We start from the raw sequence: 72,089 nt of genomic DNA on the forward strand, positions 1-72,089 counted from the left end.
GCTGTAGACCAACAGGAAGAACAATTCATTTGTGTTTGTCTAGAACTTCATTGACCGCAAAAAATAAACAACTAAAAGCCAAAAGAAAAAGGGACACTGCACCTTGGAAACGCGCCAGCACGAGCCCCCATCCAAACCTGCGGCGGCATGAATCATCCTAAGAAAGAAAACATCATGGAGCAAAACAATTTGAAAGGCCTTCTAGCTCTCGACTGATCATCGTTAATGTCTTCTGAGAGCAGATCCCTAGGAGAACAGATTCCAAAAGAGGTACACTGAAGGTGCAGGAGAACTTCAAACAGTGGGGACGGGGATTTGAAAGTATAATGCAAATCTTTCCCCCTCCCCCTCCCCCCCTTTTTTTTTTTTTTTTTTTTTTTACATATCTACAGAAGTCTGACAATAAAACGATGAACACAGTGCAATGTCTTGGCTGCCTTGCAGCCAGAACTGGCTTAGTTGTGCATTCGCGGCGTGCCTCAGAATCACCCCGCCTAGGTAAATAAAATGGTGTCCTCCACTGTCTTCCATGGAGGAGTGAACTCACAGACGCTCCCCTAGAAGCCCAGTTCTAAAATGGCTTTGCAGCCTCTGGAGGGGAAGGCGTTTCTCAGAGGTGTCGGGGGCTGGGATGTCCGTTGTGGTACAGCTTCTGCTTGATATGCACCATGTTCCCGGTGGCCTCCTCGTGCTGCCTGTGGTGACGTTTCCTGAACTCCTTCAAGTTACAAAATTTCGGAATCCAAGACCAAGAATTGTCTGGCAGGGGAAAGAAAAGAGAAAGAAGCGGTTAGTGGCTGAACGGGCCGTAAGCCATTGGTCAGGGCGGGACATCCCCGGAGCCAGTGACAGCCTTAGCAGGAGAGCTTTGGCTCAGGTGACAGCAGATGATGCTTTTAGTTCGGGAGGTCTCGGGGTCAGGCCCCCCAGCATGTTGGCCAAGATGGCACCAGTGTGTGAGACATGCTGCGTAACTAGGGGACAGCACATCAGAAAGCAGGGGAGTGTATTTAGGGATAAGAGAAGCTGGCCCTTGAGTTCTAGTCCCGACTCAGCATCTGACCCATTGTGTGGCCTGGCAGCAAGTCGCGTCCTCTCTCCCCATGCCTCAGTTTCTCCATCTGAAAGCTGAGGCTAGTATTAGCGACTTGTATCACAAGAGGGAGTTTCAGAGTAACAGCCGTGTAAGTCTGTATTGGCAAAAAGAAAAGGAGCACTTGTGGCACCTTAGAGACTAACCAATTTATTTGAGCATAAGCTTTCGATGATGTGAGCTATAGCTCACGAAAGCTTATGCTCAAATAAACTGGTTAGTCTCTAAGGTGCCACAAGTCCTCCTTTTCTTTTTACAAGAGGGAGTAAAGGTGTATCACAGGTGAGCACTGGCGATCTCCAGTGGGGCAGTCCCAGCCCACCTCTGCCCTGCTCTCCTGAGCCCCCCCATGTCACATGTGTAACCCCTCAGGAGTCTCCCCAAACCCTGTACCCTCTTTGGGTACGGTGGGGGGAAAGATTTGTCCACAAGTGCTCTCAGATCCATGGATAGCAGGGACTATATAAACAAAACAAGAAGCATTGTTTTAAAGCAAGGAGCCTGCACTGCTCGGAGGACCCCATACCATGCTGGTCCTACGTTCTGGAGCAAGGTCCCTGCGGCCACAATGAAAAATTCTGCAGCAGTGGGTCTTTAAGGTATTAAAGGATGCAATCAGCACTGTGGCCCCTGTATTCATTTTGATATTGACTTCCTTCTTTGGGGCAGCGTGAAAGGCAGTCATGGAGTGTGGGAGATGGACTATTAGCTGAAGAGTTCTGCTAAAATCACTCATCAGTGAAATAGTTGAACTCTCTTGACATTTAAACTATCAGCTGTAGGGTTCAGAGTCAAAGCCGTTGAGAGGAATGGGATAGTTTATACTTTTCAAAGCAGCAATTTCAGGCAGTTTGCAAACTCAGGAAGACAACCCACAAACAATTTACCCTTAGGACGTGTTTTCTTCACAATTGTAAAGCTAGACCTTTTTTCTTTTAAATGAAATTTGAAAGCCAGGAGCAGAATTGTGTGTGTGTGTGTGTGTGTGTGTGTGGGTGTGGGTGTGGGTGTGTGTGTACATACACGTACGGCTGGGGATACACAGAGGTCTTCCAGGGGGTACATCAACTCACCTAGGTATTTGCCTAGTTTTACAACAGGCTCCATAAAAAGCAGTAGTGAAGTCAGTACAGACTAAAATTTCCTACAGACAAGGACTTGTTCATAGTGCTCTGTAACCTATACACTGAAATGGAAGTACAATATTTATATTCCAATCGCTGTATTTTGTCATTCTATGGTGAAAATGAGAAAGTGAACCATTTTTCAGTAACAGCGAGGCTGTGCCACTTTTGCATTTCTAGCTCTGATTTTGTAAGCAAGTAGTTATGAAGTGAGGTGAAACTTGGGGGTACCCAGGACAAATCAGACTCCTGAGAGGGGTATGGTCGTCTGGAAAGACGGGGAGGCATGGTTCTAGGAAATAGGATTGGTCTTTAACCAAAACCAGCTCCAGCCCATCTCAGCAAACTCATCTTTTCCCTAAAAAGGACAGATCGCACCATCTCGGAAACCAGCTCACAGGCTGCCAGACAGGAGGTCTTTTCCTTCTAAAAATGCTCTCCAGCTAACCGCAAAGGGAACCCGGAATGCTATTAAAACGAAAGCCGAACATGATGCTTTACATTTCAAAGGCTTTAACTCAGTTTCCTTCTTATTCTGGACCTTTAATACAAGGCTTTTAAGTGGTGGGTATGCCATGGTACTAAGCGGGCTGAGGACTCTGTACAGCAAACACTGACCCTCGTTCAAAGCTGTTGATGCTGGATGGCAACAGGGTCCTGTTAACACCTTTCACACTTAAGGGGCCATACATTGCATCTAAATTAATACAACAGTTCTAATCTCAGCCTCTCCCCCTCTTTGGGCAGGTCATTTAGTTGCTTTGTGCCCCAGTTTCCCCTCTGTAAAATGCGGCTCATGGTAATAATTACTCTTGGCTCACGAGTGGACTAATCAGTTGGCAAAATGCGGTGAAGCCGGAAAGCACCACACAACAGCAGCTGGAGATGTTCAGACCTCAGTGTGTCCTTGCAGCAGCAAACACGGGGTTCATTTCATTTCCTGCTCTGCTACAGCCACTTTATTTCATTTTTAGTTTGCTTTTATTGGGCCATTTTTCTGTAACCCCCGGCATGCCAGTGACAGAACCCCAGTCCAGCAATGGCTAAGAATTCTCAGCAATGGAGCTGCTTCATTATTCCAAGTGGAGCCAGTCCCCATGCGGGGTTCCCAGTGAAGGTGCCAGCTATGAAAGGCAGCCTGCCTTTCTCTGAAGAACCAACTTCGTCTGTAACCTCCCAGGAGAGCAAAGTGAACAGAGAGAGAACTGCCCCTCTCCACACTCCATTCGACTGAGCTCCCAACAGAAAAAGGCAGGTAGGACTAAAAACACTGTCCACCCGACGTGTGCAGCCTTAGGTGTTGCTGAGTCTCATGCTATTTGGTAATTTTCTTAAAGCCCCAGCGGCTGGAGTCAGGTGACAATCTCAGCTCTCTTTCCTTTTGTTTGAAAGGGGAAGTTTTTCACTTCCCTGGTTACAGAAAAGAGCTTGAAAACGGGACCCCTAAAGGCTCAGAAATCTCAGGTAGATGTTTTAGAAAATCTCATGACTGCAGGGGCCTGACTTGTGATTTTTCTGTTGAATGCTCAGAGTCAGAGATGCTGTTCCAAGGTAGGATAAACTGAGACAAACGCATGCACTGCCTGGCCGAGACGTGACACACTCTGGACACAGCCCTTCCCGGTTCCCAGTGAGGACTCTGGAACAGCCGAAGGACAAGCTGCCCCCACAGGGCCCAATTCAACGCTGCCCTTTTGCATCCCCTATGCTAGCACAAAGGAGTGCAGGGCAGAGGTCAACTCCTTCCCTTGCTAGTACCCCCTAGTACCCCCCCTCTGGGCGCAGGGGGATTCCAGGATGGGCCGATGAAGGCAGAGCGGATGGGGCCTGGGCAGCCCAGAGGGAAGTGGGGTGACTTTTCAGAATCCTTACACAGCACCCCCTGGGGCCATGGAAGTGGGGCTGCTGCTGTGCGAGGATCCCCACCAGCCCCCTCAGCTGATGAACAGTGATGGATCTGGCTCAGAGAATCCATCCCAGGTTTTATTCTAAGCCCTTCTGGGGCTTTGTGAGTCCCATCTAGCTGCACCCCTGCAAACTCCCAGGGGAGACTCTCTGCCCTGCTGGAAGCCAGGGATCGGCTGCACTGGGGCAGGTCGCAGCTTTGCCTGACTCCCTGCAAGGCGTCAGGGCCAGATTACAGGAGGCCCCAAGCCAAGTCACTTCCAGTGGGACACCCCAGACTAAAGGGGTGCGTTCTTGGAGACGAGCCATGTGCAGTTTGTTCAGGGGGGCAATCCACTGAGCAGGGCTCCTGCCTTCTTCCCCAAGCCTTTGCCAGGGGAGCTGTTATTCTGCTCCCAGAAGCTTGGAGGGCTCCTCTTTGCTGCGGGGGTGTCATTCTTTTGTTGTTGGGTTTTGGCTCTGCTTTGGTCCCCGAGCACTTTCCAGAGTAGCTGACCTCACTCAGCTCAAGCTCAGTGGGACAGCCAGGCCGGTGAGCTCCCCAGCTGCCCCCGCACAAAGCACCCCTGAAACAGGCCAGGCAGGTTCACATGGAAACGCGCCCGCGTACAAACAGCTGTCTGCCTGTATGCACGCACACGCACGCTCCCAAACACACACGGCCACCCCAAGCTCACTCACAACCCACGACCACTTGCGTGTGTGCTCACGTGGACATGCCTAGACACACCCGCACTCGTACCGAACCCCAGGCACACACGCCCGGCTGCACAGAGACACAAGAATATACCCGTGCACAAATCCACACCAACACACAGAGCTAAGCCTGGGAGCGTGCACAAATGCTGATTCACCAGACGCCCTGTGGGGGGCGCTCACCCTCCCCCACAATGGAGCACAGGCTACCTTTGCATTCAAGAGCTGCCCTCCCTATTGCCAGCATTACAGCTGCACTCTGCACATCCGGCCAAGTGACAAACTGCTGGGGCCCCCTCTGCAGCTTTTACCCAGGAGTGCCCAAAGCGCTGGACGCAGGGTGACCAGACAGCAAGTGTGAAAAATCGGGACAGGGCCGGGGGGGTAATAGGAGCCTATATAAGAAAAAGCCCCAAATATCGGGACTGTCCCTATGAAATCGGGACCTCTGGTCACCCTAGCTGGACACCATGGGCTGGCTCCCCTGCTGCATCCCAGCTCCGCGTCACTGCCTCTAGTGATGGGCGGTTTGAAGGGAAGGTATTTATTTTTCCCAGCGGGGTCCTATTTTCTCCTGAACATCACTTCTCTGGCCTGGGAGGCCTAGAGGAGTAGACAGTGCAATTTACTGCCCTAATGAATCACTGGCTACTTAACCCCCTCTAAAGTTTATAGGGCATGTGTACACAGAAAAGCAAAAAGAAGGAATGAAAGAAAAACTGGCTAGATCAAAGAGATAGATGGGCCCTTTCCCCCTTTAAGTTACTAACAGTTGTCTATGAAGACCCTGTTTACAAGGAGTTAAAGATTCCACCCAGTTATTTATACTTCAACCCAACACATAACTAAAGAAATCAGCTCTCAAAGACTGTGATGCTCCAGCTGTCTCTCTCTCTCTCCTCCCATCCACATGCTAACCTGTCTCAGCCCTGCTTAGCTCATGAGATCTGACGATATGATGGCCGCGGGTGGGATGGCTAGAGGGCAGCGGTACGGCCCCATCATTAGCTGTATACCTTAGATCTTGCAGGACCCCTCTGAAAATGAGTCCACTTCAGAACAGACAGCACAGAAGTCTTAAGAGACAGCCCAATTCAGAAATTGCTTGGGCAGGTTGCTGGGGATTTGGAAGCTCTAATGAGAAATTAATATCATTCTGATGGAAGTTTTTAGAAAGAGGCAGACAGTTTCCCTAATTAGAATTTTTTTATAGGTTTGCACATAAAGCTTTCTTTTAAAAAAAGCAAATTGTAATTTAACAGACCTCAACTGGCATTTAGAGAGTGTAATTTACACAGACACTGATTAGACGATAGGATTTCAAGTCGTATTTATACCTGCTACTGTATTTTCCACTCCATGCATCTGATGAAGTGGGTTCTAGCCCACGAAAGCTTATGCCCAAATAAATTTGTTGGTTTCTAAGGTGCCACAAGGACTCCTCACTGTTTTTGGTGATACAGACTAACACGGCTACCACTCTGAAATAAGTCGCCTTTTGTTATTGTAATGCTGTTTTCTCGGTTTCTTTTCCAGTCACAATACCAGGGAAAGCCTGTGCTGGGAAACCATGGGACTAGAGAAAGAGTGTCTTGAACCTTCCCTCTACACATCTGTGGCTGGCCGCTGCCAGGTTGCTGGATTTGATAGGCCACAGGTTTGATGCAGTGTGGTAACTCCTATGTTCCTATTGCTCCTGCTCTCAGCCCATCCAGTCCCTCCTGACTGCTGCCATTGCCAAGTGGAGATTCCCCAGCATGCACAGCACAAATGACCACATCTGGAACAATGCTGATCAAGACCAGAGGAGGGATGTGTGAGAGAGAATTTCATCGCATCACCACCAGTATACATGGACATTTAATTTCCCCCTGCTGCCAACATCAACTTGCCACTGCAAGTTGATGCCTCGCTGTAAATATATACACAGAAATGTTTACACACGTTTCATCTTTCTATCCAATTCCCAGAATGCCACAAATTTACCCAGCCAAGGTGGGGGAGGGGATATCTTTTATTGGACCGACTTCTGTTGGTGAAAGAGACAGGAAAAGCTCAGTGTAAGCTCAAAAGCTTGTCTCTCTCACCAACAGAAGTTGGTCCAATAAAAGATATTACATCCCCCACCTTGAATCTCTGAGATCCTGTGACCCACATGGCTATAACACTGCATACAACAAATTTACACATGCAAACAATAGGACTTTCCATATACATTTCATTCTCCAGCAAACACTTCTTTGCTCAATCTTGTCTTCACGAGTAAATATCAATTTCCAGCAAATCCCCCCTCATGGTACCATGGATTTTCATGTAAATATTTACAGGTAAAGTTCACTTTTTAATGCAGAGAGCTGAAATTCAGCCAAACAAGCCTCTGACAAATTAGTCAAAAACATACAAACCCTCTGAAAAGAATATTAAAACCCTGCAAGCCCCGAACAACAACAATTCAAACTTCCTTTGATGAGCCAAAAGACTCCAGCAGGGGTGGGGAGCTGGCAGGGAGGCACTTACCATACCGTCGGCTCGTTCTCCAGGCTCGCACAGCATAATGGAGAACTCCATCCATCCACACCAGAAACCAGCTTATACAAAAGCCCAGCAAAAGTCCCAGCATCAGATCAATCTCCTGCTTGGTTACATTGTCAGTCACAAAGTAATTCTCCGAGGAATCCACCACCGATTGATCCCCGTCGTATGGAATAACGTAATGTACATGATGCCTGTTGCAGGGGGGAACATAAAAGGGAGAAGCATCAGCAGATGACAGTAGAAAACAAGCTCCATTCATCAGCCCCTATGGTGCAGGGGGCAAGTCAAGTGCTTTTTGTTTGCCGCTCTAGAGGGAACAGAAGTGTTTTCACAGCGTTTATTTTTAATGTCACCGGAGGCAGGATTTTAGGGAAGGGGGTCCAGTAGCGTGAGCACAGGGAATCAGGAACTCACGTTCCCATTCTGAGACTGAACGGCTCCTGGGCAAGTCACTCCCCCACCCACATGCCTCAGTTTCCCTAACTCTCTCATTAGGTTGGCGTGAAATTGAGTAGTCAGTTTTGGAAGATGGAAATCCTTATAATAGGCTAAACGGGCAACCAATGCACCTTTATTCCTGGCAGTAGAGATGCACCTTATTATGCCATGTTGACCCTGTCCACACTAACTTCAGTGCAGTTTATTCATGTAGTGCTGAATGCACAAACACACCACCACGGTAAAAACATCATGCTGATGGGTGCGATAGAAAATCCTAGGCGATGCAAATGATTTTATTGCAAAGCTCACAAAATTTGGTGGTTTCCTTAGAGGCCCTGTTCTGAGTCAAACCATTATGGGAGAATCTCAGCTTTCAGGTATTTTTTAAAAAGTACGTTGCTAGCCACTGTGGCTCCAGGGAAAACTTGAAAACGTGACCTGAGTCCATCCTAGAGGCTCAGGACACTTGAAGGCAAAGAAAAAAAGACTCTAGAATTTTTACTGGGTTGTTGTTGGAGGGTGGTTGTTTTTTTTAATCTCATGATTTTTAAGCCAATCTCACGATTTGTGTTTGGAGTCTGATTTGTAATTTTTGAACACTTGGGCCTTATCCACACACACACACACACACACACACACACCCCTGTACAGTTAAAGCACTAGACCTCCTCTTGCAGGGACACAGATCTGACAGTTCTTGGACCAGTTGTCACAGCCCTGGGTAGCTTGAAATCTTGTCTTTCTCACCAGCAGAGAGTCAATAAAAGATATTCCCTCACCCACCGTGTCTCTCTTCCCCTGATGGACACTCAAGAGGGTTTGGGTCCCACCACGCTGTACCAGCATGCTCTTAAGCACCAGTTGGTCTGGGCAGACTCCAGCACGGTTTCTTTCGCTGGCCTCTCTGGCACTCTTCCTGGGCACAATTTTCTCTCTCAAAGGGCCAGTGAGAAACCCTTTCTTTAATAATTTCCAGGTCCCGTTATCAGGTGGCACCGCCCCCCACCCGGATCAGCCTCATCAGGTGATCGAAGCTCCCCCACCAGGTGACCCATTGCTTAGCTACCGGCACACCTGGGCAGACTGGTTCTTCTGGGTGGTAGGGTAGCCAATTCTTTCTCCAAGCAGGCTTCCATGTGAACAGAGGACCATGACAGTTTAACGACTCTCTGCTGTTAGTGCTATGTCACTACCCCTTGGGCTTTTAGTCCAACATGGAGGTAAAACGACACCAGAGAAGGCAGACAAGCCCCACACTGAAAATGGAGCGTGCAGTCTGACAGATACACCCAGCGTCAAACAGAATAGAAAGAGTTCTCAGATTGTCACACCAGCCTAGAACTGGCCAGCCGGGAGCACCCTGCCCCAGCACTGGCCCATGGCGAAGGCTCAGAGTCTAGCTAAGCCACTTCCTGCAGCGCAGCACGGAAAAACTTTTCATAGTCTCCCAACCTGCCCAGGCCGTGAAATGTGGGACCTCTCAAGACACCTCATCCCAACAGCCCATCTGTACAGAGGTTGCCCACAGGCCGGTTGGCTCCAGCTGGAGAGCTGTTTTCTGGGACATGGAGCCCTGGAAGCTGGCCCGAGACCCAGCACACTCATCTCACCCCATGCCAACCCATCAGATGGCAATAGCGCCAAGTCCCCACTCAGCTGAGCAGAAGGCTCCAGCCAGAGCCTCCAGACCCCCACAGCCAAGGGGACTGGCCCAGGCTCCAGCCAACAAGAGCCCAGGCAGCAGAGCCAGCAGGGATGCTTCTGTATCAGAGCCGGTGAGACAGGAAGCACAGTGCCTCTCCCTCGAGCGAGGGCTGGGAGTTATCACAGGCTCCAGGCCCCCAGATCCACCCCACCCCCAACCCCAGGCAGCAGCACCTTCCAGAATTGTGCTCTCCAAGCCACAGAGTGCTCTACCTGCCTTGAGGCTCCACTTGCCCGCATCCCCTCCTCCTGCCCTACCCCATGAGGGGCTCCCCCATTCCTGGCTCTCTCTGCTGCTCCAGAGCAAGCACAGGATGCTTGGGTTTGGTTGGTGTGTGCGGTGGGATCCCCATATGCTACAGCCTGGCCCCATGAGAGAAAGACTAGAACATGAACTTGCTGAAAGACTAAGGAGCCCAGAGGCTCAGGAGAGTTACATCCAGGAAACTGGGGCAGGGACTGGAGAGAAGAAGCAGCAGGGCAGCCAGGGATGAGCTATGGGAAGACAAGAGACATGCAGACAGGGGGCCTGGGGAGCTCTAGATTCCCCCAATGTTGCTCAATTTCCTCCCAGGGAGGGGACTGCTCTGGCATGGGCTGTCGCTGCTGCTGGCAGCCAGGGAGCCCCGCAAAGCCAGTCAGTGGCTGGGAAGAGTGCTTGGTAACCACCACCAAGTGCCCATCAGCGTCGCAGCAGCCTGCAGCCGACCACTGCAGAATCCTGGTCACTGCCGCCCAGCCAGGGCTGCCAGCGCAGGGCACAGCAGCGGAGCAGGGATGCAGGGGCACAGACACCTGCTCCTCGACCCACCCCCACCAGCATCAGACCCACTGCCCTCCCTCGGGGCCCGTCACCCCAGCCTCGAGCCAATATCCCTGGGGGAAATCAGTCGCTGGAGGCCTCTGAATATGCATGAGGAGAGCAGGCTGCTGCATAATCACGCCTGAGAAACGTCCAAATATTTACACAAACAAACCGCGTCTCAGAGGAACCTTCTGAAAACAGCCGTCAGCTCAGCAATCGCTGAACGGGGGGCCAACCCGCCAGCAGCCCCCGGGGAACGGCGCCAGGGCCCCACAGAGCAGGGGTACCGCCGGGGGCCCGTCTGTTCCCAGGTCCGACCCCAGGGAGCAGCTCCTGAGCTCTTCTCGGGGTGAGAGGCAATGAGCAGTCCGGTTACCCCCCCACGCCGCTGATCAAAGCTGCCACCTCCTTTCAAGGACTCCCTGGTGCTGAGAGGGGGCCCAGACGCAGCCGGGGAAAGAGGCCGCCCCAGCTAGCAGGAACTCTCAAGGTGACCGTGCCTTCCAAGCAACAGGCCCGGCTTACATGTCCGGCTTGCAAGCATCTTTTTCCTCAGCTTTTCATTCCAGCCCCACCAACGCAGCGCGGGAATCTCCCTCGCTGGGCACAAGGGCAACCCCCAAAGGCTGCCAACGCTGGGGAGTGAGGAAGTGTGACGGGTCGGGGGTCTCCCTCGTCAAGGAGGCTCCTTTCTGGGCAAACATAAGACTAATGGCTGTTGGGCCCTGGGGTCACTATACCCGTGGCAGGGGCTGGATTAGCTCATGGAGCACTGAGCTCAGCTTTATATCCTTCCTTCCCCCCCCAGAGAAAAACTCTGGGGGGTTCTGTGCCTACTGCCTTGCCGTTGTACCCCCAGCAGTCGGGAATAAGGTCAGAGGCTCTATAGGAACTTGTGTCTTTAGACTTCAACGGAAGCAGGATTCCCCTTGGTACACAGAGGCCCATTGAAAATGCAGCTACCTCTGGGGTGGAGCCTGCCTTCCTCTGCCCCCAAGACATCACAGAGACAGCCTACTCAAGGAAAGAGCCACCAGATCATCAATAGCCACCAGAGCCTGGACTTGGGATTTTGTTTCTGGTGGAAACAGGCATTCAGGGCTTCAAGGGACACACACGTGTTCACATGCAGCTGGGGCAAGTACACCTGTACTTAGCTTAGAAATAAATTTGCAGGTGAGAACAGCTGACAGCCTCCCACAAGCTGCTCCAAAGCAGGCATTTCCTTTGCCACCTGAGAGCCACCTAGCCTAGGTCAGAGCCTGCATTCTCCCCAGCACGGTTACTCAGAGGGAAGGCAAGCAGCTGCCTCTTTCACGTCCCCTCTGGTATGGGAGAGGCGAGATGCCCAGTGCACCCTGCACTCACTGAGACTCACTCCAAACCTCAACACCACTTGACCAGCAAGAATTCTCTTGTGCAGCCATTGGAAGGAACTCTACCTGCAGGAGGCAGTACTGAGCACTTTCCCCTCTATTTGCATTTTCAGTTCTTCTTCTTCTGTTTCAGCCAAAAATGAGATTTCACCAAGTTCTGAGAGTGCAAACTCAGAGGAGCCTCCACTGTACCTGTTGATAGGGAATCCTCAAAGGCATCTAAACCATAGATTACAACAACACTAGCAGTTATGTTTCTCTTGGGAGAGTCATCCGCAGGGATCCTAAATGCCTTACAGCTTACACACACGCCCCGCCCTCCTGAAATCACTTCATGCACCACTGAAATGCAGCCACCTCTGGGGTGGAACGCAGCAATTGCTTAACAGCACTCAGCAAAACCACACAACAATTATTTGTAATATAATAGCACCTAGGGGGTCCCAATCAGAATCAGGAATCCTCTATGCTAAGCGTTGATCCAATGAAAAGTATAAGGGGCGGGGATTGAAGGAGGCAAAATTGCACCCTGGATTTGAAGTTTAGCAGGATTAATACCTAGCTTCTAAAGTGCCAGAAATCCTAGGTGTCCGGGCCGTCAGTTGTACATCTCATCTGAAAGACAAGCCATCCAGCACCAGCGCACCCAGAAAGTCAAGCTGCAGTGCCGATTCAGGACACCTTGAATCCCCAGCGCTTGGCCTTTGAATTGTGATTGCTAACACTCAGACAGGTTTTTTAAAACACCGGAGGTTTATCAGAGGAACAGTGTGCCGTGGAGATAACATTGATTACTGCCGCGCACTGGGTTGTGGGGCTGCACAGCACGCACCCTTGCCAGGAACAGTTCTAGAGATACCATCATGTTCCCTTTGTCCGGCACAAAGGGCCAAGTCTCGCTGCTAATTCACAGGTTGGGGGTTTTATTGCAAATTGGCTGGAACCCTGGTAGGGGGTGGGGAACCTGATGAAGTTTCCATTCCAGCCTCAGTTGTCGGGGACTCTGGCGGCATCATTCACGAGACATTGATACGTAAGCACAGAGAGCTATTAATAGAACAGAGGTCCAGGGGCCCTGCTGAACGAAACGGGAGCTCTATAAAGGAACGGGACGAGACGGCTCAAGGGGGTGGGGGCTGGAGAACGTCCCCTGCAGATCTGAATCTGGCCCAGTGACCACAGGCTGGTACCGTGTGCTAGATGCGAAGTAAGTCTGGAGAGTCACCTCTGCACTCGCAGGGGGTGGAGGGCATAACAGCTTCTCCTGCCCCTGCTGATCAGGCCCCCAGCACAAATAGGAACAGCTTTGGTGGCGCCCAGCATAACACAGCCCATCGGAGCTCTGGGGAGAGGTTCAGTTTGGCAAATCCCTGCTCTTGACGCATGTCTGGCTCCCACCTGCTGGTGCTGCAAACCTGCAGCCAGTGGTCATCCCTCCAACACCCCTGGGGACAGATTAACACTCCCTCTGTGTGATGGGTTCACTCACAGAGACTGCCTTGGGACTGTCACCTGATGTGCTGAGATTACCTCTGAGCTCATTTTCCCTGCCAGTTTGGGACTCCAGAACCCTGCCTTGTTGAGCCAGACAGGCTAGCCTGCTGCAACCCAGACTCAGGGTCTGAACCACACCCCCAAAGCTACAGGCTTTAACTAAAAACTGCTCAGTAAGTACTCCTGTCTCCAGCACCCAGACACCCAGCTCCCAATGGGATCCAAACCCCAAATAAATCTGTTTCACTCTGAATAAAGTTTATACAGGGTAAACTCATAAATTGTCCGCCGTCTATAACACTGAGAGAGAGATATGCCCAGCTGTTTGCTCTCCCAGGTATTAATCACTTACTCTGGGTTCAGTAATAAACAAAAGTGATTTTATTAAGTATAAAAAGTAGGATTTAAGTGGTTCCAAGAAATAACAGACAGAACAAAGTAAGTGACCAAGCAAAATAAAACACGCAAGTCTAAGCCTAACACATTAAGAACCTCTTTACACGTAAAATCTCATCCTCAAATGTTCCAATAAGCTTCTTTCACAGACTAGACTCCTTCCTAGTCTGGGCCCAATCCTTTCCCCTGGTATAGTCCTTGTTAGTTCCAGCTGAGGTGGTAACTCGGGGATTTCTCATGACTGGCCGCCCTTTGTTCTGTTCCACCCCCTTTTATAGCTTTGGCACAAGGCGGGAATCCTTTGTCTCTCTCTGGGTTCCCACCCCTCCTTCTAAATGGAAAAGCACCAGGTTTAAGATGGATTCCAGTATCATATGACATGGTCACATGGCCTGTGAGACCCCTAGTCTCCATTCTTCCAAGGCTGGCCCGCATGTACCCAGGAAGGTATGCAAGTAAACAGAGCCATTCACAACCAATTGTCCTAGTCAATGGGAGCCATCAAGATTCCAAGCCACCATCAATGGCCCACACTTTCCATAATTACAATAGGACCTCAGAGTTATGCTACATATTCCTAGTTTTAGTTACAAGAATGATACATTCGTACAATAGGATGACCAAACTCAGTAGATTATAAGCATTGTAATGATACCTTACAAGAGACCTTTTGCATAACGCGTATTCCAGTTACACTATATTCACACTCATTAGCATATTTCCATGACAAACATATGGAGTGTAACGTCACACTCTGGGGCCTTTCCGGCACAAGGGGATTGAACTAGTATTTGGAGCCAGTCAGCACGGCCCCCCCGAGGAATGGGGCAGCATCCTCTACAGCCTAGAGAAGGGGCTTGGGAGCCAGGACTCCTGTGTTCGGCCACCGACCTGCAGCATGGCCTAGTTTTCCCAAGAGTGGCATCTGAAGTCACCCAGTTCTTAGACGCTGCAGGTACCCAGCCCCCTTGTGGGCTGCCCCAAAGTTTCACAGACCAGACTCACCTGGGACTTGAGAGGGGTTGGATATGGCCAGGCCCACTCCAGGCTCACTGGGGGTGCCCTGTGCCCTGGAGCAGCTCGGCACCGCTCGGCGAGGGGCAGCCAGGAAAGGGGGCTTGCTCAGCAGAGGCTGTGCTTTCGGAGCAGGGCAGCCCAAGGACTCTCTCAGCACTCGCAAAGGCAAAGCTTTTGGGCTGCGAAGCAGGCGCCTCGCCTTCCCCACATCCCGTACAGTGGCAGTGGCTATGTCGGTCGCTCCACATGCCACTTACAGGCATCACTGACATGGCCGCAGCAAAAAAGCCGGGACTGGTGTCAGTTAGCTGCTGGCCCAGTGGCTAGTACAGCCCCGCAGCCATTAAAAAGGAAACTCTCCACGCAGTGGGTGCAGGGCAGGAGCTTTAAGGACCAGGGCAAGGAGCTGGCATTGGACATGGCAAACAAGAGAATGGTGCTTGGTGAGTGAATCACAGGTGGGGCCAAACTCAGAGCGGGGGGGAAATGGCAGTGCTGGAGGGTGTACGGTTCAGGCTGAGGGGCGGGATCGTAGCAGGAGAAGAACCAACAGCAGGGGGTAGGCAGGCTGAAGACATAAGGGAGTCAGGCCCCCCTCCCAACCTTCTGCTGCGAGATGCCTCCCTTGGCAAGAGCACCTCCCAACACCAGCATCTGCGCATGTGTGAGAGAGCACAGGCTCCTGGCAAGTGATTCCCACCCCACAGGGAACATCCCCGGGCGCAGAGCGCCCCGTTCACATGGAGCACACACAGCCTGGGAGCCCCACGCCCCTCCCAATTTACACCTGGGGCGAGGAAAGGCGAGCAGAGGCCGTTGAGTGGCTCACTTGCCCAGGGGACGGCCCCATCTACTCATTAGAAAGGCTGGCTCACAGGTGGCTCTCGTGACCTCTCTCCAGGTCAGACAGGCCTCCATGTCTCCTGCTTTCCCCTGGCTACGGGGCCGTGTCTCTTCAATAAGGTGCTGTCTAGGAGACGAGTCATTTGTTCCAGATGAGCCGATATCCAAACTTTCTGGGCCACAAACTAAACATCACTTTTTTTCCCCATGCTTTAAAAGACCCCACCCTGGCAAAGCAAACAGGTCTTTAAAAAGACACCATGAGGTCCTGTCCAGATCTCTTAAAAGGTGAACTGAAAAAGCTTTGGAAAATAAATCAAGGTCCAGTTCCTGGTCATTAAAGATCCATTAGCAGTTTTCACAACAGATCCAGGACAAATTCCAGTTTAGCTAATTACAGCCAGCCTCCATCCATCCTGCACTTTCCACTGGATGCAGGATGCTTCTCCGTTACCTTTCCGAAGCAACTCTTGTAGATTGCTGTGAACTGTTAAAGTGCTGCCACCCCCCCTACCCCCCCGAGGTGGCTGCATTCCAGTGGTAGGTGAACAACCCCTCCATGTCGAGCTGTAGACTGCTGCAGGGATGGAGCGTACTATCGAAACGAAAGGTCAGATTATTGCCAGCGGCGGTGATTCTGAAATGGTTTACAAGGTAGGTTTTCAAACACTCTTGGCTCTCATATAGGCACCCAAATTGGCAAAAATTAAAAAAAAAAAAAATTCAACCTTAAAAACCAGCCCCACACCTTTGCGGTTGAACCTGTCTCAATCCTCCCGTGTCGTCACTGATTTTCGAAGCACGCTGGGATTCCCCCCAAAAGACAGTGTCGGATACACACGGGCACAGTGATGCTTGAGTGACACCCTGAACCAGGAGAGCTTCACCAAAGCAGCTAGTGATTTCTCCTCAAAGCTGCACGAGGAGTCGGTGCGCAGACAAGCTCAAAGGTTCTTTCCGGTGACCTTGTCTACTTGGGCTTCCCTCTCAATCCCGTACCTGCTGGCTTGGTTGGCTGCATGCAGCTAGGGGAGAACTTCGGCAAAACCATATTGATCTGTTCATTTAAAGGCCGTGAAACAGTCCGTGTCTTTTCATTCTCCTCCCCAGCAGGGACGTCAGCACAGTCTGACGCCTCGGCTCGGCTCGGCTCCCCCATCCTTTTGGAGGCCTGTGTGGCAATGACGTCACGCCTCCGGGCTGCAGTGGCTGCGATAGGGCGGTGACGGGCCGTCCCCATGCCCAAACCTGGCCCGTGCGACTCCAGCGCTGCAGCAGGACGGAAGGAAGCTTCTGGGGCTTTGGTTGGCAGCTTTCAATCCTGTGGCATGAAAACACGCCCGCGACAGCAACAAAACCCCCCTGCAGCATCATGGCACAGGAGGGCTCACCCTGGAGATCTGCACCGTTAGCCTCCAGGGCCGGCCAAACTGCTGAAAAACAACTGCCCCCGGGCCCTGCCGAGGAAGCACGGTCAGCTGGGGGACCGGGACAGGAGTCCCCACTACCAGTCTCCGCTACGCCTTACTGTGCGACTCTGGACCAGTCACTCAGATTCCCGCCACCCCCACCCCCTGTGTGCAACTAGCAGGCCCGGCACGCCTCTGCCTCGCACCCCTGGGTTTCACAGCGGTGATTTTCACAGCGATTCACAGCGGTGCCATGCCCAGCCAGAACAGCGGCATTTCCCATCCACTTGGCCCGGGGTAAACGGCTCCACAAGGCCCCGGGGGACAGAGGCTCAGCAGCACGGTGAAATCCAGAGCCCTGTAGCTCAAGGCGCGGCGCTCCCGGCCGAGAGGGGCCCAAGGGAGCAAGGCAGTGCTGTCACCCCCGTTTGCAGGTGGGCAACGGAGGCAGGGAGAGAGAGGACGTGCCTGCCCCAAGGGCACTCGGAGAGGAGGTAGCCGGGCTGGGAGCTGATCTCCTGAGTCCCAGCACAGTGCATTAGTCACAAAGCTGCCCTTCCTCTCAGGCTCAGCCCTTCGGAGCTGCCGAGCTTTCGAGGAGGGGCCCGCGGGGGCCGAATGCTGCGCAATCGCCCTTGCCGGATGTGGAGGCAGAAACTGGCCCTTTGGTCCATAACGGGCCTTGAGACCTTCCCCGCCTCAGGCGCTATAGACGGGCAATGACCAATACGCTGCCCTGTCTCGCAGGCACCACGAGATGGTCCTGCTCCTGAGGCCCTGGCTCGTTTGCTGCCTGGCCCAGGCTGGCAACCGGTGCTGCATCGCCCGGCTGAGGGCTAGCGGGGTAGCTGGAGCTGGAGGTGCTGAGGGACAGCGTCGCAGGTACCACCTGCCTTGTGCCTCTCACCCGGGGTTGCCATCCCAGCACTCTGCCCCGAGTCTGAGCCCTGGGAAGCAGGCCAGGCTCATCCCCAACGCAGAGGGGGAAAACGAACCACAGAGAGTCCGCATCGCAGACTGAACCCAGGAGTCCTGACCCCCCAGTCTCCCCTGCCCGGACTATCAGACCCCAAAGCCTCTAACAAGGCAGGCCGCATATAATACCCCATTCCAGGGCCACTGCACTCAGCCTGCCTTCAGGGGGTGACCCACACAGACCCACCTTGACAGAGGGACCTGGAGCTTGACCCCCCGTGTCCCTGCAATGACAAACACTGACCTAAATCTCCCGCCTGCGACGCAAACCCTTCTCCTTCGCAGCCCCGATCGGTCCCAGCACCCACCCCCAACCGGTACCAAACATACCGGATGTCGCCGAGTCCCCAGACATCTCACCACACCACGCCGCCCCTGGCAGTCCAAAGCCAGCTCTCCACATAGCTAGTCACGTCACCGAGCACAGCAACGGCCCCGCAGCCAGCCCGGCAAGGGACCCCCGGCCCCTCCAACCCACACACTGCGGTGCCCAGCTGAGCCGCACACTCACAGGCCAGGGCTATCCAGCAGCTCCCAGCTCCCCTCCCCACAGCAGGAAGTGCAGCGGGAGGGTGTCCTGGAGCCGGGTTCCCCACTGAAGGGCTCTATTCTCTTTACATCAGCCCCTTCTCCCACTCCTGCTAGCCTCAGATTAACCCTTCGGGCACTAGACATCAGCAGAACGCTGTTGCATCCCATTGCAGCTTTGGCTGGTGCCAAGCCACCCACTGGCTGCCAGGGTAAGAAGAGAACAGTCACCTCACTCCTGCCTGCTGCCCACGCACTGAACGTAACGCAGACACTGCCTAGTTACCCCCTTCCTGGGAAAGCCGCCCTGTGTCAGTCTAGGATACCAGGAATTTCCCCAGCACGGCTGCCCTCGGTCTGCCCACGCCTCAGGATTCAAGTCCCTTAAGAGAGGCTGTCTGTGTATCCGGGTTGGAGTCCAGCTGCCATGTCTGTGCTGGTGACTTACACTTCTCGCTACTTGATTGTCATCCAAAGCTCCAGGCCCCCCACCTGAGAGGTCTCCCTGGGCCAGTATCTCCCAACCAGGATGGGGCCATGGGGATTAAAGGCCCCCTGAACATCACAACCCGGCTAGAGACAGGTCCAAGCCACGTTAGATCCCAGATTTCAAACCCCTGGCGTCTGGGCGCGTTGGTTTAACCCATTAAAGAACCGTGGCCCCAGCTGGGAAATGCGGACCCAGGTTCCGATTCTGGAAACTCCTCCCCAGCGTCCAGGGAGCTGGAAGCCAGGGCTCTCCCTCAGCTCCACCTCCACCCACAAGGGCTATGGAGACACAACCACGTTAACTAGTGCAGGAGGCTGAGCTCTTCCTCCGGCGTGGGCTTCCCTGGGCCAGGGATACAGAGCCCTTCCCTTCTCCCCCTCCCAGGATCCCCTTTCCAGGGCTCTTTCCATCATCCCAGACTTAGAGTCTGACTCGAAGCTTCCATCCAGAGACAGCAGCTGGGGACCTGGCTCCACCCTCCCCTGGGGATCTGGCTTCTTCCACCCGACTGAGTTGTACTCGGCATTATCAGGAGAACGTGCTATTCCAGCTGCCATGTCTCCATTCACCGCAGGGCTAGATACGAACAGACTGAGCGATGGCTGAGGCTGGGCCCAGCCCTTCCCCACTCAGCTGCGCTTCCCAGGCTTTGTGCAGGCAGGCCGGGCAAACGGGCACCGTGCAAACAGCCCCCTCCCCCACAGCCCCGCTGCCCCAACTCCCAACTGGTCGGGGCACTGCTGGTCCAGTATGGGAACCTCACACCGCTCTGCCGGTGCACCTCGGTCCTGACCCACCCCCACCCCTAGTCCTGCACCCCCTCACCACTCTGCCGGTGCACCTCGGTCCTGACCCACCCCCACCCCTAGTCCTGCACCCCCTCACCACTCTGCCGGTGCACCTCGGTCCTGACCCACCCCCACCCCTAGTCCTGCACCCCCTCACCACTCTGCCGGTGCACCTCGGTCCTGACCCACCCCCACCCCTAGTCCTGCACCCCCTCACCACTCTGCCGGTGCACCTCGGTCCTGACCCACCCCCACCCCTAGTCCTGCACCCCCTCACCACTCTGCCGGTGCACCTCGGTCCTGACCCACCCCCTCCCCTAGTCCTGCACCCCCTCACCACTCTGCCGGTGCACCTCGGTCCTGACCCACCCCCACCCCTAGTCCTGCACCCCCTCACCGCTCTGCCGGTGCACCTCGGTCCTGACCCACCCCCACCCCTAGTCCTGCACCCCCTCACCGCTCTGCCGGTGCACCTCGGTCCTGACCCACCCCCACCCCTAGTCCTGCACCCCCTCACCGCTCTGCCGGTGCACCTCGGTCCTGACCCACCCCCACCCCTAGTCCTGCACCCCCTCACCGCTCTGCCGGTGCACCTCGGTCCTGACCCACCCCCACCCCTAGTCCTGCACCCCCTCACCGCTCTGCCGGTGCACCTCGGTCCTGACCCACCCCCACCCCTAGTCCTGCACCCCCTCACCGCTCTGCCGGTGCACCTCGGTCCTGACCCACCCCCACCCCTAGTCCTGCACCCCCTCACCGCTCTGCCGGTGCACCTCGGTCCTGACCCACCCCCACCCCTAGTCCTGCACCCCCTCACCGCTCTGCCGGTGCACCTCGGTCCTGACCCACCCCCACCCCTAGTCCTGCACCCCCTCACCGCTCTGCCGGTGCACCTCGGTCCTGACCCACCCCCACCCCTAGTCCTGCACCCCCTCACCGCTCTGCCGGTGCACCTCGGTCCTGACCCACCCCCACCCCTAGTCCTGCACCCCCTCACCGCTCTGCCAGTGCACCTCGGTCCTGACCCACCCCCACCCCCTGCTCCTAGTCCTCCAGCCCCCCACCCCCACCACTCTGCCAATGCGCCTCTGTCCTGACCCAACCAGTGCACAGCGGGCACATGCCATTAACCCTTGGGTGCCCACCACTTCATCCAGGGCAGCAATTCTCATAGCAACCTGCAGCCTTATCGATTATTATTAATCAGGCCTGACAGTAACACCCTGCTCCATCTCTCTGTCTAGCTGCTCCTGTGGGGTGAGCGATCCGTGTGCACAGTGGCTGCTCTGCTTCGGGGGCCTGGCAGGCTCGTGCACATTTCCCATTGCTGTCCCGACCCACATCCTACGGGTTCCCCAGCTCCTTGGGGGCCAATAGCAGCACTGAGACACTCCACCCAAGCACAAGCTCAGAGCTGGGCTCAGGCTAGGCTGGCCTGGAGATTTATATTAAAGAGACAGGGGGATGTCTCAACACTTCCTATTTTTCGCAGCCCAATTAATGACATTTTCATTCTATTTTGAAATAAAGCCACCCCTATATTTTCCAAGGCCTGCCATGTACAAGAGCGGGGCTCGAACCAGCAACCTGTGGTGCTAAAAGCACAAGCCTTTACTGCTTGGGCTACAGGACTCACTCCTTTAGCAGGGCATAGTGGGGAAAAAGCATCTTACCTGGATCAGCTACTTGAGGGGGACAAAGATACACACGGAGTATGACCCTGCCAGGGGTGCAAAATGAAGCAAAGCCAAATCCCCGCCACTTCCGCTCCCCCATCCGCTTGCTGTGCCGCCAGCAGAGACCATGTGCATACCTGACAACCAGCCCAGCTCAGCACTTACAGCCAGTGGGCTCTTTCCCCAGTGTCTGCTGTGGGGATTGCTACAGCCAGTCAAGGCTCTCCCAGGGCAAACCCCAGTGCAGCCAGGCAAAGCCCCTAGGTGCAGAGGTTAAAGGGGGGTGGCCCTCTGTCCCCCTCTAGTAGTGGCAGGGCGACAGAGACTGACCAACCCACAACACCCTTGGTCCATAGAGCCGGCTCTTTTCACTCAGGCCACACAGGGTCTTGCCTTTAGATCCTGAGGTCCCAGGTTCGACCCCACTGCTTCCAACACACAGCCCGTCCCACTCGGAATTCTGTGCCCAGAGTGATGGCCCCGCTTGGCAGCCAGCTGGGTTTGTGCTGGTTACCCGAGGATCCTGCCAGCTCCCCACCATGAAGTGCATTGCTCCGATGCAACGCTGCAGGAACAAGGGAACCATCCGGGAGTGATTTTTTAATTTCCCCACTGTATCTGGCACTGGTGCGACCATGGCCGGAATGTAGCGTCCAGTTCTGGCACCCACAATCCGAGAGGGAGGTTGTTCATTGGAGCGGGTTCAGGGAAGAGCCATGAGAATGATTAAAGGATTAGAAAACCTGCCTGATAGTGACAGGCTCCAGGAGCTCAGTTAGATGATCAAAGAGAAGGTTAAGGAGTGACTTGAGTACGGTCTGTAAGCAGCCACGCAGGGACCGGCTATTGGATAACAGAGAGCTCTTCAACTTAGTAGACACAGGTCTAACAAGATCCAATGGCTGGAAGTTGAAGAAGGACAAATTCAGACAGGAAAGAACATGCAAGTGCTTAGTTAGTGGGGGATTAATCACTCAGACGAGGTCCCGAGAACTGTAGGAGATTCTCCATCCCAGCACTTTCTAAAATCAAGGGGCGATGAATTCAAAATTCAAAGAGGAATGAATTCAGGGAAGCCCTATGCTACGTGCTCTGGAGGAAGGCAGACCAGATGATCACAATGGTCCCTTCTGGCCATATAAGCTATAAATCTATTCCCCTTCTGCACCCCCACTCCCGACCCCTTCTGAACACCCAAGCCGAATGGCTCCCTCTCTCCGCTGCACAATGGGGTCGAATTGCATTTGCCATCCCTCCACTTGAGCCTGGTCCCCAGCACTATCCTGCTGGAAGAATGACCCTCACCATCCTTTCCAGCGTGGTCACAGCCCATCAGTGTAGACAGGCCCCGGAGATTGTACCTGAGATTCCACCCCCGTCCCCGCAACAGTTTGCAAGCAAGGTTATTGTAATCATGCAGGATGGCTCAGCCCCCCACTTCAGACACACACACCCCAGACGGGCTGCGAGCCCCAGCGAATACGAGGTGATAACCCCGCTGTCAGGAAGCTGCTATCGCATCCCTGGCAATAGGACCAGCTAACGGGCTTTCCTTCAGCATCCTTCTGCCTGCCACCCCTGCCATCCTGCTGACACACAACTTGCGGGGGGGCTACTAGTCCCAGGGACAACGTGCAGCATGAGCTGCTCTTGGGCATCCTCTAGTGGTGGTTGCATGGCACTGCTTAACGACCCCTTAAAAAAACCAACCATTCGAACCCTGACCTCGGTAGGAAGTTAGAGGCAAATGGAGGGTAACCCCTGAGCCGCGCACTCGAACCTGGCTCCAATTCCCTGACATGCCCGGCCAGGCCTGATATTCCCTGGAACCATCACGGCCACTATTATTCGTACAGCACCATAAACAACATGGTGCCGAATAGAACATGCAAGAAAGGCAGGGTCCGTGAGCTCACTCCGACGCGGACGCTACGCAGGCCAGCAGCTGAGGCCCGAGAAGGAGCAGAGACCTTGGCCATGGGGGAAGCAGCATAGCAAGGGTTCACTGATGCAGGATTTTTGGGAAGGGGCGGGAGGAGGAGGCAGCTCTGCACACGGGAAGCACGTGGCTGCCCTCGCCGTACGGGGCAGCATGCAGAGGCGGTGCGGAGCCGTGGGTGGGCGAAGGAAGGAGAGGGCTGCAAATGCCATGCACCGAGCTCTCGGGGCAATTCTGTGGGCAGAGGATTTAACAGATCCAGCCCAAAGGGGGCAGGGGGAAAAGAGGATGAGGAGGGGTCGAGGGAGGACAGGATGAACAGAGATGGGGAAGGGTCTTGAAGGGAAGGATGAAAAGGGCCTAGGTACATGCATGTTCAGGGAGCAGGGAAGAGGTGACCAAAACACGATGCAAAATGTTAACATAAAAGCTAAACCTTCCTCCTCCCCCAGCCCCCAAGGGATGCTGTTCTGGAGCACAGAGCCCCTGCAGTCCCACCTTTCATGGAGTTGTGGGGTTGAGGATGGAGGTGGAGTTTACAGAGGACTTATCAAAACCCCACGGATTCCAACCAACAGCCAACGCCCCACAAGAGGCACCCTGCGCAGAGCCGGGCAATCAAGGCAGAACATGCTTCCCAGTTCTGTACCTTTGCATGATTGACATTAACGAGCCTTGCACTGCCAGGGGGTGCCCACTGCAACAGCTCGTGGGGCTTCTTGCCACTGCTACGCCAGAGACAGACAACAACCAGGAAGCCCTGGATTCAGGGTCTGTGCTCATAGCTTACTGCTGTGGGGGGCTTGAGAACAGGGTGGAGAGAGACTAAGGACCGCAAATGCCGCCATACGCAACTTCCTGCCTAGGGAGTTGTGAATGGAGCGTCCAGACTGGCTAACGGCAGAAAGCACAGCTGCATTTCCAACACACACAACTTCCTGCCTAGGGAGGCTTGAAGAAAAGAGAACAGACAGACCAAGGAGCATTTTAACTGCGTGCTCGCCTCGCTTTCACCCCCCTCAGCTCACAACAGGTGAGGTCTGAGCGGAGAATACAGATTGGCAAAAGGCTAACAAGTGTCTTTTTGTGCCTTCTGTCAAGCCCCCCAAGGGGCCGGGTGCTCTCACATATTAATGGTGCAGCCCGTTAGCCCTTGGCTTTGCCCCAGAACAGGGATGGGGCTGACCACGCTGCTTCCCACACACACACACTGCATCACCCAGGGCCCCCAGTCCTGACCTGGCAGGGTCTCCCGAGGCAGCAGTGGGGAGCTCGGTCTCCATGGCCCATTCAGTCCTTGGCCTCTAAGGACCCCCCACCAGTCACTGTAGTGTTGGGCATGGCTGACAGCACTGACAGAGTTTCTGAGGGGGTGGCGGGTTCAAAGTGAGCCTACTTCCCCATTAGGCACCGAACTGGCCACAAGGAGGCCATTGTATGGTGACAGTTTCCGGTCACTCCCAACCTGAGCTAAGTAAGCTAAAGGTGGAAGGAACCATCTCCACTCACCAGCCCCCTAGTCATCTGGTCTCCCCAGCTTCCTGCTTCTGCTCGGGAAGGTGGCTCCTAGAGCTGGGATGAGGAACCATCATCAGGTGATGCTGGACAGCACTAGCCATGCGTGGCTTAGACAGGGGCTGCTGGAAACACTTGATTTCACAATATCATCTTTGCACGCAGGCAGGACCCCGCTGTACTGAGACGTGTTTCTCAGGATGATAAACTTCGGGGATAGGCCCATAATTGTGTAATCATCTGCCCTGTTTTCTCCTGGGATTGGAGGCGCCGGGGGAGGGAACCACCCATGGACGCACATAGGCTCAACAATTATTCATCGTTGTCAAACCACCTCCTCGTGGAGGAGGGGACGCTCCTGATTCTCTCCTATTTGACACAAGATCAGTGAAGATCCTTGTTACTTGTGGGAAAGATGCCCCCTCCCGTTTCTGGGATGTGCCCAGGGGGCCAGGCAGACTGGGAGCCGAGAGCATGCAAGGCCAGTCCTGTGGAGAAGGCGCTCTCACTCACTCCACATCCCAGGGAAAATAATACAACCGGACTCCCCAAATTGAAGAGGGAAAAACAATCCTGGATTCATTAGCTGGCAAGACTGTAGCTCTATTGACAAAGCTGGAGAGACGGTGAGAAAAAAAACCCTCAAAATTTATCTCAGCACTTTTTCCCCTTAGCATGTGCCTCTAATTTACTCAGATGTCATCCTTCTCCCTTGTCCTTTTCATTGCTTAGCCAGTCACTCACGTTCCTGGGAGTACAGCCCTAGCCACAGGATTTTTAGTTTAGAAGGATTCCATTTGGCTCATACTAGAGCATTTACGCAGAATCCTTTAATTAATCATTTGCATCACTCACATGGCACAGCCCAGGCCAGATCCCCAGCTGGCGCAGATCACCACAGCTCCATTGGCTTCAACGGCTCTTCTCCGATTGACACCAGTTGCAGATCAGACCACATGCATTCAAAGCACTTCATCAACTGATGAATCTGACAAGGCAGGTCCACCCTGCTCCCATTTCACAGAGGGGGAAACCAAAGCACTGAGCAGCCAAGCAATTTGCCAAAGCCACATGGTGAATCAACAGCGGAGCTTGGAGGTGAAGGATTCCAGTCCATTACTCTGTCCCCTAGTTCACATTGGCTCCCACAGTTCAGGGATGCCCTTTCGAATTCTCTCCTACATATAGATAACCAGAGTGCACATACAAAGGCCCCCATCAATTACACACAGCCAGAACCCACTAACAAACAGGACTGGTGTGCGCCTGGTGCGATTTGTGTTGACAATAGCTATTACTTCTTCATAGGACAGGAAATTGGTGACATTTCCCAGAATTTTGCTCCCCTTTCTCCTAGGGCCGGGACTGTGCTAGGAGGCTGGGAAGATGCTTTTCTAAGAAAGGTTCTTTCTAAGAAATTAACCAGTGTCTCTGTTTGGGAAGAGAGGTACTGGAGCATGTGTGTGTTTGATTACATAGTGCTGCTGGGGCCATGCAGAATTCCGGGGGAGAGGAGCACACCCATCAGATTTGGGCAGCAGGGACACGCCAGAAATAAGAAGATGTTACATTGTTCTTTCATCCCAGAAGATCCCAAAGCACTTCACAAGCTATATTTCATTTCACCCACCAGTTGTGGTGAGCTGGGAAATATTTTAGCCATAGTGACTAGGCACACTCCTCCTCTTAAGACAACTGCCAAGGGAATGTTAAGGTCACCCTGAACGACCATCTGCCCCAGCGCGGAAAGCTACATGGCACTCCACGTATGGGCTGCATCAACCACCCGGGGTCACATCTGAGCTTCCATGGAATCGAGGTGTTGTGAACCCAATTAGTAGGCCATTGAGCCATCCGCTTTTCAGATAGCCCTCAAATCCGGCAGCCCCAGGCCCATGCACTGCCTCATGAGAAACCCTCGAGGCCTTGCGCGTTGGGCAAGGGGTGGCCAGGGGTGTCATGCACAGAAGCATTTTCAGACTGGGAGTGGAGTGCATTCACCCCTGCTCTGGGCTCCTCCAGTGTCTGGCTGCCCTGGAGAGGATGGCTCAGAAAGGGCGAGAACTGAAGAGAGACCACGAGAGGGGAGCAATACTGGCCCCCTTGGTAGAATAACGCCATGAAAGGAGAGGATGGAAGGCCAGAGGAGTTTCCCTGGGTTAAACCCCCTCCCCACCCCATTCAAGGGCTAAAGTCTTCCCCAAGGACAATGAAGGTGTGTGGTCCCCCGAGAATGGCTTGCAGCTGGATTACAGCAGCAGCCCAAAGCGGTGAGTGAAGGACACCTTAAAATCAGTACGTAGGCCGGTGGAGGGCTTCCTTGAGGTGGCCTTTGGCAGGCATCAGATCATACTCTTTTGATCCCATGGGCAGAAAATCATCACCCCATCCCAGCCCGTAACACAGTGCAAAAGAGGATCAGACAGAAGTTTGGAAAAATAATTTAAAATGGTCCCACAGCAGATATCCATTTCCAAAGATCTAGACATACCAATCTCCATGTCTACAGAGCAGCCTTTCGCAAGCTACACAACGCCTAGCTATGCAGTGGCTATGTACAATTTAAGAAATGTTACTTTCTTTAGTGGGGTGAGGGGGAATTAACCTCATTGTTACACAATCATAAAGAGTGGATTTATTCGCCGGTTATCATCTTACATTGAAAAAAGGCTACTTAAAGAAAAGTCCACCCTACAGTCTTGATTTGTTAACAAATACACAACAGCTGCAACCAACAACTTGACTATGCCCCAAAAAGCACCCAGATAACCTTCAGAAACAGAAAAGCCACAAAGAATTCAAAGCAAGTCAAAGATTTAAAACACACCAGCAGCGAAGATCCCAAAGTGACCCTGTCCTCGAGAGCATCATTCCCTCCTCAGCAGAGAGTCTCGCAAGCAGTCAGAGGCAATTTGTTTGAAACGACAGCAGAACAAACAGCACCCCCCAAATTGCACACACACACACACACACAAGTACCCTGGTCTCTGGTGACAATGGAACAATCGTGGCAAGTGCTGAAGCAAAAGTTACTCACTTTTCATGGGCTGACACACACACAAAAGGAAAAGGGGATGCTAGGCTCAGAACAAACTCTTGCTCCAAAAAATTCATTCTGATCATGCAGAAGGTTGCTGTGGATATACACACAAGGCACATTCAGAATGCAAAATGCTAAACCCTAGGAGTCAGTGATCCATTGCATGCTGCTTGCTGGATGCTCAGTGCGGGTGGGATTGCACCCTCTGAGCTCCTTAAACCTGGCCTGTGCCTTTCCAATGAGACGAGTAGAGGGAGGGAGGAGGATAAGGAATATCATGCGGGTGACTTACCTTCCACAGTTGCAGTGGCAAACTCGATCTTCTCCTCTTAAATGCGGTAAGATGTAATTGTGAAACCGGTCCAACAGCGCATTCATGTCCATCAAGCAAGCTATTGCCTGTAAGAGCCCATAACCAAGGCATCTGGTCAACTCTAGATGATGGAATAAAACATTGACTCTAGTTTGGTTGCTAAAGATTGGAGCAGTCATAAAAATATTAAATGCTGCTTTTTAAATTTTTTTTTTTAATGGGAGGGACGGACACACACACACACACCAAATAAATGATACACACGCTAATGTGATGGGAGGAAGGAAATAAAGTGATAAGCAAAATCTCTTACCATAACGATAGAGGCACCCAGGATCATGAAAATCATGGTGTTTGCATTCATGGACAGCAACTGGAAATTGACAAATGTTTTGTCTATTCCCCCCACCCCCCCTCAAAAAAAAAACCCCAGATAAAAAAGCAGGGGCCGGGTTATTCCCAGAGGTCAGGTTTGGTCACATACGCCCCCTTCTCTCTCCAAGCTGCAATCCTGGGGTGCGTGGGGGGGGGCGCCTGACCCCCAACACCCCCCCCTCCTGTCCCCCTTGCGCCGGGAATGCCTGGCTCTCCCTCTCGCTGTCTTTTTCTAGGACAAATGTGACAGGTAAAAAAAAAAAAAAAAAAAAAAAATTCCCTTTCTCCCCCCACTCCCGCCCTCCCCCCGTCAGCGGAGGGAGGGAGGCGCGCTACGCTTCCCCACCCCTGCACACCCCACCCGCGCACAGCCCCGCATGCAGCAACTGGAAGCGGATCCAACCGCCACAAAATAAAGAGGGGAGGAGGAAGGGGGCTGTGGGTCGCCAGGAAAGTGGCCAGATCAGTCAATATTTGGAAGGCTCGGGTTTAAAAATAAATAAATAAATAAAAATACAACACCCCCCCACCCATCTCCTCCATTTCCTCCTTCCCTTCCTCCCCCCCCCCCCCCCGCAACAAAAAAATCCCCGACCAATTGGTGCAAAGCTGTGCCCGTGGCGGCAGGGAAGAGGAGAAATCAGACCGAGGGACCAGCTGGTGCAGCCGCGGGGGGCGTCATGCCGGGGCTTTGCTCCCCCTGGTCAATTGCTCCAAGGGCCAGATCCCGCCCGCCGGGGCCAGACGCGCCCCGGTCCCCATCAGCGCCCGCCCGCCCGCCCGCCCGCGTCCCCTTCTCCGGCAGCAGCGAACGTGACCGGGCCGGATGCTCGCTGCACCGCGCCCCCCCTCCCCGGCCCCCGCTTCTCTTTTGGGGGGGCTGCAGCTGGAATCGGTATGCCGCACCACGCAGCCCAGCAATGGGGGGGGGGGCTAAAGACCTGCAACTCCCTACGTGCACAAAGCCCTTCCAGGCAGCAGGAGGATTCCTCGGCAGCAAGTGACCCCCCCCCCCCGAGCCTTCCCCCACCCCGCGGGGGGAGAAAGAAAGGATCCGGGCACGTATTTCCCTGCAAACCGGGCTCCCCCGGGCCCGCTCCCTCCCCACCCCCGCGCTTCGGAGCGGTGTTGCAGGGAGGGAGGCGTGTGGAAGGAGGCTGGGGGGGGCTTCTCGCTACTTCCCCGCGCCCCCCCCCCCGGGTTCCCACACACACAGACGCGCCATCCCAGCCCATCAAAGGCATTTACCTACTTGGGGAGGAGGCTGCGATCCAGCGCCAGGCTCATGGCTCGGGGAGGGAGGGCGCGCTGCACGGCTGCCTTCTCTTTATTCCCCCCCCCCACAGTCATCTCCCCCCATACACACACAACCCTCCCCCCCCACAGTCATCTCCCCCCATACACACAGAATCCCCCCCACAGTCATCATCTCCCCCATACACACACAACGCCCCCCCCACACACAATCCCCCCCACAGTCATTTCCCCCCATACACACAATCCTCCCATACACACAGAATCCCCCCCACAGTCATCATCTCCCCCCACACACACAATCGCCCCATACACACACAACGCCCCCCCACACACACAATCCCCCCATACACACACAGTCATCTCCCCCCCCACAAATCTCCCCTCACACACACACACAACCCCCCCACAGTCATCATCTCCCCCCCCCACACACACACACACACTTCCCCGCCCCCCCTGCACAATTTTGGATCACCGCGCAAGGAAGGGGGTTTGGCCCCGATTTTTAATCGCGTTCGCTCCCCCCTGCGCGTCTCCCTCGGTCCCCAGCGCCGGCCAGGGAGGGACTCGGGCACTGGAGCGAAGGACACCCCCAGCCCCTGATTTAGGCTGATGTAGTGGGGGGGGGAGAGACTCAGATATAAGTGAGCCGAGCCCCCCCAACACACACGCAGCGGGCATGAGGGTGTCAAAGGCATTTGCTTTTTCAGGGGCTTTCCCACAGCAGCTGCTTGCTTGCGAGCCCCGGGGGCACAGAGCTGGAGGCATGGCAGAGAGGGGAAGGCTCAGTGGAGGCAGAGCTGGGGTGGGGGGGGAGACGACTCTCTGCTAGGGGATCCCAGGGACACCGGCACCACGCCCACAACTGACCTGAGGAGCCCAGGCCAATGTTACAAAGGGTGTGGGAGGAACCCGGGAGCGGGACGCGAACACCGAACCCGCTCCACCTGATCTCCCCTTGGCCTCGGCAGCTAGTCCCTCATAGGCCTCGGTGTGGCGTTTCCCTGTCTTACTATCGCCCTCTGCTGGCCGTTTTCCATCGCAGAGAGTGACAGCCTCTTTCTTTTTTTGGAGAGGGTTGTCTCTCAACCCCTCCACCCTCTTTTCAAACCAAGGGATGGTGGCAGTCCTGATCATTGCTCTCCACTAGGCCCCAGCATCCTTTCCTTCCTTGTCTCCCAAATTATTTTACTCATAAGTTATAGGTCTCCACCTGCAGGGTGAAGAAGGAGCCTGTGTTAACATATAGGGAACAGGGATTCTAAGGGGGGGGATGGGGGAGGGATCATGGCAATGTAGGGCTGAAAGGGACCTTGAAGAGTCAAGTCCAGGTGTCTGTCCTGAGGCAGGGCCACCTGGACCATCCTTGACAGGGCCTTGAAACCCTCCAACTTTGGGGATTCCACAACCTCCTTTGGAAGCCTCTTCCCAGAATTTAACTACTCCCAAAGTTAGAAAGTTTTTCCTAATGGCTAATCTAAATATCCATTGCTGCACATTAAGCCCATTAATTTCTGTGGTGCCTTAGAGTACATTAGTAGCAGGAAGGGATTCTAAAAATATAAAGACAGATTCTGATCTCTCTTACCCTGCAGTAAATTTGGAGACAGTCACGCCCCTCTAGAACAGGTGTGAGTGAGAAGATGGTTAGACCCATAGGGTTCCATTCTTCTCCTGGCGGAAAAAAACATTGCCATTGTCTCAGTTCAGCCAGTTTTTTAAAACCTGGTTTCTAAATAAATAATAATAAAATAATAATAAAACCCAAAGCAGAACACGCGGCGCCAAACTCATCCCTGGTGCAACTCCATTGACCTCACTGGATCAGCCTGACCTCATCATGGACTCTCAGGGAAAACAAGTGATCACCTGGCATAGATATTTCCTTACAAAAATTTCACTTCTGAATGTATTTAAAAATGTGTGTGGAGAGGGGGAAATCCTGTGAAAACACACAGCTCAGAGGTTGTTAGGTCATGTTCACACATAGGGCTTTCATCATGAAAGTCCTGTCCTTTCTGGAGCTCACTTTCACCTTGGTGGGACCTAGGTGCAATTTGTTTCTGAAGCTTAGTAGAGAGATTGAAACAGATTTTATGGGGTGGGGGTGGGGAAAGTAGTTTCTTTGTTTTTGTTCTTCGGCCCATAATGGCATTCAGTCAGCCTTCCCTCTATAATGACTTTGTTATATAATCTCCACGCTTTAAGGAGCAGTCATTAACCTACTACTGGGTATGGAAGAGACCAAAATACTGTCACATAATTAGCATCACTAAATTGTGTCCTTAAATTAGAACACAAATTGCACTGCAGATTAAAGAAAGAAAACGAAAAGTGCACACACAAAATATTTGATATTTTAGATCCTTTGTGCAAGGGGCACAAAAGATGGGTGGAGAAGGGGGCTGTGTGGACTATTTCAGTTCCACCCTTCCCAAAGGAGCAGTGTGACAATCTATAGGTCTCTTGCCTCACCCTACCCAGCCTGGGGCTGGTTTCATGTCTTGTTGAGCTGTGAAACAGTTTCTATCTGCAGACCTCTGTGAGGCTAATGCAGCTAAAAATGCTCTTCTATAACTGGCAGAGCACTAAAGTAACAACCAAGCTAAACCACAGAAGAGAACAGTTGGCTCTAACACGAGTCCCAAGGAATTGTGGGTGCTTGGGATTTCTGGCTGGCCTGCAGCCACTCCGGCATAGCTGAGGTCCTGTCCAACCTTACAAGCTAGATGGAATCAATTTTCAGGTGCCAGCGATTTGGTAGGTGGAGCTCTTCCCTCTAGTCACTCCTGTACCAGTTCCTTACCCTGACATTATGGTGCCTTGTGGTCTCCCAGGTGTCATCTCTAAGCCCCTCTTTATAGCAGTTTATCTTCACACCTTATGCAATTCTAGTTTTGTCATTCCCATGTAGACAAGCACCTGTAGTCTGCATTATACAATCACTGTGCAGTTTGGCACCATTATAATCAAATCAGCAAGGTCATTTCCTCTCCCTTTCAAACCAAAGCACCTCAAGACCCTGTTTGGACCAGTTAGACTCCAGCCATTATCCTTTTTGTTATCCTTTCAGTCTTATAGTACATGCCTCCTTCTCACTCTTAAACAGGCCTTAAAAAACCCAGCCCTATTGGCTGAAATGGTAAACAAGGTCAGGCTTTTGGTAGGTTGGCAGAGATGCCCGTGTGGGAAGCTGCCACAGATCTTGCTGCCCTGTGTGGCTCCAGCAAGAGATGCTAACATGCCATTCACGAGAAACAGGCTCACATCACTTTTGCTTGAATTCCTCCTTTGACGATGAAAGGAGCCAGAGGGAGAAGGTAGGCCTGTGAAAGGGGAGCTACTGGGAAATGCAGAACAGAAAGCTCCTGCTTTGTTGCAAGCCCTAAGTAATGACCTGTGCTTGTCTAAAATACCAAACATCAGAAGAGCTCAGCACCCAGAACAGAGCCCAGATCTTTCAAGAGTTCAGGGTGTTGGGTATTGAACTCTTGAAAATCTAGACCTTATTTAGGTGTCTAAATGGGTGCTAGGCACCTGAAAAGCTGGCCTGTAATCTGTAATAATAGTCAGAGGTGATTTGTGTGTTTCATTTACTTGGGGGTCTCGCACTTCACTTTTAAGCACTCTCCCTGCAAAGCAGTAAAGGCAAAGATAGCCCATATGGCAGTGAAGTTTAGGCCAGCACCATGTGGCTGCCTAACTCTGCATGGGGATGGATCTAACATCTTGAGACTCACCAACTTTGAAAAGCATACCTTGCTCTGGCTCCAAACTCCGTAGTTCAGGCTGGTCTTCAGTATGAACAGACTGATTTAGGTTCCCCAGGTGTGACTTCGTATGCAGGATCCCTGCTAAGGAAGCATCCCTCTGCTGAAGTGCTAGGGGAAGATTTCAGATGGGGCTGGAATGTCTGCAATAGGCAAGTTTCAAAGGCAGGATGGTTCACACCACAGTTTAGGAGTAAGTATGGTTGCCACCTCCCAGATGCAGAAAAAACAGCCATTAGCCACCCCCCACTAACAAAAAGGGTCCTAGTGTTGCCTAGAGCTATTCCCTCCCACACCCCATGAACCCCTACAACCAGCCCCTCCCAGGAGCTTCAGCTTTTGAGGGCACCTCCTTCCCAGAAGCCCCTGCTTTCCCCCCACTGCTCACAAGCTGTAGGTCCATCCTGCTTCCCCATGGGGTGAGGAGCTGCTTACTGCAGTTTCAGCAGGTTGAGAGCCTGGCGCACAGAGTAAGCCACGCTCCCAGCCACGTGACATGGGTGGTAGTTGCAATTATGCAGCGAGCTTGTGTGTGCTTGCAGCTTACAGGAAATGTTGGTCCCAAGTGGTGGGGGGAAGACACGACAAAACAAAAACAAAACACCACTACACTAAATCTTCATCAGCAAAGCACTACAAAAACCAGCCAGGTCAGTTTGACCTGTCGAGCTTTGTCTTTATCAGTGCTGCTGTCGAGAGGCTTTCCCCATTATCCCTTCACTGACTGAGGGCCTACAGCAGGCACCCCTCGTTGCAGCTAAATGGTTCTCCGTCAATGCTGCTCCCAGAATTGGTGGCTTGCTGAGCACTCTGAACCCTGCCTAGCACCTGTAGGCATGGGAAAAAAAGAGGCCAAGAATAGGAGGTAGGTGGCTTGCTTGGCAGCGAGCTGGTTAAGGAGCCCAGCTAGTCTGTGGGGATTCTAGACACAAAAAATTTACTCCAGGGTTGTCTCCAGTCATATTACAATCCTAGGGAAAGTTCTCTCTACTCCACTGTACACAGGTCTATTGCACCATTTGCACTTGCTTGGTGCCTTGAACGTCTTCTGGCAGCAATGGAAGCCCACATGTGGAGAATGTAAGGGATGAGATCAGCAAGATAGACCCAAGACAATACATTTGTCTCTCGTTGCGGAGTTAGTTCCAGAAGCCCATTTGCGAGACATTATCCTGATGCTTCTGACAAAAAGAAGGGCCTTCACCAAGCCTTATGAAGTTCATGTACAAGTCAAGATAAATAAGCACAAAAGAAAAAGCCAAGACCCTGAATCAGAAGCAACTTGTGTAAAAAGAGGGACTTGTTAAACTGTAACCTGGAAACCCACACGACTTCACATCTCTGACAGGCACTGGGAGCAAATCCCCAAAGGAGTTAGAGGTGCGATCTGCTAAGGACTCAGCTTGGGGAGATAAGAACTACTCTGGGTTCCTAGGTAGATGACTTAAAAGTACAAGAAATAATTACAATCTTCTAGAAGCAAGGGGAAGCCAGGCCTTGTAAACACACATCGATATGAAAGATTCTTAAATCGATGAGGCCTTTCATGGGAAGGCAATGTGGTGAAAACAATATTGACGAAAGGTAGTCACTAAATTTAGAAAGAAGAAATCACTGCCAGGAATATTTTACTCCAGGCCACCACTTCTGGGTTGATACAGATTGGAGAGATTAACCAGGACCACCACCCATTCTGACCAACAGAGGGCTAAGCAACTGTATCCAAGACCCCGCGAGGAGCATTACCCCTTAATTATTTTTCCTAGCTGGATGTAAAGAGCATCAACTCCAGAATGAGGAAAAATGATTGAATGCTTCCCAATTATTGACGAGACAGGTGAGGATGGTTTTATATGTAGATAGATAGCTCTGCTCTTCCATCTATACTCTTGTTAAACCTTCGAGTAATGTCAGAATATCCATACAATTAAAATGCTGCACCACTACAAATCACTTTCACCCAGACATCCCAATAACGTGCAAGTTTTAAACTTGTGATTTTAAATTTTTTTCTCGTGCCAGTATCATCCATTAGGTTTACGGAGTGTCTCCATATTCTTAAACAGAAATTCATCCCTTTTTTCCTTTCATCCCCATTGGTCTAATCTGTATCTTGAAAGCCATTTTTTGGCCCAGGAGGTTGCTTGGATTTAGACCGCTCAAGTAGGATTTTTTTTTTTTTTTTTTAAAAGGAACCTTTTGGGTTTTTCTAGGCCCTACCCTGTTATTGTGGGCTTTGATGAAGATGAAAGGCATTAGAGGCAAACAGAGGAACACTCTGAGTACAAATACATCTTTCCTTTGCCATCATATAACTTAATTCAGAATCAACATGTGTCAGAACACGAACAGCTCAAGAAGGCAGCAGAGCAAGGTACGAGTGGAAAGCACTCTCTGCACAGGGCAGCTAGAATCACTTTTCATTGGGCTGTGGGCCCCTCTTAATCCTCGTCTATACATTCAGGTGGCTGTTAATGAAGCATGTTTCAGCATACAGCTTAGCTCATAAAATTTGGAGGACTGCTAACATTACAATTTATTTCCTGCCTCAGAGATAAAAATTTGCTCCCAGTTTAAATTCCACCTCTGAGTGACCAAGCACAATTTACAAAGGAGAGGGTGATGCTGTAGAATCCCACACCCCAGAGCATTCTTTTAGATCAAAGCCTTTTGTGTACATCTGGAGGCAAAGCTGGGGTGAAGGGTGGATTCAAGTGGTTCATGCATAATCTGCAGGAACAGCAGGTTAGCTGTTTGGCAAATGGAATAATTTTGGCTGAACTGTTCAAGTTCTCTACATGAATCCACACTTAATGGCTAGAGCAATGGGGATGCTTCCCTTCTAGACACACATATACATAGCATATTCCTATGTAATCCAAAAGAATACCTCTGAAGATCTCCTGGATATGTATATACATTTTATATGGATACACACTCACTTAAAATAAAAGCTAACAAAACTCATGTTCACTGGCCATGTACAATAATATCCTCCGATGCTTACTCAGTTTTTATGAAGGGACAATAAAGAAAGAGTGAAGATGGAAGTGGGATACAGCTCCCGACACTGTGCCCGCTTCTGCTCGCCACGGGTTCAACTCTACAGAGCTGCTGATGCCATCTGAGGTGAGGGGGCGGAAGCAATAATTCTGCTTTACATTTTTGTTCAATCATTCTGGATGATTGATGCATGGAACGCCTTTCTTAAAGAGGCCATCTCTAAGCACTTTAGCTCTCCTAGAGTCATCTTAACCATCTTTCTTTGCCTGCAAATATTCCCATAGCAATCAGCTATGATGTCACAAACACATGAATGAGCAGAAGCAGATGAAGTTGAATGAAATCCTGCCTTTAAGTAAATAGTCTCAAGGAACAAAAGGAAACAGGATGAGAAGAGAAACAATGAAAATGTATTTACTATGCAAGCAATACTGCTTATAAGTGCAACAGTTTTAACTCCCCTCTAGACATAGGAATGTATTCACAAGGAGATGGTTTCTGTTTGTAACTTTTACATTTTGGCGGGGGGGGGAGGCGGGGGGGAAATGGTGTGTGGATATTTTAGTGAGGTAGGGCTTTCTATGATCAGAGTATAATTTAGTGGTTACTTAGGACATTCCTGGAAAGCACGTCAGCCTACAGGGTCATGGCTTTTCACTTTAATGCAAATCATGACTTGGCCTTTGCATGGGCAAAGAGGGGCAGAATTTCCATGGTGCCTTTGATGGGGCAGAAAGCTGCACTTGAGAGCTACAAGAGCTGCTGGGTGCAAAGCAACATGGTCAGATACTGGACTTGCATCCATTCTACCTTTTAAGAAATACATCTTTGAACTGGGTTTGTTAAAGAGATAAGGAAAGCGGTAGATACTTGCCACTTCCATGGGGCTTTTCATGCATAGATCTCAAAGTATTTCACAGAGGTAGATAAATATCTGCATTTTACAGATTGGAAAGCACTTAAGCCCTTGCTTAACTTTAAGCATGTGCTGAAATCCCATTGAAGTCAAGGGAGCTTTAAGCACATGCTTAAGTGTCTTTGTGAAATGGGTGGGTGGGTAAGAGTTTTATCCAAGACTCCATAGCAAGTCAATGGGAGAACCAGAAATAGAAAATAGGAATCTGGATTCTGACTCCAGTGTAATTTTAAAATAAGCAAACACCTTTTATAATACATCATAAAGAAGTAAAAAGGACACAAACCTAGTCCTCTCTCAATCCTTGATAGGCTACCTTTAAAGAGACACCATCAACATATGATTCTCATCTTCTACCAGTAGCTCTTCACTTTTTTCCATTCTTACCTTCTAATAAATTACTTAATTTTCACTGTTTATGCTGTTCACCTTTGGCATTTCCCTCAGTTTGAGCCATACAATTATGTTTTGCTTTTCCTTTATGAACAGTGACTGGTCAGTTTTTGGCCTGCCAGTAGAAACACTAACCTTGTTTGAGACCATAACACGGGAGGGAATGTTTAGATCCAAAAAACACTCAATTTCCTTTTATAATTAAATCCTTCCTATTTCTAGGTTTTACACTTTCCCATTCTTTATATGGAACACATCTGTTTACTTGTGGCATGTCATTATAGTATCTAAAGGCCTTAAAGTAATTATTTCATCCTCACATAGCACACCTTGGTTATAAGTGACATATCAGGGAAATGAGGCAGAAATAGATTAAGGCCCCGATTCCTGCAATGAGATGTGCATAAGCAAATCCCTGCACATGTATGGAGTCTCACTGACCTCAATGCATTTCACTTCAGGAGCAGGGACTCTGCAGCTTGCCCAAGGTCAGATATGAAATCTTTGGCAGAACCAGGACTAGAAACTGGAACTTCTAAGTCCCAGTTCAGTGCCATACCCTCAAACACACATTCATTTGTTTGACCCCACTTTCTCTAATGCTTTTTTAGAGACCTTTAGTTTCATCACAAGGAACCAACATGCAGGTATCCAGCTTCTGTTCTGAAAACAAAGATAGGGAGGAAATAGAGATTTTCATTTTTATTGGATGCTTCCAATGTCATATCTAATATTATACAGATACTCATTTCCCATTCACATCTTTGCATATTCCAGCCATTCAGTCAATTACATTAAAAGAAGAAAAAAAATGCACAACCGAAATAAAATAAATTGGTAAGCTGGAAAAATACAATATAAACTGTATCATATTCAAGAAACACTCTTTATAATTAAAATCCCACTTGCAACAATTAAAGTAGGATTTTACAAAAATCTTGATTTTTATTTTTAAATAGGTGGCCTTTATGTATATTTTTATTTCTCATTTTCATATGTACAATTCAGCAGGTCTCTCTGCCTGCCTGTGGCAGAACACCTGAAACGTAAAAACAAACACTGAAAAGGAAAATTATTAACAAAAAAAAGTTCGAAGTTCATCTTCCAGGAAAGTACAGTATGGTCAGAACGTTACACACATGCTTCTTTCATCTGCATTAAGGCCTAAGCGACGGATGTGCTTTAATAAAAGCAGACAGTGTGAAGAAAAGTCCTTCCACTTTTCTCTTCAAATTCCTGTAACAGCTCATCTATTTCGTTTTCCATGTCTTCTGTGTGCTGTATCTAAGAAGAGGAAGAACACATCAGTAATTGACATCAGATGATGCTGATCGAGTTTGTAACAAGGCAGCTCTCCTTTGTTTAGGTTTATTTCTAAATCGGACCAAATTATAAAACATTAAGGACTTCATTGGCAATTTGCTAGTAATTCTAAGAATGCACCCAATATGTAGATACACATATGTATTCTTTAACATACAAAATAACATGCAACTATAATATCGACATGTAATTTGTACCACATTTGATTACTAAAGATGCAGCTTGGTTGTTGAGTTCACTACTAGCAACAAAAACAAATCCCCAAAGGAATTCAGGCAGACAGACTGGCACATTGGGCCATATTCACACTGGAATCAGAACCATTTTTCAAACAAACACAGTGGCCCCATATACATTAGAAAGACCACTGTGCGAGGCAGCAGGTTAAATACCGTTGTCCCTGACCTAGTTACAACTTTGTCCCATTTTGCGATGCGGATGGCACCTTAACTCTATTTCAACACACAGCCAAGACTTGAGCCAGATTACAAAACACAGTCAAGGTCCCATCTACATTGTGATCCTCGTCCCCTACTACCTATATTAGCAGTGGAGGCTTCTAACTAGTGTGGCCAGGAATTATGTCTTGTCCTCAGACAAAAGAGAAGACCGAGAGAGACTATATAGGACCTAAGAAAGTTACATCTACAGCCCCTCTAGTTCCCACTCAACATATTGGTGATATTTTTCTTCCGATCAGATTGGGTAACAATAGCATAACAAACAAACCAATTTACTTAGAGCATATTTTTGGCAGCACTACATATGAGCATGTTCCTGGATCATGCGATGCGAGGAGACCTCTCCTCCACCCCACCCAGTATTCCCTGCGAAAGAATCAAAATAGCGGCAAGTTCCACAAGCACACACAGGAGACTTGAGAGCTTTGCCATCTCATCAAGCCTACAGAAGATTCTGGAGACTGAAAGTGTGTGTGTGGCATCAAGAGATTAGACCAGACTCCCTGTGGAATACCAGTCTGCCATAAGAGTGGAATATCAAGGCTTATTAGCTTGTGGAAAAATTTTCCCTTTGCCTTCGTGGACACGATGCTAGATTTCTTTAGAATTTAATGCATCAGCCAGCAAAGATACAAGTGTTGATTAAATAAGGTGGTAGGGCTAAGACTATTGAAGGTGGAAAGTAGAAGGTACCAGCTGCTTAAGCATTTTATGTCTCCCCCACCACACATACAAATGAGGGATTCATTCTGGGCAACCCTCCGAAAAGATGCACTCCTCATTCTTGTAACACCTCAGAACCTAACATCTAAAAATAATCACTGTATAGCAAAAGCTTGGGTCGACATAAGCGCCTGTAAGTATATACGGTTTCCATGCACACAGTGAAGTGTTAGCACATCTGGGGTTCAATGTGTAATAAGTGCTGATGCGTGCAGGCTATGCAATATTGGATTTAAACAATAGTTGCTAAAAGAATTGCGTATTCATTCAAGTACAATGCCCATGGTTAATTATGTATTTGTTTTAAACTTTTTTGCCTAGAAAAACATTCATTCAATGATGATTCATCCATCTAGGCACATCCGTTCTGAAGAGAATCCTAAGGAAGGATTCTAGAAACATCAGTCTGTCAATATGGATTTTGTTTTAAGTAAAGATTCACCTACCACAGGCAGTGCTCCAAGAAGCATCTTTAAAACAAACAAACTAAGTAATTTTTAAAAAAAACCCTTGTAATCAGCTAAGTCCAAGGTGCCCATATGGCATGAGAACTTTATACTTACACACTGACATAGCTCACAAATAAGGAAAGCTCCCAGAGTCGCCTCCTCATGATTATCCTGAATGTCCACGTTAATCACATGTACGGGTTGGCATGTCTCCTGTTCTCTGGAATTCAAATCTAGTTGGGAACACCACACAAAACAGCAACACTTCAGAAAACCATCAGGCTTTAAATGGACATCCAAGAAAATATTTGTAAGGCCTTTATGGGGAGAGAGGGCTATAGTAACGAAACAGGTCTTGTCCTGTCTCAGTCCTCCCTGAATCTTGTTTTAAGAGGTCAGGCTATTTTATGTTTTTCTATTTTGCTGTGCAGCACCCCCAAGTATTCAGTGAAGCAAAAGGAGATTGGCTATAAATAAAATAATTGAACCTTCCAGAAGGATACAAGAGCTCACCTGCCCAAGCACAAAAGTTACTTGCCCAGCCTTTACTTGGATGATCATAAAGACCTAGGCAAAGATTTTCCAAAGCAACTAGTGATTTTGGGTACTCAACTTGAGACACCTTAAAGAGGCCTGTTTCTCAGAGAATGCTCTGCACATATCCTCTGCAAGTAAGGTCCCTTTAAGGTGTCTCAAAAGCCAGGGCTCAAATTCACTAGTCATTTTTGAAATAACTGGCCTTAATGTGTTTCACTCACAGATCAAAAAAGTTAACACTTCCCAGGGAAGCATATTCTGCAAGGCTGTGGAATATCTATTAGTGTGGTTCCTCACTACTCTATAAAGCTTCCAGTCATGTGCTCTGCATTAACAAGAGGCTCTCCTTCCCACCCACCTCCTGCAACCTCAGCTTGGCAAAGTTAGCCAAAGGCTCCGGTTTAACATTTCATCATCCATTCATAGCAGGAGCTATGCAGCAGCACTCAAACCCTCGTTCATTTGCCAATTATGAAGAGTCTCGTCACACTGTGAAAGAGGTGCACAATGTGGAAACTGAATGAGCAGTTGCCTGCCACCACCGACCCTCATATAGAGAAAACGCTCTTCTAAAATACTAGAACAAGAGCTGTTCTCTGCGAGCAGCGCATGCTGAGTTTAGTGGCAATTCATTCAGATCTCAGGGCGCTTACTATTGTAAAAGCCAAACTGGGTCCAAGCCAGCTCCCTTAAAGCCCCCAGAGCTCTGCAATAGTACAACTGACAGAAACCCAAAGGAAATAGACAGTGATTTGGAGAGCTGGCAACATGCTGATACGGGACTAAGCAGGCAGGCAAAACTTTTATTTAAACATATAAGATACTGGATTTTATTGGCTGCTTTATGAATTTAAAGACAACTCCTCACGATTCATGGAATATTGCATGTTGAATGGTTACCGAGGAGGCTGGGTTCTGTTCCTGGTACAGACACTGACTGTATACCCTCAAGCAAATGATTTAGCCTCATAGTGCTCAGTTTCCCCAATTTGTAACATGAGGACAATCCCCCTTGAAAAGCACCATGTATGTGCAAAGCACTGTTACATCTATACTATCGATTAATACTCCCCAGGCTAATTTTACCATTAGTTGGAGCCAAGCACTCTGAATTTTAAGGGACAGCATTTGTAGGGATGTTTAAGACAGGAACTTTGTCTCCAGTGGAGTAGTAAAGAGACTCTTCTGACGAACCAGAGTGCGTCCTTCGTATTTGGTGATGGCAATGCCGGCCAAAGATAAATGCAGGGCAACAGTTCAGCAGAAGCTCCTCTAGTGACTTTGCTACACTGCTCCGTTCCTGCCTCCGCTCTCACTTCTAAGCACCATCACATTTGCATTAGCCTTCAGCGTGTGGCGGCACACGCCCATGAGGCTCCTCAAGATTCTCCAACAGCCCCTCTGGCACACTCAGCTGGGCTCTGTCAACAGTGGCAGCTGTTCTGTGACAGCATTAAGAGAAACAGGTAAAGAGGGCTTCAACTGAGAAAGAACCACCAAGAAAGCTATTGAACCTCCATTTCCTTGGGCATGTCACCTCTTGGCTTGATTTACCCCATTCACAGGATGGGGATAGCACGTCTCTACCTCTCTGGCACATTATAAGGATTGTTTAAAGGCCTTTAGCACAAGAGAGTGCCATGTAAGCATTAAGCATTCGCTATTCGGCAACTGAACGGTTGCTTACTTAGTAAAAAGAAAAGGAGGACTTGTGGCACCTTAGAGACTAACCAATTTATTTGAGCATAAGCTTTGCATCCGACGAAGTGAGCTGTAGCTCACGAAAGCTTATGCTCAAATAAATTGGTTAGTCTCTAAGGTGCCATAAGTCCTCCTTTTCTTTTTGCGAATACAGACTAACACGGCTGTTACTCTGAAACCTGCTTACTTAGTGTAACATGAACCAGTTTCCACTTCTCTCAATAAAAAACAAACTTAACATTTCTTGATACCATTAAGCACTGGAGATAGCTCTCAGACTATGGGATCATCCAAGCTACAGTTTTTAATAAGTTTAGAGTCAGGTTGTAATGGAGCTGACTCTATATATCCACACCAAGGCTGTTAGCCCACGGCTTCTGACTGTTTTGGCATACCTGGCTTCAACCCTGCTTATGGACAGGGTTTTGTCAGGCAGTAACTAGGCTCTAATGCAGGTCTGCTGAAATGCAGATGGGACCCTCTAACCTTGCCTAGCTAGCTAAGAAGATCTGGAGTAATAGCAATGGGACGAAAACTGGAGTAATAGCAATGGGACGAAATTTAATGATGCAAAGAGCCAGTTCATGCACTTAGGGACTAACAAAAAGAATTTTTGCTATAAGCTGGGGATTTATCAGTTGGAAGCAACAAAGGAGGAGAAAGACCTGTTGTATTGGTTGATCACAGGCTGACTATCAGCCATTAACGTGATGCGGCCGTGAAAAAGGCTAATTCAATTTTAGGATGCATCAGGCGAGATATTCCCAATAGAAACTGGGAAGCGTTCGTACCATTATACAAGGCACTGATGAGATCTCATATGGAATACTGTGTGCAATTCTGGCTCTCATATGTTTAAGAAAGATTAATTCAAACTGGAATAGGTGCAGAGAAGGGCTACTAGGGTGATCAGAGAAATGGAAAAATCTACCTTATGATGAGACTCAAACAACCTGGCTTGTTTAGCCTAGCCAAAAGAAGGCTGAGGGGAAATAGGATTGCTCTCTATAAATATATCTGAGGGATAAATACCCGGGAGGGAGATCGGTTATTTAAGTTAAGCGCCAATGCTAACAAGAACAAATGGATATAAATTGGCCATCAACAAGTTAGGTGAAGATTTCTAATAGCCTTGGAATAGCTTTCCAAGGGAAGCAGTGTGGGCAAGAACTTAGCTGGCTTCAAGACTGAGCTCAATAAGTTGATGGAGGGGCGGTATGATGGGACTCCCTACAGTGGCATGTAGCCCACCTGCGACTTCTAGTAGCAAATATCCCCAACAGCCAGTGATCGGGTACTAGATGGGGAGGGCTCTTGAGTTACTACAGAAAATTCTTTTCCAGGTGTTTGGTGCTTTCCAGGGTCTTGCACACATGCTCAGGGTTTAACTGATCACCAGTTAAGGTTGTGAAGGAATTTTCTCCCAGGTCAGACTGGCAGGAACTCTTTGGCGGGGAGAGGGAGAGTGCCTTCTTCTGCACCAGGGGACATGGATCACTTGCAAGTTTAAACTAATGTAAATGGGGCATTCTCTGTAATGTGAAGTCTTCTAATAATGATTTGAGGACTTCAGTAACTCAGCCAGAGGTTAGTAGTCTATTCCAGGAGTGGCTGGGTGGAGTTCTGTGGCCTGCAATGTGCAGGAGGGCAGACGAGATGATCAGCCTTAAAGTCTAGGAGTCTTCCCACTGCCAGGATTTGCATGGGGTGGGGGGGGGGAAGGCAGGGGGGAAAATATCACATGGTGCACGGCTCTGATAGAAGAGCACCCACAACCCTCTGCCCCTGGCAGTCTTCAGCTGAATCAGTAATCTGCGGAAAATCTAGGCAGCTCTCCTAGAACATACAGACCCAGTTATGTATTATGGAGATGTGGACAGGCCAACATAGCTGGTGAGACACTGCTGTGTGGACACACTGAACCAATGTTCGCCATATTTATGCCAGAGCCTGGTTACTGTTAACATGGTCTGAACTGTAGTAAAGACTGGGCAACTGACACACCTAGACTTTTGTATGGACTCATTTCCAAATGGCAACTTCTGCTTTCAGGGAAGTAGGTAGGAGGGTTGTCTTGCATCTCTCTCCTGCAAGGTGACGCCCTCTCCATAAAGACAGGATGCACCATATTCAGCCTGCTGGGATTCCGACCTCAGAAGCTTTTGGAATCTTAGTCTGTAAATGTACTTGACCTTCAGGATAGCTCCTCCAATCCCACCAACCTGCTTTGAAGGCACCTGCACACCCCACTAACATCTTTTACAGATATAGTTGGCATTTTCCCAGCCAGCCATCACCTTTATGACACATCTGACCCCAGATCAGGGACCACTAGTCTTTTCCCAGATGCATCTGCCAGCTGACGCCAGATGGGTTGGATACAGATGTTTCCAATTTGAGAGGGACTAAAAGGGTAATTGAAGTAAACTTAGTTTAACCATCCAAGGTCCTTACCTTCTACTACTTGATCATAGACTCTTTCTTCACAAGTTAGAATCAGATCAAACACATCTTTGCAGTTCTGGAATCTTTCTGGTCGTGGCTTGATTCGCTTATTTCTGTCCAACATGTGTAAAATCCCATTCTGTGTATATCTGAAGTTTCTAGAGTTAAGTAACTTGGAAAGTAAATTTTTGTATTTTCAGTAAAGTAAATGCTTCCATTACTCTTTATTTGCCTTTGTTTGCTTAGAAGCTAATAATTAGGACCAAAACAAAAAACAAAAACCCCATAAACCCACCCAAGGAAGAGATAAAAGTTGTCTCCTATTTGAAAATATAAAGGTCAATGAACTTAACTGAACTCTACAGCAATCTCCTAAAAGCTGGTAAAACAACCCAATCAGGAAAATTCATACAGTCTCTGGAATACACAGCCACCTTCACAGAAATTTACTATTACTGTCAGTACAGAAGCAAAAATCACCCTCGAAGGCTCTGAAAATGAAGAAGCTTTAAGAAACGTCTGTCTTTTATAGAGCGAGTTCCGTAGCCACAATACTTGAACAATTAATGACATGTACCCGTTTTATATACATAAAAATGTATGTCTTCTGTTTGCATACAATATTTCCCACAGTAGGGGCCTGTATGTTACAAGCCAGTCATATTGTGCTCTTAATGCTAGTTGCAAAAATGTGTGGGACCTACTCAGAACTGGGTTTGTATAACTGATCTTCTTAAGGGAATTAAAAAATCCAAAGGAGAAAAGTGCCTTGAAAATATGTCACCAGGCCTGGGTGTGCTGGAGAAAGACATTGATTTATGCTTATTGGAACTTTATACAGTCTCCATATGAAAGGGATGAATTTCATGGGCTGCTTAGTATCTATTACAGTGGTATGACTAATCTCAGGGTCAGGATTCACACACTGCATTCCAGTTCCATACAGGAATGGGACATACTGCTGTCAACACCATCATTATCTTCCCAGGCTTCTGCAACATTCAGTTTCAGTAAAATATGCCAGCATACAGGGCCATTTTAACCTGTGGCTCATTTATGCTTTTTGTCAAACCACTGCAGAATCAGGCCTCTAGGATTTTTTTCAATTGTTTTTTAAACTGTTCAACATACAAAGTCTTGCTATAATTTGAAACCTAGGTGAAAGACCACTTATTTATTTCCAGACACTCCATTTCTAAAAATAGATATTTTCAGAAGGTAATACACCAAACTTAAAGCAAGGTTTCAGAGTAACAGCCATGTTAGTCTGTATTTGCAAAAAGAAAAGGAGTACTTGTGGCACCTTAGAGACTAACCAATTTATTTGAGCATAAGCTTTCGTGAGCTACAGCTCACTTCATCGGATGCATACTGTGGAAAGTGTAGAAGATCTTGCGTGTATAAAAAGATCTTCTACACTTTCCACAGTATGCATCCGATGAAGAGAGCTGTAGCTCACGAAAGCTTATGCTCAAATAAATTGGTTAAACTTAAAGCCCTTAGGCAAAACCCTCTCTGGAAGCAGTTTCAGACGTGGATTAGGAAGGAACACCAAAAATGTGTGGATAGAAGAAAACCTATTAGCCAATGCACATCTTTCCTCTCACCTTAGAAGAAGCAGTGATACTTACAAACAAGTCTTTGGAGAATGCAAGTTTGCACTGGTTATTACCAGTATAAAGATGCACCATTTACAAATGTGTGATTTTTGTGTCAAGAAATTCCCCTCTTTAGTAGCCAGACCCTTTCTGATCTTGAATCTTGCAAACATTGAAGTGAGCTATCCATTTTTACATTCTTTACAGATTCATACTCCTCCCAGATCCCCTCTAACTTCTTTTCTAAAGATCTAGTTTCTAACTCTTTGAAATAATTTAGAACTCAAATCCCTGAATCTTTCATTCTCGTTATCCTGTGAGTTCTAAAATTCCCCTCTGCTGCCTGGGTAACCAGATCTATTCAGACTATCCCAAATCCATTCTCGAGTGGTGTTGAAGGAACTGCGTTAAGTCACTTCCTCTAACCTACAGATGCTCACCTATGCCCTCCTCAACACTGAATTCTGATGTTTAATAAAACAAAAGTTTTGAATTGCATCAAAAATTAACCCCAGCTCCTCTGCCTATTCAGTGTTCTGCTGTAGATAGAGTGGATAGTCTATTTCTATTATTTTGGTCTTTCACTATCAGCCTACATTCTCTGCAGTGAATTGTCCAGACCACTTGCTTAACAGACAACATTCTTCTGAATGTCTTTTGCTCTGCAAAAGAAAGATTGGCACTGCCCTTTTTATATCCTCAGCCAATTGTCATCTCACCGCGATGTTTCCTTCTTCCAGATCACTAATGAAAATCACTCCCCCAAGCCTTGCGCTATCCCTTTCTCCAAAAACGCTTTCACTTGGAATTATGATTGGTCTACAGTGGCCAATTAGATATCCACTCAAATAGTTCTATAGCACTTACTAGGTCCATAGTTTTACCAGGTCACTCTTGGTTACATCCTTGAAAAGCTCCACTGGATTTACTAGCCACGTTCTTCCTTTTGGGAGTCCATGTTGTTCATGCTTCTGTTTTAATGGATGTTAGTTCCCCGGATGTGCCTAAAACATATGCTTTCCTTCTACTCTCCAATCTATCAGGTATGCCCCCAATTTCTGCTTCCTTCAGAATCCTGATTTGGATCCCATCTGGTCCTGGATTTTTCGGTCTACATACTCTCTTAATCACATGCTCTGGCACAATATCGGTTTCTCCCAGGTATGTTTCCTTTCTAAGATAAAATGTCTCTAGCATCTGTCCTTTAGCTTTCTTTGCTGAACACTAAGTCAGGGAATTACATTTACTAAAAAGCCCACAGTCAAGTTTTACCTCTTCTGCCAACTTAGAGCTACTTTCTCCCAGGGGCCATCTGCCTACATACAGAATAAGAGGCCAGAAACAAGTATTTTAAGATTTATGCCATTTTCATATATGCTCTTATTATACACATTGCACCTGAAAAAACCAACATACCACACGTTGAAAAACTGGAGGTGGTAATGGTGAGTGTTTGCATTATGTACTCGTGATTGTTTTCTTTCCCACATCACAAGCTGGGGTGAATTTCAATATGCCTTCATGGTGTGACACTTGTGTCACTGTCTCCACTATGCTTGCCCAGATATCTTGAGAGTCATTTGAGTCAGACCTTCCTCTTCTGCCCACACAGTGTCCCACCCCCACTGTCTCCTCCCCTATGCATTCCAGACACATTTTTTGGCATAGCCACCTCTCCAGATGGTGTACACAAACTTTTCCTTTGACTTTTGAACAGCAATGCTGGCTCTCAGCTCCAGCAGGAACCTCACCACTGTGATGTTCAGCAAGTCAACACTAGCAGCATATGCATTTCTCCAGGATGTTTTCAACCTAGACAAACCACTACTTGTCAATTGTATTATGCCCATTTTACATCCTTGATCCCACCGCCTTTTATAATGGGCCTGATTCTCATCTCATGCCACAGTAACTCCACTGAAGCCAATGGAATCCCACAAGGGTGAAACTGAAAAGCATAATTAGCATTAGGCTCAAATGCGTTTGACTCTAGGCAGAAAATGTTGCCTGCATGCACACCTAATTTCTCCTGTACCCTTAGCACTATGTACTAATTTTTAGTCAATAGGCCACAAGCTATTTACATGAGCAGTCTCTCAATTTTACGAAAGATGTATGGTGTTCATTTCTTGGTATGGAAAAACTCTTTAGGTCTTTGCAAAATTTAAAGAACTCAACTCATCAGCTGTCCACCACTCATTCCACACAAAGCGAAAAAGATCACAATGAACAGTAAAACAAACTCAACTTAGTTTAAAGTTTTGTTTTTCAAGAGATCATCTCATAGAAGATTATACTCTGTCCTCCCACCTTATCCCAAACAAGAATAAGCCCACCCACTGTTTGCCCCTCTAATCAGTTTATTCATAACCTCACAACTCATAGAATTCAAACACACAGAGATACACACTAGCTCTGTGCTATTAGTATATTAGTTGGCAGATACATACAGGCAAGTCCTCAGCGAAGTGAGTGTCTTCCTTCATTCCTTATAGTTAGCAATACGTATCTTAAACCTTCACAAGCAATTCAGCACAGCTGGCCGCGCACGTGCTGAACAGAAGACTCTGAGCTCAGACTATTCCCACCTCAAAGTCTAGCTCAATGCCAAAGCCAGGGGAAGTACCGGCCTGAACGTGTTTAGGTTACATATCACGCTGGCACCTCCTTTTCTTACTCCTCTCAAACACACAGTCATGCTTTCATCCACACTAAAGAAGCTATTCTTATGAGCAGCACAGTAGAAGGCTTAGAGTCTGATGTCACGATGTGGATAGAAAGGTGACTAGATCGCCAGGCTCAATGGGTAGTGATCAATGGCTCCATGTCTAGTTGGCAGCCGGTATCAAGCGGAGTGCCCCAAGGGTCAGTCCTGTGGCCAGTTTTGTTCAATATTCTTAATTAATGATCTGGAGGATGGCGTGGACTGCACCCTCAGCAAGTCTGCAGATGACACTAAACCGGGAGGAGTGGTAGATACACTGGAGGGTAGGGATAGGATACAGAGGGACCGAGACAAATCAGAGGATTGGGCCAAAAGAAATCTGATGAGGTTCAACAAGGACAAGTGCAGACTCCTGCACTTAGGACAGAAGAATCCCATGTACTTCTACAGACTAGGGAGCTAATGGCTAGGCAGCAGTTCTGCAGAAAAGGACCTAGGGGTTACAGTGGACGAGAAGCTGGTTGAGAGTCAATAGTGTGCCCTTGTTGCCAAGAAGGCTAACGGCATTTTGGGATGTATACGTAGAGGCATTGCCAGCAGATCGAGGGACGTGATCGTTCCCCTCTATTCAACATTGGTGAGGCCTCATCTGGAGTACTGTGTCCAGTTTTGGGCCCCACACTACAAGGATGTGGAAAAATTGGAAAGTGTCCAGCGGAGAGCAACAAAAAATGATTAGGGGACTGAAACACATGACTTATGAGGAGAGGCTGAGGGAACTGGGATTGTTTAGTCTGCAGAAGAGAAGAATGAGGGGGGAATTCGATAGCTGCTTTCAACTACCTGAAAGGGGGTTCCAAAGAAGATGGATCTAGACTGTTCTCAGTGGCAGCAGATTACAAAACAAGGAGTAATGGTCTCAAGTTGCAGTGGGGGAGGTTTAGGTTGGATATTAGGAAAAACTTTTTCATTAGGAGGTAGTGAAGCACTGGAATGCGTTACCTAGGGAGGTGGTGGAATCGCCTTCCTTTGAGGTTTTAAAGGTCAGGTTTGACAAAGCCCTGGCTGGGATGATTTAGTTGGGGACTGGTCCTGCTTTGAGCAGGGGGTTGGACTAGATGAGCTCCTGAGGTCCCTTCCAACCCTGATATTCTATGTGTTGTATAGTAAGAGGACACTTTGGTTTATTGCTATATAGTACTGGTACAGGAATTAAAACTTAGTATTTAAGACATCAACAGGGATTCTTTGTCGCCAACTCTGAAGAGTGCAGCAATGTCCTATCATTATAAGGTTTAGTCAGCTACTAAAATATTAAAACAGTCTTAGGCTTCCAAACCATGGTGATTTGGTTAAGAAAACTGGATCAAGCAATCACTTTGTCTAAACACCCACCCAAAATAACTTCTACAGGACTGGATCTATATTGCATTTGTTTAGCATGAAGCACTGCCAATTGCCAACCTGTGCTGCTGGGTTCTTCCATCCTACTGTTGCTACATTGTCTTTCTTCTTACTTAATGAGCCCAGCTCGCCTCCCACTTAAATGAATGTAAATCTGGAGTAACTCCATTGCAGTTAGTGGAATTGTGCCGATCTTAAACCAGTGTAAGGAGAATGAGGCCCATTGAGTAGATACTTAAGACAATGCAGCAGAACCCGAGCTTTTTTACACATTCTCAGTTGGAATTCTCTTCATGCAAACATTTATCTAAAACATTTATCTAAATTCTAAGTTTAATATTTTTGCTTCCTATTTCAATAAATCGTCTAAAAGATGTATTTCTGCTACTTAGCCTGAAATTTTCTAATTAAAAATTTAAAGAAGTTCACTTTATCCAAGTTTCAGTAATCTCTCTTGTACGACTTTGTGCTTCTAACCAGTTAGACGTGTGTCCTTTTTCTTATTCCCAATTCCGCCATTTACAGTTTTCCAGAGGCCTAAAGATTTATAGTTCTATGATTTGCAACTATCTCAAAAGTTGTACTAAACATGCCAAAATGTTTAAACAGAGTGAATCATGTAATAAAATACAGATACAGTGGTTGGGGGATTTGGTTTTTAAAACAAAAACAAAAAACGTATGGCTTGAATGTGTTAGGTCCAGGCTCTCTGTTTATGTTTATACCACAATAAAGTTATTCACCACCTTTAAGTACTGTAGTTATTCTAAATTCTATTTCAGAAGTTAAAATTTAAGAAAAAGTTAGAGCATAGTCGATTGTACTAAAGGCTAGGTTCTCTCCCCAAAGTTTACAAAAGCGTCTAGTAAGAGTAATATTCTGTTCATCGTGTAAACAGCATGATCTGAGATGTAAAATAATGTGTTAGTGCAAACTTCTCTGAGGGTGGGATAACACTCTTCTGTATGATTCACGTATAGTTGACCATTGACAATTCTGGAACAAGGAAATACAGAGATTTTAAGGGAATAAATGTACATTACCATCACAGACGATAGAAGTCACTGTGAGCCTCACACTCAGATCCTTGAAGCGATGCTAAGTCAAGCTGCATTAAATTGAAGAGATCCCTCAGAAGCTGACTTAGTGTCAGCATCCAGATGTTTTCTATCCTCTCCCCCCACATTAAAGATGCATCTTCACAGCTGTAGGCCAGACCTAACCCAACTCTAAACCTGTGGATACCATTTTCAGAGATTAGGATTTTAATTGGCGTACACTTCGTATATGGAACCACAAGGGGACAATAAGAGAAAAAGATAAGGTGGTATTAAAGGGAAACGGCTCATGGGGGCGTGGAAAATTACCACCATACAAGCTCACAATGATGTAAAACTCTAGTTTTACTTTTGTAGCAAGGCGACAGTGAAGCTGTGATCTTGGCCAGGGCACCAGATATTCTAGTGAGATTTGGAGCACAGAAACCAGCTAGCCTGAACAGAGTCCATTCTTTTGGAGTTAGGATTAGGGAAAAGTCTTGCACTTGATGGTGGCAGATTTCTTTTAAGCACTTTAAATGGCAAAAAAAGAGTGCAAAGTTTGCTGAGACAAGAGAATTAGATTGTTAGAGAACTTTCAGATACCACATAACAGATGTGTTCTGGACATCGCAAAGTGAGGCGAGATTCCACACTTCACACCAGGGAGAATCAGAAGTAATTAACACCATTAACTTCAAGGGGAGTTACTCCAAATTTACATCAGGGTAACCGAGATCAAAATCTGCCCCTCTGTTGAAGTGTGAAAGGGTTTGATCACAGAAATCAGAAAAAATGGCTTTTGAAAGATCTAACCCAAAGCTAGTGACCAATGCTATTATATTTCCTCATGCATTAACCTACTACTGCACTGTGAAAGGGCAAGCACCCCAAAAAGGGAGGTTTATTAAAAGAACTCCTGCAATATCACACAAAATTTGCAGCAAGGGTGGTTTAGGTTGGACATTAGGAAAAACTTCCTGTCAGGGTGGTTAAGCACTGGAATAAATTTTCTAGGGAGGTGGTATAATCTCCATCACTGGGGATTTTTAAGAGCAGGTTGGACAAACACCTGTCAGGGATGGTCTAGATAATACTTAGTCCTGCCTTGAGTGCAGGGGACTGGACTAGATGGCCTCTCAAGGTCCCTTCCAGTTCTATGAAAATATACAGACATAATTGTGTATTAAATAGTACAGCCAGCTATTAAACTGCTCTTTAACATTGAAACATTAGTCCAACTCCCAAAATTGTCCTGCAATGTGACATCACGGGGAATCTCTGATCGGGGAAGGCAAGGAAGTAGAAGAACAGGAGTATTGCAAGTCAGGACTTAAATACATTAGCAGATGTGTTCACAAAATGAGCCTAGCACATGCTTTTATCAGTCCTGTCAGTTACATTAATTAATGCTAAACTTTGCTATGCATTTATTAAATCCAGCATGAAGACAATCCTAATTAATTAAACCAACTCTGTATAATCTTACCTTGAAATGAAAAGGGATGAAGTTATTACACTAACATCCTGTCATTTTAAAAAAAGAGAGTTACAGGGGAACTAGATGACTCAGTAATGAGATAGGGAGCTCTACATCATTAGGTTGCCAGAAGTTACCACCCTCTGATGGCCAACAGGGAAAGAATGGGAGCTTCCAGTCAAGTTTCCAACATGTAGGTGGCCACACCGCAAAAAACACACCCACACAAAAACAAAACCACATCTATCAGCGCTCACCATTGTACCCATTGTGAACAGTCTTCAAAAGACCAAGAATGGCAAATGAACTCCTTTTTCACCTATGGATGTGGACCATTCAGAGAAGGACTGAAGCACATTGTTGGGGTGAACCAAGGGGGAGGAAGCTAATGGCCATAATGTACATTTTGTGGATAAAGGCTTCTGTCTCCAGGACTTTCATCCCAGCACCTTTCACAAGCATTAAAATAGGGAAGTTACTATAATAAAAAAAAAAAAAAAAAGAGAGGCAATTCTTGCCAGTATCATAGGATATGGTTTCCGGTGCTACCTCAGCCAGACCATGGCAAGAACTACTTGTACATAAGCAGGCAATTTTTGTAACAATGCTTGTAACAGTAAAGAAAGTCCGTTTCAAACTCAATATAAAATAGGCCAGGAAAAGTTGCCCTAAATCAATTGTTCCATTTTATTTTGGGATTGTTTTCCCCCCCGATTATAAATAAAGTGGGGAGAATGAGTCACCAGTTATATCAAAACACAGAGAGGCTCCTGCATGAAACGTAGCTGGAAGGACACTGTAGTTGTACCACAATTATTGCTGTGTAGGGTGGTCAAATTCCATATTGATGGATGTGGGACAAAAACCTCCTATACAGAGAGGACAGTAAAATACTGGCAGTTTGTATGGTTTAGATGTAAAAACCTTCACAGTTCCCCTTCTTAAAATATGACCATTCCTAAACATAGGACATTCTTCATATCCATTTCCAGATGCAACAGACTTTGCATTTAGACCCCACCCACCTATTTTGTCTGCTCATGGTCTCAGACATTCTATGGTTAACTGAGCATTTTACATACACAATTTAAAGTACAGAACAGATGTAGCAGTAGGATATAGCCAAAAAAAGTTCTTTTCCCTCAAATGCCCTTGGATGTTTACTTTATAATTCTATGTATTCTAGGGCCTACATTTTCAAGTGACTAGTGATTTTGTATGACTAACTTCAGACATCTTAGAGGTCTGATTTTCAGACAGTGCCTAGCATCCACCCTTGGAGTATCAAGTCCCTTTAAGGTGTCAAGTTGGGCACCTAAAATAACTAATAGTTTTTGAAAATTTAGGCCCTTAATGCACAAAGAAAATGGTTTCACCTTCAACAGGAACAGCCCTTGGCCTGAACAATGGCATAGCTCAGACATGGGTAACTTTATTGGGTCACTACTTCGATTGTAAGCTCTTTAGGGGGAGGGACTGTCTTTTTGTGCTCTGTGTTGGTACTCCTCACACGTGGGGTCCTGGTCCATGACTAGAGCTTCAAGGCACTACCAAAATATAAATAAGGGGAAAAAATAATTCAGAGTAAATAACTAAGGAAGCGATGAGGACAATGAAATGGGAGGAACAGGAAATAAAACTGGGCTTGTACAGTCATGCCGGGGGAAGGGAGTTAAGTGAGGGAAGGAAGAATAGATCACTAACTGTGCACCCTGATACCCTGAGTTTTCCATTAATTATGTACTATTCACTCTTTGTCCAACTGGGTTTAGCATAATCTGTTTCTTCATAGAGATTTCAGCAGCATCTGAGCCATAGAGCTCTAATTAATTAGAGTTGGCACACAGACAACAATGCACAGATCATCTTCCTAGGCCAACTATACTTTAAAATAAACAGCAGTAGTATCTGATGCATTTAAATTTCAAACACAGCTAGACAATCATGTGTTTATGGCACACAGCATGAAGAGGCAAGGGCAATACACGCCATGGGTACTTCACTCTGCCAGCCCTTTCCAGCATAGGAAGCCATTGTCATAGTTGGACAGATATTCTATTTTAATTAGGGCTGTTGATTAATTAACTCACAAGATTAACTCAAAAAATTAATCATAATTAAAAAAATTAAATCAGTTTTAATCACACTGTTAAATAGAATACCAATTGAAATATATTACATATTTTTTCTACATTTTCAAAGATATTGAATTACAGACTAAAGTGTACACTGCTCACTTTATATTATTACAAATATTTGCACTGTAAAAATGATATAAAAGAAAATATTTTTCAATTCACCTCATACAAGCGCAATCTCTATCATGAAAGTGCAACTTACAAATGTAGATTTTTTATGACATAACTGCACTCAGAAACAAAAACGCAAAACTTCAGAGCCTACCAGTCCCCTCAGTCCTACTTCTCGTTCAGCCAATCGCTAAGACAAACAAGTTTGTTTACACTTACAGGAGATAATGCTGCCCGCTTCTTATTTACAATGTCACCTGAAAGCGAGAACAGGCATTCGCACGGGACTTTTGTAGCCGGTGTTGCAAGGCATTTATGTGCCAGATATGCTAAACATTTGTATACCCCTTCATGTGTCGACCACCATTCTAGAGGACATGCTTCCATGCTCATTAAAAAAAGAATCCATTAATTACATTTGTGACTGAACTCCTTGGGGGAGAATTGTATGTCTCCAGCTCTATTTTACCCACATTCTGCCATATATTTCATGTTCTAGCAGTCTTGGATGATGACCCAGCACATGTTCATTTTAAGAACACTTTCGCTGCAGATTTGACAAAACTCAAAGAAGGTACCAAATGTGAGATTTCTAAAGATAGCTACAGCACTCCACCCAAGATTTAAGCATCTGAAGTGCCTTCCAAAATCCGAGAGGGACGAAGTGTGGAGCATGCTTTCAGAAGTCTTAAAAGAGCAACACTCTGATGCAGAAACTACAGAACCCAAACCACCAAAAGAGAAAATCAACCTTCTGCTGGTGGCATCTGACTCAGATGATGAACATGAACATGTGCTGATCCACACTGCTTTGAACTGTTATAGAGCAGAACCCATCATCGGCATAGATGCATGTCCTCTGGAATGGTGGTTGAAGCATGAAGAGACATATGAATCTTTAACGCATCTGGCATGTAAATATCTTGCGACGCAGGCTACAACAGTGCCATAAGAACACCTTCTCACTTTCAGGTGACATTGTGAACAAGAAGCAGACAGCATTATCTCCTGCAAATGTAAACAAACTTGTTTGTCTGAGCCATTGGCTGAACAAGAAATAGGACTGAGTAGACTTGTAGGCTCTAAAGTTTTGCATTATTTTTGAATGCAGTTTATTTTTTTTTAACATAATTCTACATTTGTAAGTTCAACTTTCATGATAAAGAGATTGCACTACAGTACTTGTATTAGGTGAATTGAAAAATACAATTTGTTTTTTACAGTGCAAATATCTGTAATAAAAAATAAAGTGAGCGCTGTACACTTTGTATTGTGTTATAATTGAAATCAATATATTTGAAAATGTAGAAAACATCCAAAATATTTAAGTAAATGGTATTCTATTATTGTTTAATCACCCGATGAATTTTTTTAATCACTTGACAGCCCTAATTTTAATTTCTTGCCCCTACTGTGTAGCACTGCTGGTACCATGATAATGCACAAAAGGGGCTGCATTTAAGCAGAGTCTGAATATATGGTTTAATATGGTGCACGGTTTAATACCGGAAAGCCTTCTCAGGCCCACAAAAGGCACTATGCAAATAGTGCATGAGTACAGCTACTGGCATATATTAGGTAACATTCTGTACATATTATCAAGTTAAGCTTCAATCCACCCAAGTATTTCAAATGTTCCATTTTATACACCTACCAAATGAGCCTTTTAAACATGAAATTCACAACGGATTTAAGATGAAAGTTTGTCACTATCTAAAACACAGTGGGGATTATATTAAAAACCATTTGGTAAATTGTATCCAGCTTTTAACTTTGCGTTTACCAAAGAAGTGGACACACTTTTGGTGAAAACATTTTTATAGCTATCCCCGGCACCTAGGGATTTTAAATCTTCAAATAAAAATCTGACATGCGAATGACTCATGCGCTGGGTACAGTAGTCAACATACCGGTACAGATACCATAATTTTTCTTTGTAGAAACCAAATGTTCTGTTTTGCTATGCAGACAAGCCAATTATAGCTGTTTGGACTGGCATTTACAGGTCTCATTTTTCCATGGTATCATCTTAGCTTTCTAACTGGCTACTATTTACAACGTCAATTCTGTATTGTGTATGTGTCGTATTAGCAGAAATGAAAACCAAACATTTCCTCCAGGTGGCCTAGAAAAAAAAACACTGATCTAGCTTTCCAGTAGTTTAAGAGCCTTCCTTATTTCTCCAGGGAATAAGACTGAAAAAGATTCAGGATTAAAAGTCCCACACTGCAGCCTGTTGCAATTTACTATTGCAAGAATATGGCTAGATCCATTTCAGTTTGCATGGAAACTGCATGTTTTTAAACATAAAATTTATGTAGTTCAGACTGTGTCTATATAGCTCATTGTATTGTGTAACGTAACTCAGGTTCCGAGTATTAGATCAAGTGTCTTAAAACACAAAAAGGGGATACTTTGGGGTTAAACACATTTTAAAAGTTTTTTGGTGTCAATGCCTTACACAACACTGGAAATAAAGTTAAAATATCAAGGTTACTTATTAATACCAGTTCTTGATTTTTATATTCCTCTCCACTTGGACAATGAAAATCAGATTAGTCACTTTACTTTTGTGGATCATGTGCTAGTAATGCTATGAAGTTTGGATTGCAATCAATGCAGGGGAATGTTTACAACTAAACAAAATATAGTTGTATCACAAAGTGGGGGAATCCTTTAACTGATCTTAGTTTTCGTAGTATTTTTAAAATAAAAATCTAAATTTTAGGCCCAAACTAACTTGTGACCCTTGAAGTATGTTTAATTGTTCATAACCTTGAAATGATTTAAGTAGGACCAATGCAGGCGACTGGACTAGATTGACCTCTCAAGATCCCTCCCAGTCCTACGATTCTAGGATTCTACATTTCAACTCAAATAACCTTTGGTTCTCTTACTCCCAAAGATCACACAATACATAACACTTATCTAACATTTTTCTGGTGCCTCACAGAAGTGTTTACTGAACTACACAAAGGAATTGTGTCACCCTGCACTGAACTACAGCCAGGAACAGTTCAGTAGTGCACAGGAGCACCACACAACAGTTTGTGACAGTAAGTGAAGGTTTAGGTTAGATATTAGGAAAAACTTTCTAACTACAAGGGTAGCGTAAGTTCTGGAATAGGCTTTAAGGGAGGTTGCGGAATCCCCATCACTGGCAGGTTTAAAGAACAGGTTGAATAAACACCTGTCAGGGATGTTCTAGGTTTACTTGGTCCTTCCTCAGCATAGGGGAGCTGTACCAAGAGGACTTCTGGATGTCCCTTCTGGCCCTACATTTCTATGATAATCATCATATTTAGTTTGAAACTGTAGGTGGAAAACTTAGGTAGGCAGAATGCAATTTCTGACATTTGAATTTAGCACGGACATCAGAGGTGATGCCATTTATCTTTGTGATAAAGGCCATAACACCACAAAGTTTTAAATCACATCTGAAATACAGCACAGTGCCTGATGTTATCCTGGAGAGCTGATCCCACATGGGGTCAGAAGAAAGAGCTCCTACCCATTTAATCACCAGAACCAGCAGCATGTGGGATTTCCTCTGAGATCTCATCTAAGCACTAGCCAGGCTCAACTTCACTTAAGGAAGCCACAGCACCAGGTGGAATGGCAACAAAACAGGTTTTCAAAGGACATTTTCATGTGGGGAAAACAAGAGCACTCAAGATCAAACTAAACCAACATACTCCCTATACTAGCCTGACTGAGGTCATTTTTATTCTATTGCATTGGATGAATAAATTCAGCATGAAAATGCAAAGCTTTTCATTTTGCAAATCCACCTTGATCTGGTTTGCCCAGTCATCCTTAGGATGACCTGTTCAGTTTAATCCAGGAAATAGGTGTCAGATTAAGATGCTCCTTGTGATGCCAGTAGCTTTTAATCTTTAATATTTTGTTGCTTAGTGCTCATAACAAGAAGAATGAAATCTAGTATTTATCCCCTGAATGGGCAGCAGCAAGGCTGGATTCCCAACACAGCTCAACCTTGCCCTGGAGGAACAGCCTCTGGCTTAGTTTAGTCTTCACGGCCCATTCAGTCCATGTCCTGTCTGCTCAGACTGCTAAGAAGGGGGCCAATTATGATGGTAGTGGTTTGCGTTGAAATGCCTTGGCCACCCATTGCATTTCACAGAGTCTCCACACCACCCACAACAGTAACAGCTTCTGTTCATTGGTGAAACAGGGCAAGGTTCAAATTGGCAACCTACAAGTGAAAGGCTCTAATTATTAGTCCTCTCTAAAACGGTCAGTAACCCACCTCCAGGGACCATGTCTCACCATTCTCTTCCTCGTCCTGTGGGTCTTGCCTTTAACTTCGCTACCCTTTCTCACCTTTGACAGGGTGGTCTTTCTGCTGCCTTCGTCAACGGAGCCTATGTTTACACTACAGGCTTCTGGCACCACAGCACGGTTGATCGGGCGTGGGCAAAGGTGTGATTCCTAACTGACATAGCTGTGCCAGCTGAAGTCTCTAGTGTAGACACAGCTATACTGTACTGGTAAAACTACACTTTTCTTAGTATAGTTTATTTCGCTCCTCAGGACTGAAATGGGGAAGATAGGGCCTTACAAATGTGGTCACTTTGAGATCTACTGATGAAAAGAGCTACATAAAAGCTAGGAGTTACTGACATACTGGTACAAAGTGCAGCTTTGCCAGCATAGCTGCCCCCAAACTAGGAGCACTTTGCAGATATAGCATACTGGAATTCCGGTAATGGTACAGTGCTCCTACTGTAGATAGGTCCTAAGTACCAAGCCCCACCTAGTACTACACACCCATGCTGGGACAGCCTTTGGCCCTCTTTCCTATTAACAGGAAGCAGCTGTGCACAATTTTGATTGCTCCTACTTGAGAAAGCTTCTCAATTGCTTTTGCATTTGGCATTTTAGCCTATGTTGATTCTTTTAAAAATTAGTGCCTTGGAGAGAGAGCGTGGATTTGAGAGAATGATCACAATCAAGAAAAATGCAACCCTCAGATCTCCTAATCATGGCTGTGGAGGTGCACCTAGGAGTAAGGGGATGAAACTGAGCAAGGTAAAATTTAGGCCGAGTAGCAGAGAAACACTTCCTAATAGCGAGCTCTATTAGACCGTGAAATAGTCTCCTGAGGGAAGCAGTAGAAGCTGGAGTCATTTATAAACACAGACAGGGACAAAAATCGCCTCTTCCAGGGAACAGCCCAGCACTGGGTTAGATGAGCTGGATATGCTAACAAAAAGGCATTTCCCACTGGACAGCATTATTTGTTTCCTTACTATGCACAGACTGGCCCGCGAACTTAGTGCATGGGTCATTTACAAAGAGGACAATTGCTTCATGACTCGATTTTCCCTTTTCACTGCAAGGTTGAAAGGAGCAGAAAAACAGCGTGTGGGACTCGGCTGCATTGCTCGCCGGCCTACAGCACTGCTGGTGCTCCTAGAGCAAGCTGGTTTCTACCCACACCTGGCCAGTGGCAACGGTGCTAATGTGTCTGAGTGGGTTTTTACTCCTGGGAATGACAGCAAGAGCAGCATCACAGCACATCACCTTAATGGTGGGCGGGCAAAACAAGGGTGTTTTTGAAAGCCAAGCTGTATTGGGAAAAATTCCCTCCCAATCCCATGGCTGCTTCTTTTCTCGGCATGCCTAGCAGCATTTTGCTGGGCCCCAAGGCTTCCGTCACGGCTCGCTTGTTAGCGCTCAGTGCCCTAGAGCCCATCTGTGGGAAAAGAGATTTACAGTAATGGGGAGGGGGGTCCCCAGTCAGATAGTCATGGAGCACTTAGCAAGGGAACTGCAGGATGCTGACAAGCTAATAGTGAGCAGCACGCAGAGGCACACTAACTTGGCAGCAGTGGGAAGGGAGTTGAGAATGAACACAGAGGATCAAGCAACAGAGAAGAGAGGGAGCCCATCATAAGGTTTCAGATAAGTAGCAGACTTCGCTCCTCAGAACATAATCTTGGGGGCAATGTGAGGGAAGGCCTGGAGGGATGAGGAAGGACACGTCTGGGTAGATTACTGGCAATGTTAAAGCCTGAGTACAGGGAAGGAGGCATTGCAGAATTTTAGGGTAGACTAATTATCCCAGATGCTGACCCCCTCCCTCTCCGAGACAGCAGTGGCATTTTCTTTTTCCAACTCTGTTTAGTGTCACCAGAGCGCGTGGTTCTGTGCACAGCCACAATCCCTCAAACTGGTTTCAGCTGTCCAAGACGGCTCTCCACCGTGGAAAGGTCTCTGGAAGTAAATTCTATGAGTTAGGACAGTCACCCCACTGATTGGAATAAATGCATGGGAGTAATGTGGCATGGATTAGAAAATGCCATACGGGAAGCAAGGGCTAATTTCCTCACCCTTCCCTATCCAATTTTTCAAACAGCGCCCTGTCATGAATGTGGCAGCTTTAAGAGTCTGCACAGGCCTGCATCATTCCAGGAGCAGACTTATGCTGGCTTCAGCTGACACTTTCCTCCACAGGAGCATCCATGGAAACTGCTCAACACCTACTCATCACTACTCAGATGAACTGAGATATCCCTTTCCCTATTCCATATTCCTTCCTCCCCCTGCCCCCAAAAGCTCTGGATGCAAAGGATGATTTGGGCTCATATCAAGGGAATTTCAAGAAGAGATTTTCAGAACAGTATAAGGGTTGTCTTAGGACCTAGTGCTAGAACAACCATATCTGAATATACTTATTGTTGGCTGGGTTCTAGCAACTTCCTGACCAGCATGGAGAGGGATTCAGTTTTGAGAAGCTTGTTATACACCACTATCTTACATTGCCTACAGTACTTTTATAACATGCTTTTCAGAGCAAGCCCATTTCACATCAGTTCTCAATGCTAGCATGGGTCTACTCCCGCTGTGAACATGCTTGTAATGTTGCTGGAGACTTCCAAATCTTCTACTGGGCAGCAACAATGCATGATAGTCTAACCTCTTTCTCTGCCGCAGGACCCAGGGGCAACAGCTGAGAAACTGCATCTTGAAAATATGGATCCCTCCTTACCTCAGCTACGTTTTTGGGCAAAAAAAAAAAAAAAAAAAGGCAAACTTATTTCTAAACTGCCTTGCTTCAGCCCACATCTAACAGTAAACAGTCCTAAGTTTTTTTGTTCCACATGCTGCAAGAGCAAGATAGCTTCAGCGATAAGATATATCCAGTTCAGAAAGAAGAGGTTTAGCAATAGGTTTATCTTCAACCACCTTGTGTTGGACCAGTCTAAAGCATCCACTCTGCAGTGCAGCTGCATTCCCTCCCCTCCCCCCAGGAAAGGTTAGCATCCAAAGCATTCGCAAGCACATACTTTGAGTACTGCTGTTCCATATGGTATTCAACATACCTTATTCCTAATCAGAGGATTAACAGCATTTTTCCCCACTTGTTCATAATTTGCCGTGGCCTTGGCTGTTTAGATGATCGTTTGCAGGCATTTGCATAATGCTATTTATAGCGCACCCAGCCATTTGCTGCCTGCCCTTTATCTCAGAAATTCACTGTAGAAAATCATTTCTGAAAAAGTGCTGCTTTTTAAAGACATTTCTCAGAGCTGATTAAGCACTTATCTGGGACATGAAGCTCTTCCAGACACTTCTTACACACATGCTGGTAGCATACATTAACAGAGAGATCACCCAAGCAGAATGCTTCAAAGCCAGGAGTAATTTCATACACAGAATGTTTTCTTTGGGGCTTTCTTTTGGCGGGGGGAGAAAGCGGGAATACTGCTGAGCCAACTTGTTTTCTGTTGGGAGCGCACTGCATGTGCATTTGCAGCTGGCGATGCATTACGTATCCTCCCACTCCCATAACGGCCCTTCCTACTCACACTGCCAGATATAGTATGCCGCATGATGATCCAGTGCTATAAAAAGAAAAGGAGTACTTGTGGCACCTTAGAGACTAACCAATTTATTTGAGCATGAGCTTTCGTGAGCTACGTATCTGATGAAGTGAGCTGTAGCTCACGAAAGCTCATGCTCAAATAAATTGGTTAGTCTCTAAGGTGCCACAAGTACTCCTTTTCTTTTTGCGAATACAGACTAACACGGCTGTTACTCTGAAACCTGTCATGAGTGCTATAAAAGTCTATGATGCTCTGCACTCCTAGGCCTCTCTCCCTGAATAAAGGAAACTGTGCCAGAATATTCATGTTAGAAGCAGAGCAAGCACTCCACTTCCCCTACACTTGTGGTATAAATCGCCCTTCCGTTCTTAAAAAACATACTCAATCTGCTCCCCACACATGACTAGCCACACACTTGGGGGCCTCACACCAGAAGCAGGACAGACATGATGTGGCTGACTCAGGGCTTTTTCCTGCTCCTACCTCTCTTCTGGATTCCTCCCTTCCCAAGATGTAGGTTATGGGTAAAAATTTCAAAAGCACCACGTGACTTAGAAGCCTAAATTTCATTCAAGTCAATATAACTTAGGCTCTTAACTATCTAAGCCATTTCTGAAAATGAGACAGGCATCATAGGCCCTTCTGAAAATTTTACCCTATTTTGAATCTAACATCTAATCATATCTGCCTGCACAGAGCCTCACAAAACAAGCCACACAGAAGTTTATTCTCAACATGTTTTAGGGGAACACATAATTTATACCTAGACCTCCCCCAGATGCAAGTTTATTGCCAGAGGAATTTTGTTCAGTTCACTCTGAATTTCAGTATCCTGCATCTTTAAGAGTATTGATATTTTACTCCACATGCATTTGTGATTTGAACCACTGATCAAAAAAAACAAACATCAAGCTTCACTTGCTCTTCTGTACCTACATATGCCAACAGGGTTGGTTTTCTTGAGCTCAACATTTCATGTCTCTGGGGGCAAGAATAGCAGAATTAAATCAAGAACTATAAAGGCTCAGATTATCAAAGATGTAAATCAAATTCACTACACAGGGACTCTCACAAACGAACCTTCTATGATTTAAATTGTTAGGTACTAGCGTCAAGTTACTAGATGCTTTAGGAAAACGAAAAGCTGTGATCCCACAAGGCACAGTTAGAGAATATATTGGTATCTGCTTAGTTTGGGAAGTCTGGTGAGGAATCCTGTTGGTAGCAGGGAGACTAGCTCTGCCCTAAGGGAAATTAATCTGCTCTACAGCTAAGCCCCTTCATGTTACCAAGTGGCAGACATCATATAAGCATTACATATACAGAAAAATAACCCACACTCACTGCAAATGGATTGCAGATAAGCCTTCAAGACAAGAATGCTCAGATGTGTTTAAGATCCTAGACAGTCTCAAATAGCTGAGAAGGTAGACTAGGAAGTGGCTTTGCTTACAATTATGGAGAAACATCAAACAGAAAGGCAATGTTCTGGGCTACCTTTTTAACAGGTCTGTTACAAACGGACCCAACCTAATTGTAAAGGCTTGGTAGACACATCAAAGGAAAAGTCAGGCCTAGCAATTGTACTGCCTTGACTGTGACTAGTGACACTACTGTGGCAGTTCTGATGATTGCTAACCTACTACTAGAGAAAGGATATCAAAGGAAAGAGCAGTGTAAGCTTCCCTCACGTTGCTCCCAAGTTTCCCCAATGCTGACTTGAAAGAGCCACCTTTAGCAGAAAAAGGGTGCGGCAGAGCATCCCATTTGAGCAGAGCGGTGCACTTAACATACAAGCAGGTGTGTAGGGGACGGTTTGCTCTGGAAATGAAAGTTTATAAAGTGGAAGTTAAATGCATTCCTAAATAGCATGTAAGACTCGCATCTGAAGAAGTGGGGGTTTTTTCCCCCACTAAAGTTTATGCCCAAATAAATCTGTTAGTCTCTAAGGTGCCACTGGACTCGTCGTTTTTAAGACATGTACACATCCATTAAATGGCATGGTGATTTTAAAATATTGAAGTATTTCACATATTTAGATTTGATTTCTGGAACAGTTAAAATCCCAAGAGCCCAACACAACCCCAAGACAGTCATACAGCTCTGAAGAACTCAATTCCTAGGTGATTTGCAAAAATCTCTACTTCAGGCCACTACTATTTTGCCTAGGTAGGGTTCCAACTCATCCAGCTGCTACGCTGAAAAGTTCTCTTCCTTCTTTTGATGTCCTCTACTGTCCCCTTGGCATTTTCAAGGCTCTTAGAGCCCAACCCAAGCTTTGCCAGGGAACCATTTCTTTTGAAGGAATGAATTTGCTCCCCCAGCTGCAACATTCTGTGATAAGAATTTTCAAATGGATTGGTTTCAGTAGCTATTAGTCAAAATAACATTTACAAACATGCTGTATGTAAAGCTCAAATATTGTGCTTATGAATGCAGTAAGAATACCTAGATATTATAATAAGTTTGTTTTAAAAATCTGTATGCAATAGAGCCCTGGCTGAGATGGGCTTCTGCTACCAGCACAGAAACCAAAACACCCACAGAACTGGCCCTTTGAAGAATGAACTTCAACGGGACAATGCTCAGATTAGTTCAACAAGCATGATGGAAAAGCAGAAGGGAACTAAAATAAGCAGCGGCCAGGAAAAGAGCAATCTGATGAAGTGGCAATGACTGAAGTTCTCAGCTCACAGTGGCGATGAATTTAAACATGCCCTAGAGGTCTTTTTTGCACAAAAACTGTATCACTAACTATACCGCTATAGCTAATGTGGTACAAGCGCCCTAGTGTAGACTCAAAATTATAATCAGTTTAGAGATGCCTTATACAAGTATAGCTATTCCCATTTCAGAAGGGGAAGCAGCTATACTAGTGTAAGGCATCTTTACACCAGTTCAACTACATCTATACTAGAGGCTGTACTGATTTAATTATTTTGAGTAGGAGTGGAATAGTTAAAATCGGTACAAGAAGTGTGTGTAGACCAGGCCTAAAGTTCTACAGAACAGTGGATATCAGGACAAGGAAGAGGATCTCTCATAGGTCTTGCACGCAAACTAAACACGGAAACAAAGTGGTGTGACATAGCAATGTTATTGGCTAGAAGATTGTCTCTATTAGTCTATTGCCCCATTTAGAAGTCATTGTCAGCCAGTTTTAATCAGAAGCTTTCATTCAAGCAATTTTTTAAGTAAAGATAATGGTAGCGAAAAGCGATAATCTTAACCTTCTGGAGATACATAAATATTGAGGCAAAGCATCTATGGGAGATAAATGTCAAAATGTTGCCAAAATATCACAGAACCAATGCCCATTGTAATTCCTTTCCATTATACTAGGACTGATGGCAGGGTCAGCCTCTCATTCCTTAACTCTTTTTGGAAAGCCCATGAGTGGAGAAACTAGGAGGCTCATGCCCTGCCTGGATTAGAAAAGGTTTGCCTATATAGCTATGCCAGCCAGCCTTCCTAGTGGAGACACCTCTTACGCCAGCAAACAGTTCTTTTGCTGGAACAGGTCATACTAAGCTGTATCAGCAAAAAACTGTTTTGCTGGTACAACTGCATCTACACTGAGGCTTTTGCTGACAAAGCTCTATCGGTTAGGGGTGTGATTTTTCTTCCCCCCCCACATTCCTAACCGACATAGCTACACCTGCAAAACAATTAAGTGTAGACCAGGCCTCAGTGGAAGCTGATGCAAAAAGCATAAAGGTGGAAGGGAGAGGTGCAAACAGGGAAGAGGCAGTGGGAACTCGTATCTGAGAAGCGAGAACCAAGCTGACCAGGAGGAGCTGCAGTCACTGTACAAGTTACCTGGGGGAGAGGCTAACAAGCTGTCCAGTTTTATAAGAGTCAAGCATTGCACTGCTCCAGGGACCCTTTGGTTATATGGGGCTCAGCACTAACGGAAGATGTAGGGTTGTTAGTTATTTTGCCTGATGGATATTGGTGCAATAATGTAAAAGGTGTTCATTACTGATCTGCTTCACTGATTGGCTTGGAAAAGAGCTATTTGCTTCAGCCAGAGCAATGCATCTAACACACTTTTCTAGAGTACATTAATGTAATAAATATTGTACTCTAGAATCCTTCAGAATGAAATTTAAGAGTGTTTTACAAACTACAGAGCACCACTGAAATGCAGCCAGACTTGGGAGGGAGGGAGTTTACCAACAGCATTAGCAAGAGAAGAGGTAGTCATTTTGGCAAAGTTAATCAGGCCAAACTCCTCAACTTGCCTTAAGATCTTAACGGTCTGTCCAGAGTAGATACGACCTCAGGTTAAGGTCTCACCTTTACTTTGAGTATGCTATTTTTATGGACTACCTTCTGGTCTGGGGGGGGTTGGGGGAAAGGTGTACATTCATCCAAAGCTGCCTGGCTGACATGCATTTCATTTGATATCACTGAAATTCAACAAATCAAGGAACTTAGACTTGCTTTGCACAATTTTTAAAGATTTCTTAAAGATCAGTTTTACATATGAAAGAGTCTCAAGCTCTGGATCTTTTCGGGTATACGCCTGAGCAGCTGAGACTCACTATGGCAAGAGAGGAAATGTATTTGAGTAAAAATTTAGAAAGAAAAGACGAGATCTACTCTTTGATCCTTGAATGGAGCCTGCAGTTAATATTGCCTCCTTGAAATGGAAATACCAATTTAATAGTCTTTCCATTTTAACATGAATGCAACAAAGGTGAGGTGCAGTCCTTATAGAAAAGAGTCTAATTTTAAAAGGATCTAGTAGTGAACATTGCCTTTGAGAACTTTTTTTTAAGGTTTTGAATCAATGAATCTTTAGTCCCTTCTCTAGAAAGCTCTCGTTCCTGCAAGACTGGAAACTTTGATATGCAGAAAGTTGGACCTTTTAGAGGCTGTTCAAATTCCAATTTTTAATATTACTTTTCCCTCTCAACTCAGTTTCTCAGACATCCGAGTCTTCTAGCGAAGAACAAAACAGCAAAGAGTGACATCTTGGCCTCACTTAATTAAAATCAGTTTTGTCGTTGACTTCCATGGAGCCAGAATTTCAACTCAAGGGTTTAAAGCCTTTCAGTGTCAGGTATCAAAAAAAAAAAAAAAAATTGTGTAGCACAGCACAAGCTCCATGGAGCACAGTCTCCCAGCCAAAGGCCAGGACAAAAGGAATGTAATAAAGTAGGCCGGCACCTTCCAGCCAGGTGGACCCCAGAGTGCTTTACAAATCAGCTGCAGGAAACCACTTCGCCCACCACTGAATGGCAGCCACTTTAGGTGGAAGATGACAGCTGCTTATTAGCATTACAACAGTTTAAGAGTATCTATAGCCAATTGAAACTATAGAGGGAGTTGAGAGGGGCAGAATATCATTACCCAAGGTAGAATTTGGCCAGGATAGTCTTATGGAAAGTGCAGAAAGGGAGTCCTTTGAACCATTAGGCATTCAAACACTTTCTAGGGGTTCCGACAAGGAAGTGAATAGCCTGAGGCACAAAAGGAGGTTTTCTGAATAAAAGGGAGGCCAGCAAGTGAGCCTCACTGCTCCTGGCTACTTCCCTCAGTCTGTCCGCCTCTCGGTCTCTCTCAGGCCATGAAACATCTCTCATAAGGTTGGTTTCTCTCCATTACATCTCAGCAGGGAGAACAGAGCTAAAAGCTAAAGCTCAACTGGGGACATTAAAAAGGTCAGGAGTGAAGAGGGGGAAAGAAACTGGAGCACAATTTACGCAAGTAAACAAGTCCCAAGAGTTAGGTTTCATTCAGGAAATGGCACCTCAGGCAGAACAGCACCTTTTAGGGACAGTGTTTCAGCACTGACTCAGAAGATACTGGTGCTGATTTACACTTAGGAGACATAAGCCGTACACATATCTGGCATAAACTGTCATAGAATCATAGACTATCAGGGCTGGAAGGGACCTCAGGAGGTCATCTAGTCCAACCCGTTGCTCAAAGCAGGACCAATCCCCAGTTTTTGCCCCAGATCCCTAAATGGCCCCCTCAAGGATTGAACTCACAACGCTGGGTTTAGCGGGCCAATGCTCAAACCACTGAGCTATCCCTTCGTGAATCACCACCTTGACTCACTTCAGCACCTTGCATTTTCCTTGGAAGTTTCTCATCCCAGCACTAGCCTGGTTCTACCTTGCTTTGCTAGTAAGATCTATCTAATGGACAACCAAAGCTGGTATGACAGTAAGTAATGTTATGTCCATTTAATTCTGCTCTTAACTAAAGGTATCTCCCCCACTATGTCCATTCACCCTCAGATCATGCTGCTTTCTCCAAGATACCCTGGAAAAGCAGCTGTATATTCATCTTTAAGATCATTAAATGTAAGGAAAAAAATCCAAAGTTTAAAAACACAGTAGAAAATTCGAAAGACTTCACTTGAATAGATATAGCCAAAGCACCCCAGGTTACCTGCAACTTTTTTACTGTAAAATATTTAGCTGCAGCGGTATTTACATGTTAATTTTAAAGGCTTCAGCTATTTTTCTTCCAAGGAAAATGTGCATTTTCTTCAGGGCATTTGAAATCAGATATAAGAATAACTGCAAATAACCAAGAAAATAAAATTCTCAGTGAACTAGACTCTACGGTTTTGTGAAGAATTACACTGTTCTCAAGCTAAGCTCAGGCTCAATTATTGTAAATTGCAGGCAATCTTTATGCTAGCAGTATACAAGTAGTATTAAATAGATTCAGACAGACAGACTATTTTTAAGTAACATTAAGTGTGTTACTGACAAGTGGAAGAAAATGTAAAAGGCTAACATTCTTAACACATACTGTCAGGCTTTTCTCATCCCTCATCACAGCAGGAGTGCAAGATGGTGTAGTAGGCTTAACGTTGAATCACTCGGCTCTCTACTCATTGTGCTATTCCTTATTTCAATAATTGTTATTGTCTGAAGTTCTACGTTAGCCCAATTCTGCATTCATAACACCCAGCAGGAGCCTCTGGGTGCACAAGAAATGCAGGAGATGCCCTTTTAGCAACGCTTTCCTTCCCACAAGGGCATTACAAGATTTTTAAAAGCTTTCAAGTCCAATCGCCATGCACTAGAGATCAGGTCTGAGACTCAGATATTTATAGCTTATGCCTCCCTGGAGTTGTTACTATTTATTGGTTTAATATAGATTGCCTTTATGTGCCATTCAAAGCACGTTATGTATCCAATAGACATCCTGTTAATGGAGATTTTTTGATTTATTACAAAACTCCCTTTACATTTGTGACATAAGCTTGACAAATCAGTTGAGTGGCTACAGTTTATCAAGCCAATCCAACTGCTACATCTGCATATAGAAGATCCACCAGAACTATCCATGCTGTCCTTCAGGGCAGGTATCTCTTTTCTATGCTTGTACAGCACCCAACACAACAGGACTCCAGCGTAGTACCAGAATCAATATTTATTAACAAGGCTCTGAAAGACCAGTGATCTTAACTCAATGCAAGGGCTAGCAAGTCCAACAGAAGTGTTTACATTATGAGTCTAAGCTCTGTTCAACTACATAAAATGAAGGGTTCCCCACCCTGGATATCTTTAATCTGGTAAAGATATTTCATATTAAAGCCCGTAGAATCTCCTGACTGTAGATCATGTACCAGATTCAGTGGCCAATATTATTTTGATGTTGAAGGCTTCTTGTTCAGCAGAGCTCGTCCCCGCTCCCCAAATCCCCCAAAGACTGTTCCCTTTTTAATTTTATCTTATTGGCCTTGTAGACCACCAAAAAAGGATCTACCAATCCATTTGAGAATCACTCCAATATCTAACTGAAACTCAAGAGAATTTGCATAGGCAAAGTTCGCCAAACTGGAATTGGGGCAGAACATGTGGCTAAAACACCACTATCTTTGGAGAAAAACCTATGGGACCTTTACTGAATACAAGGTTTCAGGACTGTGGCACCTTCAAAGGCCATATACGTTCTTCAGTGCATGACAATCAGGTCCATTAAGGTGGGATGTGCAGCATAATAGAAGACCCAATGGTATCTTGCAGAGCTACTTAGTGCACGATTCTGATCGTACACTCAACTAGGTGGTAACTCAGCCTCACTAAATCAAATCTTGTGTTCACACATTAAAAATTCATGCTTGTTGGCAGGGCCAGTGCTCCCTATGATGCAGATTTCTGTGGCACAGCAATACTGAATTCTGCAGAACACTAGAATTTCTGTGGCAATTAAATTCATTAAAACCGTTTTGAATTTAAGGGAAAAAAAGTGACCATTAGTACACCATTCCTTGTGTTGTTTTAAAATTAAAATCTGTTGAATTTAATAAAAAGGTTTTGGGTTTTGTTTGATTTTTACTCTGGCACAGCTTCCAAATTCCCAGTTTTCAATGA

The 72,089-nt window shown here is 46.9% G+C and overlaps 2 protein-coding genes across 2 annotated transcripts in view; both read right to left on the minus strand.

The window, feature by feature from the left end:
- Positions 1–610: 610 nt before the first annotated feature.
- TMEM240 (transmembrane protein 240) lies at positions 611–28,466 on the minus strand. The gene is made up of 4 exons (XM_077837616.1): positions 28,416–28,466; positions 28,082–28,188; positions 7,336–7,544; positions 611–759 (listed from the first exon to the last, which is right to left on the minus strand). Exons 1-4 carry the CDS (start codon positions 28,464–28,466, stop codon positions 611–613), a joined length of 516 nt encoding a protein of 171 aa, XP_077693742.1.
- A 10,045-nt stretch (positions 28,467–38,511) lies between these two features.
- The window catches only part of SSU72 (SSU72 homolog, RNA polymerase II CTD phosphatase), a 61,882-nt gene continuing 28,304 nt past the window's right edge, over positions 38,512–72,089 (minus strand). The window contains exons 3-5 of the mRNA XM_077837146.1: positions 45,465–45,604; positions 40,887–41,005; positions 38,512–39,100 (exon numbers count right to left, since the gene is read on the minus strand). Of these exons, the coding sequence (XP_077693272.1) occupies positions 38,999–39,100; positions 40,887–41,005; positions 45,465–45,604 (361 nt within the window). The 3' untranslated portion in view covers positions 38,512–38,998. The remainder of the gene's footprint in view (positions 39,101–40,886; positions 41,006–45,464; positions 45,605–72,089) is intronic.

Source organism: Eretmochelys imbricata, chromosome 18 (assembly GCF_965152235.1).
Source record: "Eretmochelys imbricata isolate rEreImb1 chromosome 18, rEreImb1.hap1, whole genome shotgun sequence".
Lineage (NCBI taxonomy): Eukaryota > Metazoa > Chordata > Testudines > Cheloniidae > Eretmochelys > Eretmochelys imbricata.

Excerpts from the sequence above, each read along its gene's own strand:
- TMEM240 (XM_077837616.1), bottom strand. The coding sequence starts at position 28,466 with ATGAATGCAAACACCATGATTTTCATGATCCTGGGTGCCTCTATCGTT. Across the intron at positions 28,189-28,415 it reads TGGGTGCCTCTATCGTTATG|GCAATAGCTTGCTTGATGGA; the intron begins GTAAGAGATTTT and ends GGGCTCTTACAG. Across the intron at positions 760-7,335 it reads GAGAACGAGCCGACGGTATG|ACAATTCTTGGTCTTGGATT; the intron begins GTAAGTGCCTCC and ends TTCCCCTGCCAG.